The following is a 72,089-nucleotide window of genomic DNA, read 5'->3' on the forward strand; positions in this document are numbered from 1 at the left end:
CTTTAATACCCAATCCCCCACTTTGAAAGAGCGAGGTTTGACTTTTGAGTCATAGTAGTTGGAGATGCGCTGCTTGTAGGCGACATTCCTCAAGTGAGCCTGGTTTCTATGTTCCTTGACTAGATCCAAGTTGAGGGTGAGTTGTTTGTCATTTTCACTTTGCATGTAGTTCTGGACTCAGAACGTTGCTTGCTCAAGCTCAATTGGGACAACGGCCTCTATACCAAAGGCAAGTGAGAATGGAGTTTCTCTTGTTGAAGTCCGATATGAAGTGCGGTATGACCAAAGAACTTAGGGTACAAATTCTAGCCAACAACCCTTAGCCTTTTCTAAGCTGGTTTTCAAAGTGCGCTTGATTATTTTGTTGATGGCCTCAATTTGTCCGTTAAACTGGAGATAAGCTAGGGAGGCAAAACATAAGTTGATGTTGAACTTAGAACAAAACATCCTGAACTTCTTGTTATCGAACTATCGCCCATTGTCCGTGACTATCGCATTAGGAATGCCAAATCTGCAAAGGATGTTCTTCCATACGAAGTCTTCTATTTTTTGCCTCAGTAATGGTTGCCAAGGGTTCTACTTCGGCCCACTCTGTGAAGTAGTCAACTGCAACGATTGCATAACGGACCTTGCCCTTTCTTGCAGGCATTGGGCCGATCAGATCAAGTCCCTATTGGGTGATCTAGCTATCCTCCTGTTGCAAGTTGCACACTTCTACGACCATGGTGCTTGGTGTTGCCAACAATTCGACATAAATTTTTCTCCCAATCTTGTCTTCCACTGCTGAGGTGAGGCGAGCCAAAGCGTCTGCATGACTGTTTGCCGCTCGAGGGACTTGGGTGATCTGGTAGTGGAAGTGCTTGAGCAAAAGCTGCGTTTGTGCAAGATACGCTGCCGTGGAGTTATCCTTAGCGTCAAAGTTGTTCGTGACCTGGTTAACCACCAATTGGGAGTCACTGAAGATATTAATTTGTCTAACTCCAAGGTGTTTGGCTAAACGTAAGCCTACTAAAAGGGCCTCATTGTTTGGCGCCTTGAATTTGAAGCGAAGGGCATACTCCATTGCCACTTTGTCGGGGGTAGTCAGGACTAGTCATGCTCCACAGCCCTGTTAGTTGGATGAGCCATCAACATATAGAGTCCATACAGGGAGTGTTGGTTCTACCGTCCGGGTTTCCAGGGGTGATGAAGTCGCTGCCTTAGGTGTAGGAGAAATGTCGATGGGATAAGTGAATTCGGCGATGAAATCTGCAACTGCTTGGCCCTTTTCAGCTGGCTTTGGGTGGTAGGAGATGTCAAACTCTCCCAATGTTATGGCCCATTTGATCATTTGCCCCGAAGTGTCAGGACTCTGAAGTATTTGTCGAAGGGCGAGCTTGTCGAAACGCCCCTGAGTCCCCTGTACCTTCATATTCCTCTAGGACATGTCGCTCATTCCCTAGATTGGCAGTTGGCTTGGGGCATGGGAGAGGACCGAATCTTTCAGAAACCCTTGGGTCATTGACCTTCGAGCTTATATGGATGGGGTTCTCTCGACGTTGCCTCAGGAAGTCCTGACAGTCGCAATAAATGACTTTTGATCCTTCTACTCCTTCTACAAGAAGGTGCCTTCCTCCACTTCTCCTACTTCGGGTCGAAGCAGCTAGGTCAAGAGAGGTCTCATGTTGATCAACACCTTGATGAGTAACTCGCTCCCCATTAGGGATATCTATGTTGAAGGTAGGTGATCCCCCGTGTTGGGGGGCACCCAGGTGGTGGTTGACTTCCCCAGGGGCGATGAGTTCATGTGTTTGAGTATGTCTAGCTTCATGGAGCATCCCTAAGAGCTTCTCATACTGCTCTTTGAGGATTTCATTCTTTATTGCTATCTTGTTATTCTGAGCCTCTAGCTCATTGACTTTAGCCTGAAGAGCAAACTTCTTTCATTCCTTCTTTCGTTGCTTCGCACTAAGTGCGAGGGGGGTGTCGTTCTGCATGATGTGGCTCCCTTCACTCCCCATGTTGGAGAGGGGTGCCTGGTCGAAAGAAAGTGTACGAATGGTGGAAACCAGCTTGACAAAGCTAGAGAGAAAAGGAATAAGTGTGATTCCCACAGACGGCGCCAAATGTTGATGCACAAAATCGGCGAGGACTTTGGTATAACAGAAAGTGTCAAGTTTGTGACCTTCGCTAGATTGCTCTGGTCATTAGTGTGGATAAGTATGTAAATGGATAGAGACAGGGAAGCAAACAACACAAAATGTACGTGGTTTACCCAGATTGGCTACGTCCACGGAGTAGAGGAGTTCTCATTAGTTGTGAAGGGTTTACACAAATACATAGGTTCAAGCTCTCTTTTAGTGAGTTCTAGTGAATAGTTTAGTACAAATGACATTATGGATTGTTGTGGGAGAATGATCTCCTTTTATAGAAGAGAGTTTCTAGCTTTGTTTTGACATTGCCACGTGTCGTGTTGTGATTGGCCTCTGATATCGACACGTGTTGCATTGTAATTGGCCTCTGATACCGACATGTGTCGCGTTGTGACTGGCCTCCTGGTTGGAGGAAACGTCTTGTGGGTCCTTGACGGTATACTGTTGACCGGTACTCAGTAGTTTTGGGATTGGTCAAGTATGGTACAAACAAGTTCTAATAAGGCCTTCACTTTACAGATGCAGAACTATTCGGGCGGATGTGGTATACCTGTTTAAGTGAATATTTGATTAGTAAAGGATATATGCCCCTGCGTGTACAAAATTCGAAATTGCTAAAGTTGAGAGAACTGACTTGCACCTAAAGTCAAACTTTAAGATGTATGATCTCGGGAAGACTCGACATTACCTAGACCTGAAGTTTCGAGCTAGTTCTAATGGTATTCTGGTCCACCACTTGAACTAGACTTAGAAGGTGTTATGTCTGAGTATACCCTGATCATCTATATGCTAGATGCAAATGAGACCTTTACGGAGGATATAGAGGATAAGGTTCCATATTAGAATGTGAGGCAACCCTATCTAAGTACAATTGGCGTTTGTTGTATTTAGCTCAATGCACTAGAATCGGACATCTTATGTGTTGATAATCTTTTGGTATAAAGCAGCACTGCGCTTACACGCCACCACCAAATTTGGTGTTAAAGACATTTTTTCATTACTATGAATTTGGGCTTATCTATCCCTATGCATCTCAGAATAGATCACACCCCCTTGATCTCGGAATGATGCCTACCTTGTAGGATTTGTTGAATCAAACTATCTATCTGATCACACAAGGTACGTTTCTGAATGGTTATGTCTTTACCATTAAGGAACATCGCAATATCTTGAAGGTCTGTGATATAGACCTTTAGTTGCGAAACCTTTGAACCGTTCCAAGACTCACTGTATCTTATCACGTGAGAGATATGGTCGAGAACTCTTGTTGAGCATATTTAAACTTCTTTCGATTTTCATCCATTGTTGAGTCCTAACAATGATCCATGAAGACAATGCTGTATATATTGACCAGATCATGATACATCCAACAAGTCAACACCAAGCATATTGTGTCTACATTAACATGAGCATCAAAAGATTGAAGTAAAGCAGTTCGATCCCGGACAACCTTACCGACCTATACACAGAGTCAATGTCGAAGTCTACCTTTCAGAAGCTTGTTCGAGGAATTGGTATGCATAACTTTCACATTTGCAATGCTTATAGTTTCATTTGGAAGTTCGGTCAAACTTAAGGGGAGTATCCAGAAGTATACTCACTTGACCTTAATGTACTCTTTTTCCCTACGCTTAGGAGCATTTTTCCCACTGAGTTTTTGCTACCTGACTAGGTTTTGACGAGGCATCCATCTTGGGTTGGTCATACCCTTGTGTACGTCCTACTTGTGTCCTGAAGACTTATAGTTTTGACTTAATGCAACTTCTCACTTTTCTCCTTTGGTTATGGGCTTTTGTCCTACTTTGGGTTTTGTCATAGCGAGGTTTTGTGAGTTTTACCATCCATGCATTCTTCCGTTTGTTTTGAGACTAGCATTCGCTACTTGTGCCAACTAGATGAGACGACTTTATCAACTGCTTCTACATTTGCTTGAAGATCTGATGCACCATCTAACACTCAAGGGAAGTGTTGTGACATGTTCTAATACATATTGTGATTATTTAAAACCTAAGTAGAGATAGATTAGGAATCCTTTGAAATCTAGATGATCTTTCCTAATAGACTTTATATTACTTGGAGAATAAGTTTCTTTTTTCCTTGTTATTATAAATAAAAGGAAAACTAATGAAAAAAGTTTAAAAACTTTGAGTTTTAACGATAATGACAAAATAAAGGGTAAAATGAATATTACCGGGATTGACTTTTTAGTGTAAAAATATGATTTTTCGTTAAAATAAATAGTACCGAAAGTATTTCGTTAAAATTCTCATAAATAAAAGCATAAGTATTAAAGAATTAATACACAATTTCTCAAATCTATTATTCACTCTCTTTCTCTCCACGCGGCATTCTACAACAAAAACATATATAAAAAAATAGAAATGAAAACGCGGCATTCTACAACAAAAACATATATAAAAAAATAGAAATGAAAAAAAAAAAAGGAAAATAAGAGAGAGAAGAAAGGACATATATAGAAAAATAGAAATGAAAAAAAAAAGGGAAAGTAAGAGAGAGAAGAAAGGACGACTTGGGAGACTGAGAGGAAGAGAGGTCTTTGTTTCCTGCGTACTCGATTCCATCCGACTGCTGCCCTCGATTTTGTCTGATTGAGGTACGTGCTCGTCTCAGATGATCATCCATAATTCGAATTATCTGATTAGATGGGATCATCCGTAATTCGAATTTTGATGGCTGCTTGTCAATCCGTTTCCCATTTAATAGATGGGGTTGTGTGATTTCCCTTAACTCCTTGTCATTTGAATGATCTGTCGATTTTTTTCAGATTATTTCTTTAAATTGATTGTCTGATTTCGCATATGTTGGCGTATTGTTCTTAATAATGAGTAATTTCCATAAATGTCTTCTTGATTAAGTTGATTTTATTCTTAAATTTCGGGATTTTATTCTTATTTGATGCTAGTCCTAAGGAATACTGTCCTGTCTTCTGCTCTTCTACTTCCAAACAAAACCCTATGATGGTTTCTTTGCTCCTCATTGTATTCAACCGTCTGCTTACGATATTTTGTGGGTCGGTCTTGGTTTCAGGGTTTCGAAAGAGAGAAGGGGCTATTGAGTTCGAAATTTGATATTTTGTATGCGGAAGAAGTGGGGAAAATTTGAGGAATTTGCTTTTCTCTGAGAGAAGAAAATGTTGGAGGGCGGCGCCAAATTCACTGGAATAATTGGTCTAACCAACCATGGTAACAACTTTGATGATTTGTCGCAAGGCTTCTACCACAAACTCCATGAGGGTGAGGGTACCAACATGTCCATCGACAGTATGCAAACGAGCAACGATGGAGGCTCTGTGACCATGTCTGTAGACAACAGCAGCGTTGCTTCAAATACTAATGATTCCCACACTCGCATCTTGAACCACCAAGGGCTGCGGCGACGTGTTAAGGATAACTATTCTGTGCAACAGAGTGTTAATCGACGAGGAAGAGTCACACATGCTCTAAGTCATGATCAACTTGCTCGAGCTCTACTGGACAGCCATTCCTTGACAGAGGGGCTTGAGAATTACGAGGACTGGACAATTGACTTAAGAAAGCTAAACATGGGTGAAGCTTTTGCACAAGGTGCTTTTGGGAAGCTATATAGAGGTAGCTACAATGGTGAGGATGTTGCCATCAAACTTTTGGAGCGGCCTGAAAATGACCCAGAAAGGGCTCAGCTGATGGAGCAGCAGTTTCAACAGGAAGTCAAGATGCTGGCTACATTGAAGCATCCAAACATAGTTCGTTTCATTGGTGCCTGCCGTAAGCCAATGGTTTGGTGCATTGTAACAGAGTATGCTAAGGGGGGTTCACTTAGGCAGTTCTTGGCGAAGCGGCAGAGCCGATCGGTTCCATTGAAATTAGCAGTCAAGCAAGCTTTGGATGTTGCGAGGGGTTTTGCATATGTTCATGGGCTCGGTCTGATTCACCGGGACTTGAAATCTGACAACCTGTTGATTTCTTCAGACAAATCTATAAAAATTGCTGATTTTGGAGTTGCCCGTATTGAGGTGCAGACGGAAGGAATGACTCCGGAGACTGGAACATACCGCTGGATGGCGCCGTAAGACTTCTAACTCTTTAGCTGAAATATCTTATTGCTTTGGTGCTGTGATTGGCTCATCTACTTTATATTCCCCTTTGGGAGCTGCTTTCATGGAATCATGGCTTTTATATGCTTCAGCATCTTCTATTGAATTCTCAATTCTCAGTCTGGCCTTTTTTTAGACAACTTTAATTTCAATGTGACAGTTGTGTGAATGCCTTCCAGATAAGTATACTTCTTTTTTGGCAGATATAAATGCGCCTTATCATTTGGTTACTAATATTTGGTGTCTTCTCTGCCTTGGTCTTTTGCCGTTGCTAATTAGTAGGCATGTACCCCGTATTTGATTTTGCTTCTTTTTTTTATTTATTCTCGTTTTTATCTTTATTTATTGGGTCTCTTCGTTGCTTGTTAGTAGGTATGTACCATGTTAGAAAGCATTTTAAAAAGTTTCGTGTGGAATTGTATGTTACATCAATTAAGCAAAAAGATTTATCGACAACTTTATCGACAAAAAGATTTAGAGTGTCTATGTCAGAGAAGTTCTTGAACTTACCTTGGAGAGTACTTGTCTTTTTCCATACTGAGCAATACACGAAGGTTCTCTGTTTACGTCTTTGAAATGAAAGACATTGACTAATATGTTTTTGTGTCTCTTGATTTTCGTTGTAAAATTAAATACTTGTTCTACAATAGCCTGGCAATGCATAGGCTTGCTTCAACAACCCTAAGAAGATACCGTGTCTGATAGTAATCAAGATAATTTCACTCAGACCATGATTTATTGCTGTCCGTTATACGAAATAGTTTCACATAACTCAAACTTCATTCAAAACCTTTCTGCATCCCATCCCAGAAAAGAAGAAATAAGAAAAGAAATCAGACTAGAATAACTTTTTCCAAGCAACTCATAAGTCAATCAACTGAAATTGAATCATGATTTGGTTCCAGAACAAGTCGAAAATTTTTTGGGGCATGGAGTTCATGCATAAGAACAGTTGTGGTGCGTCACGCATCTTGCAATGACGAGTTGACGGGGAGAAGTGGGTTGTGAATAGGTGAATTGTAAGTCTATCATGCACTGTTTGAGGATCATCGGTTGAACTCAGAAACGAAACCAAGCACAATGGCAATTTTCCTGCCCTGGTGAGTCATGGTGCTGGGTACTGTTGTAGTCACTCTTGGGAAAGGTTGTATGGAGAAGCTGGCTCTTAAGATTGAAATTTGGGTTCTTCTCTTAGCACAGGAGGATGTGTTACAACCGTTCTCCATGATGGAGACACATAAGATGCATGTATGGTTGTGCTTTTATGGTGTTCTCTTTTTGGAGGAAAAAAAAAAAAAATGGAAAAAGAAGCTTGCAGTTAGATGGAGACACAGATGATACATGTATGGTTGTGTTAGTTGGAACATATTGATGTGTTGAATGGATTATAATTGGAAGGGTCGTGACATGTAGATGTGAAGTTGGGGTCTAGTAATTTGATTCTGGAGTCTATACTGTGTACTCAGGTGTTGGAAAATAATTTGACTGTGAGTCTATAATTACATGATTAATGTGCGATGCACCGTGCGCTGTAACCTGAGGGTAGCTCAAGTGCTGTAGCCTGTCTTTTTTCTGCATAGGATGGACTTTAAAATTGATGTCCAATTCCATAATGGTTTGTTGTTATAATTTTTTCAGGTCTTCTTTTTAATAATAATTTTGTTTTTACATATTTTAATTAAAATAATTCGTTTTCCTGCAGGGCTCTCCCATATGAAAATGTCGGTATTAGCTATTAGTATCTATGAAACTAGGATCGATTAACTAATCACTTCAATTTTTTTTTTTTTGGCTTGTTGCCCTTAAAGTATATCATATGAACTGAGTGTTATTGCATCATTGATTTTTTATTTATTTAAATCTCATCAGCTATTACTGGCTTCCGGTGCTAGCTTGTTTTGCAACTTTATCATGGCTGGATGTTATCTGTTTCATTAATACATAGTTGTTGGCATGGATACCCCTATAAGTGGGTACATAATTGCACTCTTTGGTTGTTTGACTGTGTGCAGGGAGATGATCCAGCACAGGCATTATACACAGAAAGTTGACGTTTATAGCTTTGGGATAGTTCTTTGGGAACTTATAACAGGGATGCTTCCATTCCAGAACATGACAGCGGTACAGGCAGCATTTGCAGTTGTGAATAAGGGTGTCCGCCCTAACATTCCGAATGACTGCTTACCTGTTCTTTGTGAGATCATGACGAGATGTTGGGATGCAAACCCTGACGTGAGGCCATCTTTCACTGAAGTCGTGAGAATGCTCGAGCATGCAGAGACAGAGATCATGACGACTGTTCGGAAGGCCCGGTTCAGGTGTTGCATTACCCAACCAATGACAACGGACTGACCCAAGAAGAAAGATTGGAAAAGAGGAGTTATGAATAACAAGATAAAAAGAGGTAAAAGGAAATGGAAAAGAGAAGAGAGAGAAAGAGAAGATAATTATATTGTAAGCCTTGTGTATTTATCAGGTTTAATTTCTTTGTTGAGATAAGGAATTGGTGTCTTTTATTCAAAACCGAGATATATATGATTTTGTGGTATGATAAAAGTATTTATGCACAAATGTATATCCGTATTCCTTAGCGGAGGAGATAATAACCCACCCCAAGCGATATATTGGATGATTTGGAATGATAACGAGATTCAGATTGGAATGATGAGTTGTATATACAATAGGGATACGAGCCTCAAGCAATCTCGATAGAACTATAATTGTGACACTTCCATAACTAAGTATCTTACATTTAGTATCAGAGCCCTCACAAACCACTCTAATCCTCCTATGTACAAGGCATCGAGAATTGTTTTCTTGCCGTGCAGGTTAAACAACCGGTTACATATTATCTGGGAAAACCATGCACGCGCCAGCATGTGGTGGCTAAAGCCATCCTAGTTCGTGTGTGAGCTCTAGCTCCATGAACCTCGACACTGTTGAACCACTCACTGGTATCAACTACAAGAAATGAAAGCAAGATCTTTGAGATCATGGTAGGAGTCATGGATTGGGATTTATCACCGAGAACTGAGGAACCTCCTGTGCCACGAAAAATGGCAAAAATCAAACAAAATTTCCCTAATGATTATCAAGAGGAGCATGACCGATGTGGTTCGAGGATGCTTCCCACATGCTACAAATGCCAAGGACTTTCTTAAGTTCATTGAGGAGAAGTGCAAAGAATCACCAAAAACTGAAACAGGCAATCTTATGAACTCACTAACCACCATGAGATATGATGACACGTAAAGTGTACAAGAATACATTCTGTAAATGATGGACATTGCTGGAAAACTCAAGACTCTCAAGGTACCCATATCTGAAACTTTCTTGGTACATGTGACAATGAACTCCTTGCCTGATAGTTACACACAACTCAAAGTGCCCTATAATGCCTTGCGTGAAAAATAGGATGTGAATGAGTTAATATCAATTTGTGTAATGAAGAGGACAGGATGAAAAAGGAGAAGTCTGAGAAAGCATCGATTTTCAAAGTACCACCAAATCCCATTAGCCATCCAACAGTAATGTTGCCAGGAAAGACGCTACCAAAAGTGCTCCCTCCCCAAAAGAAATTTCAAACCTAACAAACAATCCATTTTCAAATGCTATTTTTGTAAGAAAGCAGGCCATATGAAGAGTACTTGTCCCAAATATAATGCATGGTTTGCTAAACAAGAAACAAAGAAACCTAAAAACACTTTTGCTTGTTTTGAGTCAAATTTAATTGATGTACCTAGCATTGCATGGTGGCTTGACTTAGGCTCTTATATTCTTGTTAGGAATTCATTGCAGGACTTCACAATAAGGAGAACACCAAATAAGGATGAAGTCAAAGTTTCAGCTGGCAATGGAAGAAGAGTTGAAGTCAAAGCTTTAGGAAGTGTCAGCCTAAAGTTAGAATTTGGTTTTTGTGTAGAGTTAAAAATTGTCAGTTATGTACCTTCTATGAGAAGGAAGTTAATTTCAGTTTCAAAGCTAGTTATGTTGGGATTTTATTTTACTATTGTTGCTGCAAAAATCAGTGAGACTTTGGAACAACATAAAGTGGTAAGTTGTGACCGGAGCAACCTTGTGTAGGTAAGATATGTAGAAAGATAAAGATAGGGAAGTAGACACTGGATGTATGTGATTCACCCTAAATTGGGCTACATCCAAGAGGGTAGAGAAGTTCTCATTAATATTGTAGAGTTTACATATGGTTTAAGCATAATCATCATTAGTGAATTCTAATGACGGGTTTAAATACAATAATGGCATTAGAGATTAATTGTAGAAAAATAGTCTCCTTTTATAGTTGAGAAGAATCTCCGGCTTCTATTCATGGTTGATGTGGGACTCTAGAAGCTTTATTGTGATGTTGACACGTGTCACGTTGTGATTGCCTCCTGGTTGGAAAGAAACTTTTGTGCTTCGGCAAGAGTGCCTCAACCCGAGTGAGAAAAACTTAATGGTTGGGAACTTGAAAAATCCAAGTCACTAAGTAATCATAAAACTTCTTAGTATCAAAGTGTAGTAGCATATAATGAGAGTCCCCCGAAGTCTCTTAGTGAGGAGAGTTGCCGAAGGAGGTGTCTTAATTTCCCGGGATAGTCAAACAACAATTCTCTTCTTTTTTCCTTGTATATGCCTCTCTCAAATATATATGTTTTTATTACTATGGCTAAATTCCTTCTTGCTACTGGTTGAAAATAACTAGGTCCACAGTCGATACAAAAATTGGACATAAGGAGACAGCCCAAGAAGAAATTCTTGTAGTGTTAAAATGATAAGCGAACCCCTGCTTGCTGACCAAAATTGCGAGGAAAGAGTGAGATTCATTTGTCATGTGTTAACCTCATAGGATAAAGAAAAAGATAGTAGCATGACCCTGATTTCGTTGACCGAAAACTTAGATTTTACTTCCTTCACAGAGAAGTCATTAGTCATTAGCTTTGTTGGCTCCCTCAGTCCCTTTCCCTGGTGAAGATGGAGACGAAGCATTTACAGTTTATGCTCCTTTCTGAGTGAGGAGACAATTTGGTTTTGATAGAGGCATTCACCGATCATTGTGTTAGAATATATGAAATGAATAGAATGAATGGTTGAGGTGTTGACACATGTAATAAGATTACATGTTCTGTTGTATAGTTTGTTAAGATTGTGAGAGAAACTATAAATACTCCTACATGTAATAACTTTCTCATTAAGAAATATACAAAGATTCAATACAATTTTCCCTCTCTTTTCTCTCTGTATCTTCTTCTACAAGTTGTCTTCTTTGTGAGATCTTATTTGTTTAACATGGTTAACATGGTATCCATCGCCGTCTTATCTCGCGCAACAACCAATCCGTAACAAGCTTCCGCTCTGAAGTTGTTCGATTCTATTCTCTCCTTTGAGTTGTTATTTCTTTGGAGACTTTTTGCTCTCTTCTGTGATCTTCAAGAATTAGGATTTTTGTGGTTCTACGACTGACCACCCTTCATCTTGTTTGTTAGTTTCTTCGCTGCACACCAGGTGTTTGTTTGATTGCTCTAGTCAAGAATTCTCTTTTTTTTTGCAAAAATGGTAACTGCGTCACAACTTCAGATTTTGACAGTTTCCGATTACTGCTTTAATTTCTTCTGTTTCTTCATCTGTGAATGTGAAATTGGATGAAGCAAATTACTTGAATTGGCATTTTCAAATGGAATTACTGTTGGAAGGATATGGAATCATGGGTTTTGTTAATGGCTCAAACCCATGTCCTGCTCATTTTTCACCATCAGTTTCTGCGAATTCTGATGTCGAATCTAATAATTATCCGCCTGACCTTGAAACTAATGAATATTGATAGGAGCATATTCATGCGACTTAAATGGCTTGTTCTCGTACATTTACGTTATGTTTCTCTAGTTATTTTAGTCCTTTATGCTTCTTTTGTGTGTTTTCAGGTTCTAAGGGCTTAGGGAGCAAGAAAGTGCATTTTGAGGCTATTTGGAGCATTTTTGGGCATGGATTGGATAGCTTAATCATGGAGCAAAGAGGATGGACGAAATTGAAGCCTTGTATGCTCTTTGGGGACATCAAACAAAGGGCCTAGCCCAATCAAACAAATCCTTTGAGCCATGGAAAACCTCTAGCCCAATCAAACATATTATGCCATGCAAACCAACCTATTTTAGGCCCATTCTATGTACTTAAACCCTAGCCCTTTAAACTAGCCCTATTATGATTTATTCACTTCCATACTCTTTTTAATTCCACATGCATTCACACACATGCACATCATTCACTCACATTACCTAGCCACATGCTTTCCAAGCTTTCCCCCTTAATCATTAAGCAAAACATTCACACACATGCACCCAAAACACATTGCTGTGCAATGTGTTTCCATTTTCTGCACCTTTCCTCCTTGCAAACACATGCATTCATCATTATAACCCACCTACATTCTACCTAATCCACATGCCTTCCCAATAATATAATTGAGCCAACACATGCATCCAAACAAAGCCAACCTAGCTAACCCTACATGCATTTCTTTATTCATTCTTCATCACATGCATTTTCACCACCATTCACACACACATTCACCCTTTGTGCCGTGCCTTCCCTCTCCTATTTCCAACCACATTCTTCCACTTCCCACTTCATCATTACACCACCTAATCCACATGCACTCCCATCCATTTCATCATCGCATTCATCACCAAAGAACCAACAACAATGTCGTGCATTACTCATCAATTCAAGCCACATTCCACATGTTTTCACAACCTAATTCACATGCACATTCAGCCACCTTTCTCCCAAAAACAGTGCACATGCATTCATTATTCATTCACTTTGCATTCCCTTTACATATACACCCCACATGTCCCTTTCCATCATTCAACACATGCATCACAACCCCAAAACTAACACAAAACAACTCAATGCCGTGCACTCCTTTAGCATTTCCAGCTTTTCCCTTTACATTTCACATGCATTCCATACTTCTCCTAGCTATTTTCCATCATTATTTCAGCCACCATTCACTCTTTAACCCACACACACTTCACACAAACAACATTCACATGCATTCACATGCATTTCCAACACAAAACACACTCAAAACCGTGGCCACCTTTGCATTTTAGCATTCCCATTTGCATTTTCAGATTTCCAGCTTTCCAACCTAGCCAAGTCACATGCATTCATTCATAATCATTCACCAAACATGCAGCCACATTTCCACCCACCTCCTAGCTGTCATGTTCCCTCCATTACTCCTATAAATACCCTTGCATTCATTCATTCATTCATCATTCCATTCACAACACAACACACAACACAAACACACATCCCTTGCCGTGCATATCCTTCCATTTCTGTGCAGTTTTTCTCCTCCATTGCAGCCACTATCCAACCACTTCCCATCCCTCCAAAACACTTCACACCATCACACAACCTATCCTTAGTCCTTGTGCCACAATAAAGAGGAAGATAAGAGGGCCTAAACGTTCATACAATTCAAGATTGAGTTGTTGGAATGTTTAGGCGTTTCTTTGATTTCAATGTTTAATTTCAATTCTCTTTGTTTTGTACGTATGAGGAACTAAACCCTTTTTGGCTAGGGGTGATTTCAATACCATGATTATTTATGTGATATGAATTGATGAATTCCGGTTATGAACTCTTGATTCGTGAATGCAATTGGCTTAACTATTTGATGATTAACTTATTTGTGTTTGTTGATTGAGGGTCGACACTTAATTAGCATGCATGAATATGTGGCTAAAGTTTAAGAAGGTTTCACATAATCGTTACTAACTTATACTTGAAAGTAGTGAAGGTCACTTGTCACGATCGCGTTAAGTTTAATTCTTAGCATGAGTAACATGATGTCATAGTTGCAAATGCTTTGTCAATGCTTATGGTTTTCATTATTCTTAATGATCTTCGATTGTATCTCTATTATGATGACATGTAGGGAACTTTTGAGAATGTTTTGGGTTGTCGAATGATGCCATCCAATCCAATAATATAAGGAAAATCTGAGGGTTAACTAGTGATGTCACGGTTAATTTGGGGCATTGTCGTTCATAATTCAATGAAGGAATAACTGGAAATTGATTCATATGCATAAATATCATGTGTGGAGAAAGAACCTCTAGCTAATTCACCAACCATCTTGTTTCACAACACTTGTTTACAATCTGTCCATTTTTGCATTTTGTTTGTTTATTTCAACTTCGTCAAAACTAAAACCCCTTTTTTTTATTTCCTTGTTCCCAAGTGTCTTAAATCTGTTTTAATTTAGTTTTTATGTTTTTAAGTCAATTTAGAAGGTTTTAGCAAGCCCTCCTAATCCCCGGTCTAGAACGATCCCTCACTTATCCATTCTACTACAATTGTCAAACGAGGGTTTAATTTGAGTGTCAAGTAATTCTCACATCAAATTTTGGCGCCGTTGCCGGGGATTAGCAACTTTGTTAATCCCTTGTCTTTATTTTTATTTTTTATTTTTTTTATTTTTCGTACATTCTTATTTCAGATTCTTAGTTTGTTTGTTTTCTTGTTTTTCAGGTACTGTGTATGACTCGTAGCTCTCGGCCTATTATAGAGAACATCTCCGACTTTGACGGTGATTTTGAACGCACTTTGAGGAGAATGAGGAGTCAACAAGAGCCACCACAACCTGGGCTTGAAGAAGACGAAGTAGGTGTAGAAGAAAAGCCCACGGATCAGATTTTTGAAGAAGAACAAGCCATGGCAGCAGATAATAGAACCATCAAGGAGCTTTCGGCCTCGGGTTTGGATAATGCATTGCCTCTTTGTATCCAATACCCCACGGCTGCAGAGGGGAAGACTGAGGTGTTTGAACTCAAATCCAGTTTGTTACACCATATTCCGAAGTTCCATGGCTTGTCAATGGAAGACCCCAACAAACACTTGAAGGAGTTCGAGGTGGTTTGTTCGAGCATGACCCCCGTCACTGTGGATGGGAGTATATTGAAGATGAAGGCCTTTCCATTTTCACTTATGGACAAGGCCAAAGATTGGCTCTACGAACTAGCCCCGGGAACTGTGACTTCGTGGGAGAGTATGAAGCGTGCTTTCTTGGAGAAATTCTTCCCTACTTCGAGAGTGATTCTCCTACGGAAGAAAATTAGTGGTATTCAACAGAATCATGGTGAGACATTCCCGGCTTATTATGAGCGTTTCAAGGGCCTTGTAGCTTCATGTCCTCAAGATCAAATAAAGGAGGAACTTCTCCTTCAATATTTCTATGAGGGCCTCCTTCCTATCGAACGTCAAATGCTTGATGCATCAGCAGGAGGAGCATTGGTGGACAAAACACCAAGGGATGCCAAGATTCTCATAGCCAACCGAGCGCTCAACGCTCAACAATATGAAGGAGTGGGCCAAAGGGAAGCCCCACGGCAACAAAGTGTAAATGAGGTGAGTGCTATTTCTGAAATTCAATCACAACTTGCTAATCTTACTTCTCTTGTTTCTCAGGTTGTGATTGGTCCAAAAGCACAAGAACACCAAGTTTGTGGCGTGTGCTCAATTCAAGGGCATCCATCCGACAAGTGCCCTCAACTAATCGAGAATGGTGGGTGGGAATCTGCCAATGCAATTGGTTTCCAAGGACAAAATCAAAACAACCCATACTCGAACACTTACAATGCCGGATGGAGGGACCATCCAAACTTCAAATGGAGGGAGCCACAACAAGCTGCCCAACAAGGAGGATTTAGGCCAAACCCCCCTGGTTTTTATTCCAAGCCGTATGCACCCCAACAACCCCAACAACCTTCGGCATCATCTCATTCAGGTACGCCCTTGGAAAGTGATCAAGCTATGCAATTACTAACCTCTATTTCGCAGGGGTTGCAAAATCAAAACAACCGGATAGCAAATAACGAGAAGGAGATGATGGATATGAAGAAACAAATAGGGCAGATTTCTGAGTTCCTTGGACAGATTAGAGAGCAAGGAAAGCTTCCTAGCTCAACCACAGTCAATCCAAAGGGAGGATTCGAATCCGCCAAGGCCATCACCCTAAGGGGTGGAAAAGAAGTTGGGACCGAGCCAAACAATCCCAAATCTGTCCAGAAAGTAGATGAAGAGACGACACAACCTGAGGAAGTGTCTAGCTCACCCACGGAAATGGTGAAAAACCCAATGCCGCAGGCCCCCAATCACCCTAACTCGGTCAAATCAGGTAATTTAAGTTCAAATTCATGTACTTCACGTCCTAATCTGCCCAATGTACCTTTTCCTCGTAGGTTCATGCAAGAAAAAAAGGAAGAAAGCGAGAAGGACATTCTTGAAACGTTCCGGAAGGTGCAAGTGAACATACCGCTTCTCGATGCAATCAAACAGGTTCCAAAGTATGCTAAATTCCTCAAGGACCTATGCAATACAAAGAGAAGAAGGGCAAACAAAGAGGTAGTGAAGGTAAGCGAGAATGCGTCCGCTGTTTTGCAACGTAAACTGCCTACCAAGTGCAAAGACCCCGGTAGTTTCACGATTCCTTGTGTGATTGGACATAATCGTTTTGAACATGCCATGCTTGATTTAGGTGCATCCATAAATGTCATGCCTTATTCTATTTATGCATCTATGAATTTGGGTGAATTAAAACAAGATGGTGTAATTATATAATTGGCCGATCGTTCTAACGCGTATCCAAAAGGAGTTTTGGAAGATGTGCTTATGCAGGTGAACCATTTAATTTTTCCGGCTGATTTCTATGTCCTAGACATGGAGGATTCAGCCCATTCTACATCTTTGCCGATTCTCCTTGGTAGGCCATTCATGAAGACGGCCCGAACAAAGATTGATGTATACAAAGGCACCTTGACAATGGAATTCGATGGGGAAGTGATTGATTTTAATATTTTTGAAACTATGAGATATCCCGTTGATGACCATTCTTGTTTTTCCATTGATGTTATCGATTCTTTAGCGCAGGTATACCTTGAAGAATTGAACGAGGACGCCCTGGAAACAACCATCACTAAGGCCATAGAGTGCAAAAAGGAAGGATTTGGGCCAATGCAAGGCCACGGCAAGGAGGAGGAATTCTTTGCCATGGGTTCTAGTGAAGAAATAATTGAGGTTGTGGCAGCCCTTGAGTCATTGCCACAACAATATGGTAAGGTTCCACTCTCACTTTCAAATTCAGTTTCCACGAAGATGCTACCTTCTGTTGTTCAGGCACCATCGCTTGAACTTAAGTCGTTGCCGGACCATTTGAAGTATGTGTTTTTGGGAGAAGGCGAAACATTGCCCGTCATCATTTCATCAAGTCTCACGGCAATGGAGGAGGAGAAGCTTGTGAGGGTGCTGTGAGAACACAAAACGGCCATAGGGTGGACTTTGGCCGACATTAAAGGAATAAGCCTTACCACATGCATGCACCGTATACTTCTTGAGGAGGGGACTAAGCCATCCCGAGAGGCTCAACGCCGTCTCAACCCTCCGATGATGGAAGTGGTGAAGAAGGAAATAATCAAGCTTTTGGATTGCGGAGTGATCTACCCTATCTCCGATAGCCGTTGGGTCTCTCCAGTTCAAGTCGTTCCCAAGAAGTCCGGAGTAACTGTTATCAAGAATGATGAGAATGAGCTCATGCCTATACGCATTCAGACTAGATGGCGAGTATGTATCGATTACCAGAAGCTAAATGCCATGACTAGGAAAGATCACTTTCCTTTGCCATTCATCGACCAGATGCTCGAAAGGTTAGCCGGTCATGCTTTTTACTGTTTTCTTGATGGATACTCTGGATATAACCAAATTGTGATAGCCCTGGATGATCAAGAGAAGACCACATTCACATGTCCCTTTGGAACATTTGCTTATCGTCGCATGCCATTTGGCTTATGCAACGCACCGCCACTTTCCAAAGGTGTATGGTAAGTATATTTTCCGATTTTGTTGAAAAGATCATTGAGGTTTTCATGGATGATTTCAGTGTGTATGGGAGTTCATTTGATAATTGCTTGGATAATCTGACCTTAATTTTGAAACGATGTGTTGAAACTAACCTTGTCTTGAATTGGGAGAAATGTGATGCGAACTAAGTAAGCACACAAATTAAAACCCTCTTGTGACAATTGTAGTAAAGATGCAAGTAGGGATCGTTCTAGACCGGGGATTAGGAGGGATTACTAAATCACTTGGACACTGACTCAAAAACGTAAAACAAACGTTAAAACACTAAACTCGACTCAAAGAATGCAAACTAAACAATAAAACACTAAAACAAATCAAAAGACTCAAAGAATACAAAACACTTATAAACACAAATTAAGACACTTTCTAACTAAATTAGACACTAAGGTAAAGGGGGATTGGTTTTGGACGAGATTAAACTAAATACACAAATTGTAATTTAAAGGTAGAATTTAAATATGAATGTGATGAAATATGGAATGAATGCTAGCTAGAAGGTTCTTCTCCACACATGTCACACTTGCATACAAAATGACTTTTAGTTGGTCTTTCGATAAATTATGGAACTCGACACTCCAAGTTAATTAGGTCCGCTTAAATTAACCTTCAAATTTCCCTAGAATCATTGAATTGGATGAATATGCATCGCAAACAAATTATTCCTAACAAGTTCTCTATATGAACAGCATGATAAAGATACAAGTTAGAATCATTACGTTCTTTGGAAATTATAAGCATCGACAAGGCATTTGTAACTATGAAAAGCATGATACTCTTGCCAGGAATTCAATTAACGCGATTGTTTATAAGCAACCTCCACTACTTGTGAATATAAGTTCATAACTATTAGGTGAAACTCACTTATATTCTAGCGTCAAATTCATGCATGAACATTAAGCGTGCACTCTCAATAAACATACACAAACAAGTTATCAATCAAACAGTTAAATGAATTGAATCCAACATTCATGAAATTCCAACCAAAAGTAATCAATTCATATTGCAAGCATAAACATGGTTTCGAATCACCCCCTAGCTAACTAGGGGGATTTAGCCTCTCATGGTCACAAAAAGAGAATTACAATTGAATTTAAACATAAAGCACAAAGGAACGATTACACCTAGAACGCCCAACGAATCCACGTGAATTGGTGCGCGTCGAAGCTCCTCTTTCCTCTTCTCCTTATGCGGCAGATTGGTTGTGGAAGATGTAGGATGGTGTGGAATGGTGTTGGTGTGGTGGATTTAGGGAGGATTGGTGGTGCGGCAAGGTTGGATTTTATGTGGAAAATGGTTAGAATGGCAGGGGAATGGCACGGCAGAGAAGGGAGGTTGAATGGGATGGTGTTGCGGCTGTTTTTTAGAATGGAAGTATGGTGGCTGAATAATTTATTTAGGGTTAGTGGAATGCAAGGGATATGGAGTGAATATGGTGTGAAGGTCTGAAATTAATGGGGAAAACAAATGCGGCTGAGAACAATAAATAAATTGATATGGTGGCTGATATGGTGGGCTATATGTTGCGGCTGCTAGAATAATAGGAATATGGTATAGAATATTAGGGTGAGTGGTGGCTGCGTGAAGATGGGGGAAGGCTGCAATGATGTGCCAAATGCACGGCAAAGAAGAAGGGAAATTATGGGATGGTGCTGCACGGCTGGAATGAATGGGATATGCGGCTGTTATGTGAATTAGGGTGCATGATTATGGAATGGTGGGATGCACGGCTTAGGTCAGAAAATAAATGGGAATTAGGGTTAACTTTGATAAATGGGGGGGCCACGGCCTTGTAAGGCTAATGGGATTTTTGTGGCTGTTTTGTTTTATTATAAAAATGAAAATACAATGGAAGGCTACGGATTAAAGGGGAGGATATGGAAAGGTGCGGCTAAGTATGTAAAACCTAGAGTTTTAAATATGTTTGGTTCCTAGCTTATTTTTATTAACGAAAATAAATTCAAAGGCTTCTAGAATTTAGGAAATAAAATCAGAAATTAAAGAGGGAAAGATTAAAGGGTGCGGCTAGGGCCTTGGTTTTGTGTCCTAAAGCGCCTACAAGGACTTCAAAGTGGCTAGAAAATGCGGACGTTTAAGATTAGGAAAGGTTACCAAAACGGGAAACTTAGGGCTTTCCTAAAATAGGAAGCCTTGTTTGAGTAGGATTCTTCGTTTTGGTAAGACTTCATCGTTGGCGTAGGAATTCGTCGTTTCTTCAAGTCTTCAACTCATTCATTCCTCTTTCGCTCCAAAAGACTCCAATTTGCATCTTCTTGCACACTTTGGCTTTATAATCTGAAAATACACAAAAGTGGCCTTAAACACTGAAATCGATAAGTAAACACAACATAAATGCACGAGAACAAGCTAATTAAGTTGCATGAATATGCGCCTATCAAAATGTCACTTTATGGTGAAACAAGGTATAGTTTTAGGACATATTGTTTCAGAAAAAGGAATTGAAGTAGATAAATCAAAAATAGACCTTGTACATCACTTACCCTCTCCTACTTCGGTTAGAGAGGTACGTTCGTTTCTTGGCCATGCAGGGTTCTATAGGCGTTTTATCAAGGACTTCTCCAAGATGTCTAACCCTCTTTGCCGATTGCTTCAAAAAGATGTGCCATTCAAGTTTGATGAAGAGTGTAATTCGGCATTTAAACAACTCAAGGAGAAGCTAGTCTCGGCCCCCATTATTGTACCTCCAGATTGGAGCCTTCCGTTCGAGCTCATGTGCGATGCATCCGACTATGCATTAGGAGCTGTTCTAGGACAAAGAAGAGACAAGCGGCCGCATGTCATATACTATGCCTCTCGGACTCTCGATGATGCCCAATTGAACTACTCCACGACGGAAAAAGAACTTCTAGCTGTGGTTTTTGCTTTAGATAAATTCCGTTCATATTTAATTGGTACTAAAGTAATCGTTTATTCTGATCATGCAGCTTTGAGGTACTTGCTCACGAAAAAGGAAGCAAAGCCGAGGCTTATCCGTTGGATTCTTCTTCTTCAAGAATTTGATATTGAAATCCGGGATAAGAAAGGAAGCGAGAATGTAGTGGCTGACCATTTAAGCCGAATGATCCACGAGGAGCATGAACATGCCGTACCTATCCCTGAAACTTTTCCCGATGAGCAGCTGCTATCCATTGAGGTAAGTGAACCATGGTATGCAGATTTAGTGAATTACTTGGTGGCTAAACAATTTCCAAATGAACTAAACAAGCACCAACGTGATAAGCTTAAAAATGATGCACGTTTCTATGTTTGGGATGACCCTTATTTGTGGAAGTATTGCTCAGATCAAATTGTACGTAGATGTGTGCATGATTCTGAATTTCACTCAATTCTAAGCTTTTGTCACACATATGCATGTGGTGGTCATTTTGGCACACAACGCACTGCCCTCAAGGTTCTAGAGTGTGGTTTTTATTGGCCGACTATATTTAGGGATGCTAGAACCTTTTGTATGTCTTGTGATCGTTGCCAACGAATGGGTAACATAGGTACCAAGGACCAAATGCCGCAAACCCCTGTCTTTAATGTTGAAATTTTTGATGTTTGGGGCATTGATTTCATGGGCCCTTTCCCTCCATCTTATGGTTTCACTTATATCTTGCTAGCCGTTGATTATGTTTCTAAATGGGTGGAAGCAAAAGCCACCCGTACTAACGATTCTAAGGTGGTTTCAGATTTCGTGAAAACTAACATTTTTGCTAGGTTTGGAATGCCGAGAGTAATCATAAGTGATGGAGGGTCTCACTTTTGTAATCGGACCATTGAGGCGTTGCTAAGAAAGTACCATGTCAACCATAAGGTCTCCACACTTTACCATCCTCAAACAAATGGCCAAGCCGAGGTGTCTAACCGAGAAATCAAACAAATTTTGGAGAAGACCGTTGGACCAACAAGGAGGGATTGGAGCTTACGTTTAGATGATGCACTGTGGGCATATCGTACGGCGTACAAAACACCCATTGGGATGTCACCTTTTCGGCTCGTCTATGGTAAGCCATGTCATTTGCCCGTAGAGTTAGAGCACAAGGCACATTGGGCCGTGAAGACTTTCAACATGGACATAGATGCAGCGGGAGTTCATAGGAAGCTCCAATTGAATGAACTTGAGGAGATTCGGAATGAAGCCTATGAGAATGCCCGGATGTACAAAGCCAAGACCAAAGCATTCCATGATAAAATGATTCGAACCAAGACCTTCACAGTTAGGCAGAAAGTGTTACTTTTCAACTCTCGCCTACGTTTGTTTCCTGGTAAGTTGCGTTCTAAATGGATTGGCCCGTTTGTTGTTACTAACGTTTTACCTTATGGTGCAGTCCACATAAAAAGCTTAAGGAATGGCGTAGAATTCAAGGTGAACGGGCATCGGTTGAAGCCATATTACGAGCATGGTGTGGGGCAAGTGGTGGAAGACATTCTTTTCCATTCCGTGGGCTCAAATGAAGATTGAAGAGAGTACTTGTCCGGCTGTAAGATGTAAAAGCAAGCGCTTCGTGGGAGGCAACCCAATACAGTGAATAAAGCTTGTTTATTGATTTCCGAGTGATTACAAAAAAAAAAAAAAAAAAAAAATGGCAGAAAGATGGAGCCTTTACAAAGGTTGTGTACGTGAGGCCCTACTACGTGGCAACACTCTCGGAGCAAGAGGCATCGGAGCAAAAGGCATCGGAGCAGAAGGCATCAGAGCAGGAGGCATCGGAGCAGGAGGCATAGGAGCGGGAGGCACCGAAGATAGATCATTCAAGGCCCCAATCCTTGGTGGAACGCTGGATGACCCAGGAAAGAGGTGCCTCTGGAAGAAAGCTGCAAACCGTTGACGGTCATCAAGCTCATCAAGCTTCCTCTTCATGCCTGTCGAATAATTGTTGGCAAGCACGTGCAAACTTCGGTTCTCGTACTTAAGCTGTTTGATCTCCTGCTTAAGACTCTCCACCTCCGCCATCAAGGATTCAACCTGACGGGAGCGAGCAAGAAGGCGTTGGCCCATGTTGGACACAGAGCCAGCGCACTGAACGCTAAGAGCCAAGGACTCTTGAACGGCCAACTCATCGAACCGTCCAGAAAGCAGCTGACTATCTTTGGGAGTGAGGAGGTTCCGAGCTACTATTGTAGCCGTTGTGGCATCCGTCATCACAGAGTCCTCATCTGTAAGAAGGCCATGAGAAGATAAGAAAGACGGGCACCATACCTTATCCTGACGAGGCGCGACCGGGTCACTGCTTAGACTCAAATCTAAGCAAATGTTCGATGGGTTGGATGAGCTAGCCATTGTTCAAGAAGTTAAAAGAGAAGGGTTGGATGGAGGAAAATCTCGACGGGCCGAAGATGATTTTTGGGAAGTCTTCAAAGTGTGCAGATAGAGGTGATCGATCACCTCTATTAAAGGATAGGCGACACAATCACCAATTCAGAATTGAAGAGACACCGCTCTTCAAAACCGGATTTTCTGGCGTAAAGATCGCCAGCTCTTCAGACGCAATCCAGGCTTTTCAGAAAGCGTGTGCAAATTTGTCAAAAGTTCCCAGCTTTTCAGAAGACGCGTGGAAGGCGAGAAATCAGCTGCACACTTTAGCCGACAAACGTGGGTGACAAAGCCGAAAGCTCCCGGCTTTCCAGAAAGCAAGTGCAACTTTGTGAAAAGCTCCCGGCTTTTCAGAAAGTGCGTACCACTTTGTCAAAAGCTCCCGGCTTTTCAGAAGACGCGTGGAAGACATTGCCGCATCCGCACTGCCATTTGCCATTACAATTCCTATATACATCAACATTCATGGCAAGGCATACACCTAGAAGCGCATAACTTTCCTTCTCGGCCGAAAATGTAAGCTGCAACCAACCCTCTCAAACATGCTCAGTTTTCTCCTTCTCTTGAGAACACACTTTCAACCATGGATGTATCCCCCAAAGAAGATACCAAAGGCCCGGAGTACAAAGGAGGCAAGAGGAAACGATGGATCGAAGCATGTGGATTCATTCGCTGCCTCTTCGAAAGCAAAGGTATCTCATATCATCAAGGGCGAAAGCAAAGGTATCTCATATCATGCTCTTTCCCTGTCTTTTCCTTTGTGCTTGATATTACTTGCATGGCAAAGTGAAAGAAGCAACCAGCCGGCACTTGGAGTCTATCTGGACTCTATTCCCTGGTTGCTTACCTAGCTTTGCTGAGCTATCCTCTAACCCTCTTCAATACGAATTGGAGAGATTGAACAAAGAAACAGATAAAAGGAGTAAGCTCAGACCTTCGGGGGAGACCAAAAGAATCCTGCTGCCCAGTTCAAGAGTAGCACAAAGGAAAATCAACGATCAGAGGAAACCAAAAGAATCTCCAGCTCAGTTCAAGAGTAACCTGTGGAAAAACTCAAGATGAAGCCTCACTGCAATCACCAAGGAGAAGATGGAACGAACACTCCATAACCAGATTTGCATCTCTAAACTCTTCTCTTTGTTAGATACATTCTGCCATGTTTAGTATGTTTAATTGCTGTTTATATGTTTGTTTGTGTTTAGTGTGGTTTTTAACATTGAGGACAATGTTTGATTTAAGTGTGGGGGAGTTACTAAAGTGTTTTGATGCAAATTCGTAGGGTTTTATCCACCATAACTTCAAATGTTGTTTCTTGCTGTTTTTAAGTGTGTTTAGTCTGTTTTGACTTAAAAATTTGAAAATCACATAAAAATTTGAAAAACATGTTTTGAAAAGCCTAAAAAGAGTGTTTTGAGTCGTTTTTGTGTCGTAGGTCACCTTCCAACACAATGATAAGGATTTGGTTTCTAATTGCATGACTGTTAAAAAGAGTTAGAAACATGGAGAAAAGTTTGATTTACTCTTGGTATATGCTTGGTTATGGTTATAATGTATGACTTCACATGCAATCATAAAAGAAAAAATTAGTTATGTAACATGCTTGAAGGAAGGAACTCAAACAAACGCTACAACCCTGAGAGACTTGAGCCTATAACGTTCTTTGGAGAGTATAATCTGTGATTTCTTGTTTTCCAAAGTTGTTGCATGATCTCATTATTCTTTGCTTGGTTACTACTTAGAAGGCGTTTCATCATATAGTTCCAAATGCTAGAACTCATGCCCATTTCATTCAAAGCATGTTATTGATTTGCATAACATATATCAAGATGAAGTTGTGTAGTTGCCACCATAGCCAAATAGCCTCACTTCCCATATTTCGTATATGTTGTAAGTTTTACCCCCGTTGAGCCATGTTAGCCCATGTTCTTTGTTAACCCACTTTATCTTCACCTAACCTAGAATATGACCGTCCTTACCCTTGTTCTTAAAAGATAGTGAGCATGACTTAAATGAATTCCTTTTGAGTTACATTATGCAAGAAAATGAGTGTGGGGGAAGGAATGCTTGTTCTTAAGTATGTTTTGAGTTTCAAAAGAAAAGAAAAAAAAAGAAAAGAAAGAAAGAAAGAAAAAAGAGCTTGAAAAAAATGAAAGAATGAGTGATTGAAGAAAGGGCTCAAAACACCAATTCTGGCCCAAAATTGTCTAAATTCTCCCTTTTGTTCCAAAGTTGAGTTTTCATTCAAAAGTGAATTCTAAGTTGATTCAATTGCCTTGCTCACTATTTCTTTAAGAACCTTTGTTTTCCATATCCCTTCTTTGTTATCCACACGCCCCAAGCCCCATTACAACCCGTGACTTCAATCTTGAGTGTTATGTGTTTCAATTTGTGGAGTTTGAACTTGGTATGAGCATATGGTGTCACTGGTTCTCACGTCTAAGTAGTAGCATTCCATTCATGAGATCATATCTAAACATGCTTATTAACTCCAAAAATTGCGTTCTTTGTGATACATATATGTGAGTGTTCGTTTTCATGTTTACATCAATCTTCTCACATATGACTAGATTAGGGTGTGTAGTTAGAAAATCTGAGTGAAAATTGAGTGCATATCTTGTAAGGAATTGAGCAAATTCTCTAAGGCATGTTACTACATTCAAAACATGGTTTTAAATGCTTAATTGCGAACTAGTATGTGGTGACTATGATTAAGAATGTACTTAAGGGTAAAGATGGCTAAATTCTGTGGGAATAATGATTTTTAACTTGTCATGTGCATTGGAAATCCCTGAAACGATTGTTGGAAGGTGTAGGTTGTGTTTTACGTGTTTAGTGTCGTTTTGTTTATTTGTTTTTATTCTGTTTTGCTCGAGGACTAGCAAAAGATAAGTGTGGGGGAGTTTGATAGGAGCATATTCATGCGACTTAAATGGCTTGTTCTCGTACGTTTACGTTATGTTTCTCTAGTTATTTTAGTCCTTTATGTTTCTTTTGTGTGTTTTCAGGTTCTAAGGGCTTAGGGAGCAAGAAAGTGCATTTTGAGGCTATTTGGAGCATTTTTGGGCATGGATTGGATAGCTTAATCATGGAGCAAAGAGGATGGACGAAATTGAAGCCTTGTATGCTCTTTGGGGACATCAAACAAAGGGCCTAGCCCAATCAAACAAATCCTTTGAGCCATGGAAAACCTCTAGCCCAATCAAACATATTATGCCATGCAAACCAACCTATTTTAGGCCCATTCTATGTACTTAAACCCTAGCCCTTTAAACTAGCCCTATTATGATTTATTCACTTCCATACTCTTTTTAATTCCACTTGCATTCACACACATGCACATCATTCACTCACATTACCTAGCCACATGCTTTCCAAGCTTTCCCCCTTAATCATTAAGCAAAACATTCACACACATGCACCCAAAACACATTGCCGTGCAATGTGTTTCCATTTTCTGCACCTTTCCTCCTTGCAAACACATGCATTCATCATTATAACCCACCTACATTCTACCTAATCCACATGCCTTCCCAATAATATAATTGAGCCAACACATGCATCCAAACAAAGCCAACCTAGCTAACCCTACATGCATTTCTTTATTCATTCTTCATCACATGCATTTTCACCACCATTCACACACACATTCACCCTTTGTGCCGTGCCTTCCCTCTCCTATTTCCAACCACATTCTTCCACTTCCCACTTCATCATTACACCACCTAATCCACATGCACTCCCATCCATTTCATCATTGCATTCATCACCAAAGAACCAACAACAATGTCGTGCATTACTCATCAATTCAAGCCACATTCCACATGTTTTCACAACCTAATTCACATGCACATTCAGCCACCTTTCTCCCAAAAACAGTGCACATGCATTCATTATTCATTCACTTTGCATTCCCTTTACATATACACCCCACATGTCCCTTTCCATCATTCAACACATGCATCACAACCCCAAAACTAACACAAAACAACTCAATGCCGTGCACTCCTTTAGCATTTCCAGCTTTTCCCTTTACATTTCACATGCATTCCATACTTCTCCTAGCTATTTTCCATCATTATTTCAGCCACCATTCACTCTTTAACCCACACACACTTCACACAAACAACATTCACATGCATTCACATGCATTTCCAACACAAAACACACTCAAAACCGTGGCCACCTTTGCATTTCAGCATTCCCATTTGCATTTTCAGATTTCCAGCTTTCCAACCTAGCCAAGTCACATGCATTCATTCATAATCATTCACCAAACATGCAGCCACATTTCCACCCACCTCCTAGCTGTCATGTTCCCTCCATTACTCCTATAAATACCCTTGCATTCATTCATTCATTCATCATTCCATTCACAACACAACACACAACACAAACACACATCCCTTGCCGTGCATATCCTTCCATTTCTGTGCAGTTTTTCTCCTCCATTGCAGCCACTATCCAACCACTTCCCATCCCTCCAAAACACTTCACACCATCACACAACCTATCCTTAGTCCTTGTGCCACAATAAAGAGGAAGATAAGAGGGCCTAAACGTTCATACAATTCAAGATTGAGTTGTTGGAATGTTTAGGCGTTTCTTTGATTTCAATGTTTAATTTCAATTCTCTTTGTTTTGTACGTATGAGGAACTAAACCCTTTTTGGCTAGGGGTGATTTCAATACCATGATTATTTATGTGATATGAATTGATGAATTCCGGTTATGAACTCTTGATTCGTGAATGCAATTGGCTTAACTATTTGATGATTAACTTATTTGTGTTTGTTGATTGAGGGTCGACACTTAATTAGCATGCATGAATATGTGGCTAAAGTTTAAGAAGGTTTCACATAATCGTTACTAACTTATACTTGAAAGTAGTGAAGGTCACTTGTCACGATCGCGTTAAGTTTAATTCTTAGCATGAGCAACATGATGTCATAGTTGCAAATGCTTTGTCAATGCTTATGGTTTTCATTATTCTTAATGATCTTCGATTTTATCTCTATTATGATGACATGTAGGGAACTTTTGAGAATGTTTTGGGTTGTCGAATGATGCCATCCAATCCAATAATATAAGGAAAATCTGAGGGTTAACTAGTGATGTCACGGTTAATTTGGGGCATTGTCGTTCATAATTCAATGAAGGAATAACTGGAAATTGATTCATATGCATAAATATCATGTGTGGAGAAAGAACCTCTAGCTAATTCACCAACCATCTTGTTTCACAACACTTGTTTACAATCTGTCCATTTTTGCATTTTGTTTGTTTATTTCAACTTCGTCAAAACTAAAACCCCTTTTTTTTATTTCCTTGTTCCCAAGTGTCTTAAATCTGTTTTAATTTAGTTTTTATGTTTTTAAGTCAATTTAGAAGGTTTTAGCAAGCCCTCCTAATCCCCGGTCTAGAACGATCCCTCACTTATCCATTCTACTACAATTGTCAAACGAGGGTTTAATTTGAGTGTCAAGTAATTCTCACATCAAATATAAAGTGTGGAAATTGCATGATAGGGCTATAATGCAACTGGTTACTGCTATCTTGTCTCCTATTGCTGTTTCGTGTGCAATTGGTAGTTTTTGTTCTAAAGATTTGTGGACAAGATTGAAGGAACATTTCTCGACTGTATCTAAGACTAGTGTGTTTCAGTTGAAGTCTGATTTACAGAATATCAAGAAAGGTACCAACACTGTATCACAGTATCTTCAGAAAATTAAAGAATCAAGGGACTACTTATCTGCTGCAGGAGTGAAGTTTGAGGATGAAGATATTGTTATCTTAGCACTCAATGGCTTACCATCTGAGTATAACACTTTTAGATGTGTAATTCGAGGATGAGAAAGTGTTATTTCCCTCAAACAGTTTCGGGCACAATTGCTTGCTGAAGAGGCTATTCTTGAAACTAATTCTACTACGCCATTCCTATCTGCTATGTTGGTCGATGTCAGTGATAAAGGTTCATCTTTTCAGGCAAGTTCATCTCAGGGCACCAACTATCAAGGCAATAATTATTAGGGTAATCATTATCACGGTAGGGAATAATTCTAGCAGCTATCAAGGGACTAATTCTGGGAATTACCAAGGGAACAACTCTGGTCAATCTAGCTATGCTTTCAAGCCTTATAACAATAACAAAAGCAAAGGAAATGACAAGCTTTATCAGGGTAATAAGTATGTCTACTCTAGACAAAATATGCCTACTCAAACTCATGTTTTGCCGGTTCCTACTCCTGGTCTTCTTGGTCAGTTTCCAATGCCCTGCATATGGTGGATATCCTGGACCTTATCTTTCATGTCAGTTATGCAAACAAGAAGGTCATACTGCTCCATATTGTAACAATGTCCCTCGAGAAAAACCCAAGTGTTTCATTTGTGGCAAATCCAATCACACTGCTTGGTTTTGTTTTCACAAAGACAAAGTACCTCAGTTTCAGTAGCAATTCCCAATGTCTGTTGGTCAATCATCCTCTTAGCATCCTATGCAAGCAATGAACACTGTTCTTTCTTCACAGAGTGTTCTTGGCATGTCCTTTCATCACTCTAATTCTCAAGTGTGGTTGACTGACTTGGGTGCCACTAATCATATGACATTTGAGTTTGGCAATCTCTCATTGGCCACTCCTTATCCCTCGAATGAGATGGTACATACTGTAAATGGTGAAGGTCTGAACATTTCTCACATTGGTAACACTGTTATAAGAACTCCATTGCAACCACTTAAACTCAATTCAGTTCTATATGTTCCTGAGTTATCTCAGAATCTATTATCTGTACATAGAATCTGTTTAGATAACAATTGTTGGCTGATCTTTGATGCTTTCAATTTCTGGATTCAGGACAAGGCCACAGGGAAGATGCTATGCAAAGGAGTACGCAATAATAGTCTCTACCCAATTCCATCCTTGTCTAATGTCAACTCATTTCAAATTCAACCCTCAGCTTTGCTTGGTCAGCTAGTTAACTCCACGATTTGGCATAGCTGACTAGGTCATCCATCAAATCCTATTGTTTCTTTAATGCTTAGAAAAGCTAATATTCCCTGTAGTCATGACAATTTACATGTGATGTGTCAAAGCTGCTTAGAAGGCAAGTTTTGTAAACTGCCATTCCAATCAAGTGTTAATAAAGCTACAAAACCTTTTGATGTACTGCATAGTGATATATGGGGACCAGCACCTTGTGTTTCTTTAGATGGTTTTAAACACTATGTCATTTTCATTGACGAGTGTACCAGATACTGTTGGATCCATTAATGAATAAATAAAATATTTTTGATATCTTTTGTGCCTTTCATTCTTTTATACTTACTCAGTTTTCTACATCACTTAAAACATTGCAAAGTGATGGGGGTAGGGAATATGTGAGCAATAGGTTTCAATCTTTTCTCAAAACCAAGGGTATTATACATCAAATTTCATGTCCCTACACCCTGGAACAGAATGGATTAGTAGAACGAAAACATAGGCACTTTATTGAAACCATAGTGACTTTGCTACAATCATCTCAGTTACCATCTCAATTCTGGTCATTGGCTGTTCGAATTGTAAACTACTTGATTAATAGGATGCCATCCCCTGTGTTACAAAACCAATCTCCTTTTGAAATTCTATTTGGTGCAGTTCCTTTGATATCTTACTTAAAGATCTTTGGATGTGCATGTTTTCCTTTACTTAAACCCTACAACAGTTCTAAATTGCAACCTAAAACCACGAAATGTGTCTTTTTAGGCTATGCATCCAAGTATAAAGGTTATATATGCTATGCAGTCACGAATCACAAGTTTTATATATCAAGACATGTGATGTTCAATGAACAAGAGTTTCCATATATATCTTTATTAACAACAGCTAAACAAACTGATATGACACATGCACAATCTTCCATTTCTTTACCTTTGGCAGTTGTTAATTTTGACAATGAATTTGTTTCCTCAATACCAAGTATCCCTGTCTCTATACATCAAAAGTCTTCCATACTTTTACCTCTTGAAATTGGTTCTTCTTCTACATCACCTATCCTAAACTCCAATCCTTTAAACTTTGCTTCAGATCCATTTCCTACTCCTTCAAATGTCTCTAATGCTACACACTCATCTTCCCAAATCCCTGTGGACCTTGACTTTAGACCAGAAAGTTTTCAAGCAATTTCTGCAGTACCATCCTTGAATTTGCATCCAATGTAAACAAGGAGTAAGAGTGGCATTGTTAAAAAGAAGGTTCTCCTTACTACTGTGGAAGACTCTGGAGGTATTGATTTGACTCTTATTGAACCATCCACTTATAAGTCTGCACTTAAGGTTCTTGTTTGGATGAATGCTAAGTTATGTGTTGAATTTTCTTCTGGTTTTGATTGTTGATCAAATGAAGAATTATTTTATTCTTTGTCTGATGGGGATTGAATGTCGTTTTTCTTAAGAAACTCATGTGTTTGAATGCTGCTAAGCTGTGAACGAATGTATAAAATTTTCTGATTTTAGAAACTTAATTTCTTCTTTGATTTTATTGACTTCTCTTTGTAAATCCTTGACTATAATTTCCTTCTTAGTTTTACTGAACCTTTCCAGGGTTGTACTAAGACTGATTTTTGGGGTTACTTGGGGTTGACTAGTACTGGCTTCTTCTTGAGAGACTAGCTTCTTTAATTTCTTGAGATAAAATGATTTTAATTTAGGGTCGTCGACTTTACTGATTAATTCAACAAGAAGATCTTCTTGTTCTTCTTGTTCTTCTTGTTTATCGAGGACTAAAATTTTGTTACAACAAGCATCTGTGCATCCTATCTTAATTTCAAGGGATGAGAGACCACTTGAGGATTGACTGGAAGAAGACGAACCTAAATCATCTTCGGATTGACTATGGTCTATGTCTCTGAGTTCTAAGACTTGGATTAACTGGGTTTTCTCTTCTTTAGAGATTTTCAACTGGTTGATTATTTTCTTGACTCTACATTTTTGCATAATAATCGAATTTGCCACACTTGTAGCAATTCCCTTTTTGTTCTTGATTTTTGGATTGGAGCTTTGCTGAGGGTTTCCTCTTTCACTTGCTCGACTTGGGTTTCTCGTAAAATTTATTTGTTTCAAAATTCTTATTTTTTAATTTGTTATGTTTCGGGTGCCTCCTACTGGAGTACTTATTTGGGTATCTATTGTAGGCTTCTGATTTTTTTCTTTTTGTTGGATGGAGCAATAGGAGATAATCTGTATTGTTCACAAAATGATCCTACTTCGTATTTGGCTATTGACTTGCCTTTGTTGACTTGTTTTGTAATTTTCATATCAATACACATTTTCAATCCTTCTTTCTGGATAATATTAATAATATTTTCATAAGTAAGGGTATGATGTGGTATGATACCTTCTTCATTAACTAAATCGTTTCTGATTTTATGGGCAAATAGATTTGGTAAACCATTAATGAATTTTTCTTTCCAAAATAGTTTATTACTATCTTCTCTAAGTAGGACCCTGGACATGAAAACATCTTTGTACCACCTAAAATTGCTTAGGGTTGGACATCTTAAGTTACTAAGTTGGTCATGAATCTTAGAGGTGACATTACTAGGTGTCCCTATGAAATGTTCTATGATAGTGAATAGTAATGGGTTGACCGCATCTGGGACTCCCCTTCCGATGCGTTCATTGAAAATAGGTGTTCCTTCTTCATCTCTTTTGACTGCATTTTTTATTTCATTTCATTGTTTAGTAACATGTTTTTACCACTAGGAATGGAGCATTCCTATAAATTCAGTGACCAAAAGGTTGACAATTTGGGTTTGACTGAGGTTATGATTGGTAATATAACTATTAACAACCATAGAGTTTATCATCCGAGACTGAGAATTGGTTTTGGATGTTTCTTTCCTCAAATTGAATATCCGGAGGTGTTGGCCTTGGATACCAATTTTTGGTAAGAGTTATCGAGTTGACTCTTTTGTTTGTGATTCTTTTTAGTTCAAGATTTTGAAAAGCTTCTTCTACTTTTCTGATGGAATTTGTTTCACTCTCACCTTCTAAATCCCATATTGCAAAAGTTGTTTTTGGTTGAGATTCATCTGGGTGTTGTAAAACATTGACTGTTTTTTTCTTGTTTTAACTCTTGTAACATTTGATCTATTTTTGACTTATGGAGATTGTTTTCAAGGTATTGTGCTAGATGAGGCTTCTGGGAAATTGACTAAGGGTTTTTCCTTAATTGTTGGTTTGGAATGTGAAAGTCTATCTATTTTGGTTTCTATTTTATCTAGCTATTTTCCTATGGTGTGTAGACTCTGGTTTGTGAAATTGTTTTGTTCAATGACTGCTTGACTTCTGCATCTTCTTTGGGAAGTTTGAAAGGGGTGGCTGGGACCTGTTTGTTTGCAGTTGTAATTAAAATTGTTTCTTGTGGAGGGTGACTAGAAGAGACTATGGTTTTGTCTTCTTTAACCCAGTTTTCTTTGGTGATGACTTCTAATTTCTTTTGAGACTCGTAATAGTTTTCAACAAAATCGAAGAAAAATACTTCAATTTGTGTTTTTCATGAAATTGGTCCATTTACTGTAAATGTCCAATTTTTGTTCTTTTGTATATTTTTCCCTAAAGGTGTTTCTTCTGGGAATGTTTTCTATTGCTTCGATGTCAACATTGAGTTTCTTCCATTGGATTTTGAATGGTTTGTTTAGGACTAGCAGTTGGTGGTTGACTTGATTTTCTTCGAAATCTAATTCTGTTGGAGAGGTTTGTTCTCCTTAATTTTGGGTGTTAGGTTGGTATCGTGGATGAGTAACCTGAGAGGTTGTTTCTACTGATTTTAACTTCATGTTGATCAAATCATTAATTAATTCTTATTGGGTAACTATTAAGCTAGTTTCTGCTGAGTTTAATTTCCTATTGACCAAGGAATTGATTAGATCTTGATCTTGACCCACCATATTGGCTGATGTGGATCCATAAAAGAATTTTTATCCGGCTCTAAAGATTTGTGTGACTAGGCTAACTGCTGTATGTGGACACTAGATTTTCTAGCTGAAGGGTTGAAGTTGATTTGAACTGTTCCGTCAAAATATTGTTTTATGTTATCTAGGTTGACTAAGCTATTTTGTATGCTTACTAGTTTGCTTTCATTGATCAAGCACCAATCTGAAGGTAGACTAATATCGGACCATTTGATAGTTCTAGGTATTTTGATGTTGCCATTTTCTTGATTGGTTTGTATTAAGAGTGTGGTCTCTAGAACTTTTAACTAAGGCTTGGAAATTCATGTTGGTTCTTGTAACTTTGTAGTAAACTCTAAAGATTAGAGCTAATGGTTGGACTCCTTCAAGAACTTGGTACTTGGAAGTTTTGATGTTTAATATGAGTGCTTTCAGCATGTGGGGATCTGAATGACTTATCGTGAGATTTGGGAAACAATCAAAATGAATTGGTCCATTGTAAAGTCTTGACTCAATCATCCCAAGAATGTTATCTCTGAAGTCAGTGAATCTTGCATCTTGGAGGCATAACAAAATAAAGGTATTGAGGCCTCTTCTTGTCAAGGGCTTGATTGCTATTTGGACTAGACCTATGTGAATGTAATTGTAACCATCTTTTCTATGAGTTTTAATTTGTTTTGGTGTGAATAACTGACAAGTTTCATGTTCTTACTAAGAGCATAAGCTCTTTCAACTATTTTGACGTGATGTTCACTTCTAAAAGATGCTACTAACCATTTCTTTTTATAAATATTTTTACTAGAAACCTTGGGGATATTCCAATCTCCAAAGTCGACACTGTCATCTATTTGAAATTCTAATTTTTGTTTACTATGTTTGGAATTCTACTTAAACTGGATCTAGAGCTAGTGCTGGCATTAAATTAGATCTAAATAATTTACTCATAATGCTCAAAATGCAGATTTTCAATATACAGAAATCTTATTGGCTTTACCTTCCTCACGTATTTGCTAAACTATCTCTCCACTCATGCCAATCTTATGGACTTATTGTTTGGAACACATCTTATTGTTTGGGTTGAGAGTCAACAATCCTACTTAAAAGGTTAACAAATAAGATAAAGTATAAATGAAAACTGAAAGATGAATAGAATGTAATGATTATAAAGATGATAACTCAATTACCACTCATTTGGCTCTGATACCAAATGGGGCAAACCTAACTAATGTTGATGATGAGGGCAATAATGATGCAAATCATGTGAATTGGATGGACTAGAGATTTGATGTGGTGGATAGCCAGGATTGAATAAACCATGAAACCAACTATTATAAATGAATAAGAAAAACCGAATGAAGGAGTCATCTGTGTTTACCTTGAATTTGAGATATTCGATGAATTGACTATGAGTCAGAATTTTATGCCATTCAAAATTAGTAGTTATGAAAATATTCGTGGTGAAAATAATGAATTCAAAATAATGATGCAATTATAATTTGAAAATAAGTTTTATTGCAAAACTTACACTGGGAGTTACAATTAATATACTAACGATTGAGTCAGAAAATAAGAAATTGACATGTAAAAAGGATATTGGTGCACGCAAGCATCCTTGACGTTTGAGAATTTAAATTGTTTACAATTTGGTTTTCTTTGAATACAGTGTGAACCCAAAGAAATTTTGACTGAGAAAAGATGTAGAAATTAACTTGGCCTCTTTTTCTCAGGAGTCCTTCTTTTATAAACCTTTAAAGGAGACTTGGATGATTGATTGCTTTACTGTTGAAGCACGGGATGTATGATGACTTGCTTTTACTGTTAATGAATAGTGAACTTGTTGGAATAACTGCTGCTTTTACTGTGGAATGTGTAGATGACTAAATGATTCCATGCTTTGTGGGAATTATTGATACAAATATTGTCTGAACACTTCACATGGTGACTTGGAAAGATGACTGAATTTTTACATGGCAATTGTCATGGTGTTCACATGATGACTAAATTTTCACATGACCTTATTATGCAAAAGGGTCTTGCAAATCCTGGTAGTCGACCCACTTGGCTGATTGTGTTTTTTGACTTATTGATTTGGCTGGTTGTTGTGCAGATGCATCTGAAGATTCAGAGTTTGAAGCTTCTTCTTCTTCAGTGTGGAGCATCACTGCTTTTGCAAGTAATTATTGTGCTAAATCTTAGAGCTAAGTGGCTTTATTCTTCTTTGAGCCTGACAATTTAGGAGACTTGACTGTTCCTTTAAAGGATGAGGATGGACTAATGTCTGATAATGATTGAGTTGGAATAGCTGGCATACTGGCTGCGCTGGCGCAACTGAAGGAGGAGTAATGAGAAATTTAGAGAGAACCAGACTGATGACCCTCTAATGGTTGAATTTATCCCACCACTTGACTGATCTAACTCTGTTGACTTCATCGGTTTCAACTTCATAATTCCACTTCAAGATCCACGGGACTTTGTATTTGACCATGAATATTGGGAGAAGTGTAATTCTGTAGTTGAATCTACTTCTATCAAATTTTTATTGAAAATTGGCAGAGAGTACCTGCATAAGTTCTTCTGGTAGGAGACTGGCTGTTGGGCCATGGGTTGACCACCATTTTGGGAACCATGTAGGAAAGTTCAACCTAAAACTCTTGTCAAAATTAATGAACCATGAATGACTGAAATCTTCTGTCCGATGGAGAAAGATGTTGGCCCAAGCATTGATGTAATCAAAATAATTATAATGATTATTGGATATTTGGACATATTGAGTGTGAAGTGTGTATGTATATATGTATGTATGTATGTATGTATGTATGTATGTATCTCTGTGTGTGTGTGTAATCTCTACGCGCCTAATGCGTACGCGCCTAAAGCGTACTTTGGATGCCATAAAATAATTTGTAAAGAAAATGTACCTATTTATAGTGTACAAAAGTCGGCTAATGTAGCATGAGGTGCCAACTATAGCATGAGGTGCCAACTATTACATGCAATTAACAGGAGTTGTCAATAATTTGCATGTAATCAGCCTAACACATCAAGCCTCATCCTCCAACTCATGCAAACAAGAGTCCACGTTTCATCTAGCTAACGACACTAATCAACCTAGGAAAAGTAGTAGCCAAGTAAACTTGTCAACCAAATAAAAATAATATAATAATACAATACATACATATAAATACGTAGGTATATGTATATGTATACATGCTAAATACAAGGTCTTACATTAAGCTTATGGGCTTGACCTTTCAATGCCCATTTGCGCCCCGAGGCCCAAAACTAATACGAGGTTTAAAATGAATTTTTTCGTTTGATTAATTAACATTTTAATTAATCTTAATCATAAACGATTAAACTATTTAATTGTTCATACTCATCTTCGCAGTATCCTTCAAATGTTACCTTACACAGTGTGCAATCCATTAGGTTCCTTTTAGCGAGGTAGTGGGCGATTAGAACTCTTAGTAATCGATTGTGAATTGAAACTTACTTTCAATTCTCCCTTTAGTGATTATACATCTTCAGGGTTTCCGCAACCCATGAGTGACATATAGTAGTATGTCATGGCTACCTAAGCTAATAAGAAGAGGTTGGAAAACCTATTCAGTTTGGGATTACAAATGGAATACGGTCTTTCTCTAGTACAATACTGTTGATCACATTGTTAGGTTTGATAGTTGATTCATGTCTTCTATCCATTGTGATTCACTTGTCTATATGATTGCCTTGAATGTGATTTTGAATGACTTCTTAAGTCTCATTCATACTCTAGCCATAGATTCTTAATAGTTGGAAGGTTAGAGATCCCTTGTTACGCATTCATTTGCCCCCATGGCTAAGCAACTTAACCCCAACTATGTCATGGATAGCCTCTAATGAAATACCATTGATACAGTCAAAGATCAAGGACCTAACCACAAGACAACTGTGATGCCTTAAGTGAAAGGACTAATTTGCATTATCCCAACCATGAGTTCTCATGTGACATGAGTATGAGAACTCGTTGTTGATCACATTCAGTGGACTCATTCTCTATTTACCTACATACTTGTCTTGGTGTTCAATCACACCAACACTCAAGACCAGTCACTCTCCCGGAGTGAAGACATAGCATGTATTGATCTTAACGGATTGTCAATGCCCAATTCGCAATCCTATGATCAGGAAAGTTTAGGATATTTGAACAAAAAAAAAATTTAACTTATTTAGATCACATTCTCCTAATTACATATCTCTTGGACTAATTGTTCAAGCGTATAACATTTAATGAGACCGTTTTAAACAATAATTTTTGCCCTTATATTAAACTAGTTTAGTTCAACTTGTGAAATGTCTGTAAAGTATCATTTTATGATTGGGTTTAGGGCACATTTCCAACATACTTTTCCCAATCAAATTAGGCCCCTAAGGGTGGAATGGCCAGGGAGTACACACGTCTTGCAGCAATGTCGGAGGCTTGTGAATTAAGTTCCCATGAATTTGGCAGACATGACACCTTTTAACCATATTGTGCATGTCTTCCTCCATGGTAGGCTAGTAGTACCCTAGACTTAGCAGCTGCTTGTGTAGCATATTTCTTCCTTGATGCTCTCCATATTCTCCAGCGTGCACTTCTTGCATGACTTGTAATGACTCAAATGGCCCTAGGCATCTCAGTGGTTCCCATCGAATCCCTTGCATTATAGTGTTGCCCTATCTAGAAGTATATTGTGACTGTTCCCTTTAGCCTGCGTGCTTCTTTGGCATTGTTTGGTAGTGTCCCGTCGACGAAGAAAATTAGGTACGGGAAAAAATTGTCTGAGATAGAAACCGTGAATGCCTCCCTTGCGGAAAACATCTTGCTGCACCTTGGACATTTGGCTTGGATGTATATGGCTTACTGCTTCATTTTCGGCCAATAATATCCTTTCCCTTGTAACCGCCGATAGACATTCACCACTTGATTAACTCCACATGTGGCATCATGAATTTCCTGCAACCGCCCATGTGCTTCCTCCGGTCCAACGACTCCAACGCATCGAGTCAACATTCCTCCAGGTAGACGCCTATAAGCGTTCAGGCAACATTAATGTAATCCCTCAAATGCTTGATGCCGAGCTCTCCGCTTGGCATGGAAACTCCTGTCTGACGGTTTCCATTTAGTCATCATCCTTCGATGTTCTGCAGGGGAAACTGCATCACTGGTTGGGGCTTCCTTTCTGATTACAGCAATGTTGGATTGCTCCTCAACAAAAGTGAGCCTAGAACTGAGCGTGGCCAAGGCTTCTGCATACATGTTGGTTGTGTTGGTGATGTGCTCCAACACAACTTGCTCGAAGCTTGCCATGAATTTTTCTGCCAAGGTCCGGCATGTGCCAGAGTTCAGTGGAAAGCCATGTGTTCTATGTCAGCTACATCTATGGAGAGAAAGAATACTTGGCAAGACAAGGAAGGAAAGAAAAGCGGGCATGCAAGAAGCCTCAAATGGTGGCTAACATCAACAAACCCTTCCCAACCGGGTCCAACATTCGGATGTTTTTTTATTGGGATTTGGAAGATGTCCACTCCTCTCACGACAACGCTTTGGTGATCAAGGTTCAAATCTTCAACGCAATGGTCAGTTGCATCTTTGTAGACAACGGCTCCGGATATGTTGATGTTCAATGTAATTGATTAGTTTTGAAATGTCCTTGTTTCATTTTATGTTGGCTTGTGCGTGAGCCACCAAATTAATCAAAGATCTCAAAGGAGTTCATTGAATTAGTGAGAAATTCGGGCAACTTCAACGATGCTGCCATTGATTTTCAAAAGTGAGTGCCCAAGGGTTCCAGCATAGGCGAAGAGACATACATCCCCTGATTTGTGTACCGCCCTGATTACAAGATAAAGCTAAAAGATGGAGAGAAGAGGCAGCTATGGCTATGTTTGGGGCCATAAATGACCTTTTCGAAGCCACCATAGTCCGGGCAAAGGACATTAGGATCCTGGTGGTGAACTGTGGAGTTATAAATGCGACTCCATCGCTGTCATCCACAGTGATAAACATTTCAAGCTGAGGCCTAACGTTCAGAGCTTTAACCTTTTTGGAATGGGTTGTGCTGCAGGAATCGTAGCCCTTGATCTGGCCAAAGATCCCTTTTAAATGCTTATCCTGGCACATATGCACTGGTGGTTAGCACAGAGGCTGTGTGCTATACATGGTACAAGGGCAACGATTTTGATATGCTCCTTCCTAATTGTTTCTTTCGAATAGGGGCTGCCTCCATTCTGCTCTCTAGCTCCGATGGTGTGCCAAATATGTACCCAAGCAGGTCTAGACTCGTTGATTCATTTTCATATTAAGATTTAAATGATTTGATCTTAACACATAATGTGGCGGCCGATCAATCAATTACAAGCCTTACTTTCCCGACTACAAGCTCGCCTTCGAGCACGCGTGCATATTAGCGACCAGCAAGAAGGTGCTCGACAAAATACAGACCTAGAGCTTACGGAGGAGTACATGGAGGCATCCGGGAAAACCCTGGAGCGATTTGGAAACACTTCCAGTAGTAGCGTTTGGTATGAACTCACTTAGAGGCAACTTGAAAAATCAAGAGGGGCGATTGGGTTTGGCAGCTCGCCTTCGGCTCAGGGTTCAAGTGTAACAGCGTCGTCTGGAAAGCTCTTAACAATGTTGGGACGCCCAAGCAGAGTCCATGGCTTGATGGCAGCAAGTTGACAAAGAAGAGAAGATGATATTGTTTCTAGTTGTTCTATTAGCTTAGCTCCCAGAAGTTTAAATTACTCAGCTTGATAAGATGATGCGCACAGCGCAAATAAACGTGTTAGGGCTGAGTGGCCGGGCTCGACCTGAGCGGAACTGCGATGCGTCTGGAAACATTAATTGATATGAACCTGGGGATGCAATGCATGCCATAATCATACACATCATCAGATTCAATTCTCCTCTTCTATTACTCACTCTTCAGCGTCAGAAATTCAACCAAATAGAAACCACAAAACCAAAATATTTTTTCGACACCAATTCTTTATTTATCTTAACAAAGAAATGAAACCTAATAAATACACAAGGCTTCCAATATGATTACCTTCTCTCTCTTACCTCTTTTTCTCCTTTCCGTTTCCTTTTTCCTCTGTTATCTTGTTATTCATACCTGTTTTCCTTTCCAATCGTTCTTCTGGGATCAGTCCGCTGTCATTGGTTGGGTAATGCAACACCTGAACCGAGCCTTCCGAACAGTCGTCATGATCTCAGTCTCTGCATGCTCGAGCATTCTCACTACATCAGTGAAGGGTGGCCGGACATCAGGGTTTGCATCCCAACATCTCGTCATGATCTCACAAAGAACAGGTAAGCAGTCATTCGGAATGATAGGGCGGACACCCTTATTCACAACCGCAAATGCTGCCTGTACCGCTGTCATGTTCTGGAATGGAAGCATCCCTGTTATAAGTTCCCAAAGAACTATCCCAAAGCTATAAACGTCAACTTTCTGTGTGTAATGCCTGTGCTGGATCATCTCCCTGCACACAGCCAAATGATCAAACAACGCAATTAAGTAGCCCACACCAAAACACTTATAGGTGCATCCATGCCAACAATGTAATCAGTGATGCAATCGTACCTATAGTTCAGATGATACACTTTAAGGGCATACAACAAGCCAAACAAAGAAAAAAATGAAGTAGAAAGTTAATGCATGCTAGTTCTATAGACACCAATGGCTACTACCAACGTTTTCAAATAGGAGACGCTTTTAGCCTGCAGGCCAATGACTTATCAATTAAAATATGTAGGTAACAAAATTATTAGAAGTGAAAAAGATTATAAGAATAAAGCATTATGGAATTCGACATCAATTGTAGATTATATGCAAACACAAGACAAGTTGGAGCACGTGGTCTACCTTCAGATTCTAAAATCAATATATAATATTTCACACGGTGCATCACATATTATCCAATAGACTCCAGAGTTGAATTACTTTTCCGACATCTGCGTACAGGCTACAGAGTCAAATTACTAAAACCATGCCCCAATATTATTCTTCCTTGTTCTGGAACCAAATAATGGTTCAATTTCCATTGATAACAGACAGCAATGAATCATGGGCTGAGTGAAATTCTCTTGGTTATTATTAAGGTATGTTCCTTACAAACATTCCAAAAATAGTTCGATGCTGATTTTACTCATTTGGACAAATACTCTCTAATATAAGTAAATTCAAGAGCAACATAGACATAGACAGAACTAAATCTCAACAAATACAAGCAAAGTATTAACCATTCATCCACCACCAAGGGAAGGAAAGAGTGGACACACTTGTGACTTTTCTTGTTTCATGCAACAGGGAATAGTAAATATACAGTAACCAAAAAGGGATAACCCTTTGTGGGGGTAAATCAAATAAATTACCGAAATTGTCAAACTACAGTACTGTGTTCTTTTTAAGTATGGAAAAAAACAGATTATCCTCATAATTAAGATCTGCAACGTATAAGAGGCTAAGGTTAGTTGGGGGAATGACAAAACGGTAGACACCAAATGAACCCCTCATTATCATAGGGTATAAGAGCAATACCAACATGATAGATGAATATATGAAAATTTCCATCTGCTTAGATTTTTTTTTTCCTTTTTCTAGAATTTACAGGGAAAACTACTCATACCACCAATTGGATTTGAAACTGAAACTACATCATGATGTGAGGAGAGTTCCTAGGATCCTAGCACGATTTTCGTAGACAAAACCATTTCAGTCAATGATACAAACGTTGTAGGTAAATCTTTTTGCATGAAGTTTTTTGATTTGCTTTACAACACATGCTTTGTTTCTCAGACCGGAAAATTGATAAAATAAAGTTTGACACAAAATCAGATACAGGGTATATGTCTACAACAAGCAACGACAAAATAACAAACCAGAGAGGACATGAAATATTAGTAACGGAAAGTTAATGCACATTTATATCTGCAAAAAAGCAAGTATACATAGCTGTAAGAAATTCATACAACTCTCACATACTGCAATAAAACCTGTCTATGAAAGACCAGACTTAGAATTGAGAATTCAAAAGAAGATGCTAAAGCCTATAAAGCCATGAAATGAGCCCACAGATAAAATAGAGAAGATGAGGCCAATGATAGCAACAATGGATAACATATTTTAGCTAATGAGTTAGAAGTCTTACGGCGCCATCCAGCGGTATGTCCCAGTCTCCGGAGTCATTCCTTCTGTCTGCACCTCAATACGGGCAACTCCAAAATCAGCAATTTTTATAGATTTGTCTGAAGAAATCAACAGGTTGTCAGATTTCAAGTCCCTGTGAATCAGACCAAGCCCATGAACATATGCAAACCCCCTCGCAACATCCAAAGCTTGTTTGACAGCTAATTTCAATGGAACTGATCGGCTATGCCGCTTCGCCAAGAACTGCCGAACTGAACCCCCCTTAGCATACTCAGTTACGATGCACCAAACCATTGGTTTACGGCAGGCACCAATGAAACGAACTATGTTTGGATGCTTTAATGTAGCCAGCATCTTGACTTCTTGTTGAAACTGCTGCTCCATCACCTGAGCCTTTTCTGGGTCATTTACCGGACTCTCCAAAAGTTTGATGGCAACATCTTCACCATTGTAGGTACCTCTATATAGCTTCCCAAAAGCACCTTGTGCAAAAGCTTCACCCATGTTTAGCTTTCTTAAGTCAATTGTCCACTTCTCATAATTCTCAAGCCCCTCCGTCAAGGAATGGCTGTCCAGTAGAGCTTGGGCAAGCTGATCATTACTCAGAGCATGTGTGACTCTTCCTCGGTGGTTAACACTATGTTGCACAGAGTAGTTGTCATTTGCACGTCGCCGCAGCCCTTGGTGGTTCAAGATGCGAGTGTGCGAATCATTAGTATTTGAACCAACACTGCTGTTGTCTATAGACATGGCTACAGAGCCTCCATCGTTGCTCGTTTGCATACTGTCGATGGACATGTTGGTACCTTCACCCTCATGGAGTTTGAGGTAGAAGCCTTGCGACAAATTGTCATAGTTAATATCATGGTTATTTAGACCAATAATTCCAGTGAATTTGGCACCGCCCTCCAACATTTTCTTCTCAGAGAAAAACGAATTCCTCAAAGTTGCCCTACTTGTTCCGCATACAAAATATCAAATTTCTAACGGAATACCACCTTCTCTCTTTCGAAACCCTGAAACCAAATCGACCAACAGAAAATAGTAAGTAGACAGTTCTCCAAGTTGAATCAAACGTGGAGCAAAGAGACCATCCTAGGGTTTTGTTTTGGAAGTAGAAATGCAGAATTCTATGATGATTACTGTAATTCCCAATTCAATATCATATATGCGTGTGTGTGTGTGTGGGGAAACTGCAGAAGACAGGACAGTATTCCCTGGGACTAAGCATCTAATAAGGATAAAATCCCGATATTTAAGGGGACCAGGAATGGTATGTTTTAGGTTGATTAACACCACAAAATCAACTCAATCAAGAAAATATTAATGAAAATTAACTTATTCTTAAGAAAAATACGCCAACAAATGCGAAATCAAACAATCAATTTAAAGAAAGAATCTGAACAAAATCGCCATATCATTCCAACGACAAGGAGTGAGAGGAAATCACAGAGATGAAGAGTATTTAAGAAAATGGGGAAGTGATTCAGAAGCTGGGTAATTAGGTAATTCCATTGATGGAAGATGAGCAAAGACAAACACGTACCTCAATCAATAAAAAACGAGGGCAGCAGTCGGATTGAGGAAGATCAAATGGAATCGAGCACGCAGGAAGCAAAAGACCTCTTCTTCTTCCCAGTCTCCCAAGTCGTCCTTTCTTCTCCCTCTCACTTCCTTTTTTTCTATTTTTCAATAATAATGTTTTTTTTTCTTTTCTTTATTTTTTCTTTTCTTTTTATTCTTTTTTTTTTTAACATTTTATTACAAGATGGGTCGGCTTGCGTGTGAGGCCCCACCTCCCCCCCTTCTTTTTCCTTCTTTCCTTTTCGTGCATGTAACATACTTTCTTCAATACGTTATGTATCTCCATTCCTATAAAAACTACTAAAAAAAATCAATACAATAGCTGATGGCTAATATAGGTCATAAATATGAGGGTTTTTATCACAAATAGTTATTGAAATTGACTCATTCAATCAAGATGATCTCTGAAGTTAAAAATCAATCAATGTCATCCTTGAAATTGGGTGGTGTAAGTCAATGTTGTCATTCTATTTGAATTCCATTAGAAAATATGTTAGTGTGCTAATGTGGCACACTGTAGGGCACCACTTCAATATTATGATGCCATGTAGATTAGATAAAAGTTTATTTTTAATTAAAAATAAATAAATTTGTTTCAAAAATTAAAAATAAAAAGTCGTCAGCTTCGTTAGCAACCTCCTGCCAGTCCTTCTGGCAAAGATTCTAGTAGTTGAGCTTAAGGTAACGGTAACTCCCAGCATCGAGAAGAATCGACGTGGTGTCCTCACTCCAGTTATCTTAGCGGACGGAGAGATGGTTGGAGGAGGGTGGGGGAGGTGGTGGTCGCAGCATTGAACAACATCGTTTAGAGGTCCATTAGGTTGCCCATTTGGAATAGTGGGTTTTGGGTGTGGGAAAATTGGGGAGTGGGTGGGAATAGAGAGAGGGTGGGTTTTGTTAGGGAGTAAAGGGGTCGCCTCAATGGAAGGATGTCACATCCCGGGCTAGACTCCACCGTAGCACGATATTGTCCGCTTTGGCACCACACCCTCACAGTTTTGTTTCTAGGAACTCACATGAGAACTTCCCAGTGGGTCATCCATCCTAGGATTGCTCTCGTGCGAACTCGCTTAACTTCGGAGTTTCAATGGAACCCGAAGCCAGTGAGCTCCCAAAAGGCCTCGTGCTAGGTAGAGATGGGAATATACATATAAGGTTTACATGATCCACTCCCCTGGGCGATGTGGGATGTTACAAAGGAGAGGGTCGGCCGCATAAGACATGAGTGTATGAGGGAGGTGGCCGGGATGAGCCCGTGAGGCTTTGTTGTCAGTCATTAAAGTTTTAGTGGCTTAGATGGATTGAAACGGTCAACAACAATGGCATCAATTAATAAAGAGAGACTAAAATTCTTATGCTTGGTGTCGATGCAAATTTCCGCCGTCTTCAGTCTTGACGAAAAATGCACCTGCAAAACAATCAACACCTTTGATCAGAGACCTAAGCCTCACGCGCCCACGAGGTGGGGGGGGGGGGTTAGATCAACGGATCTCCAATGCCTAAGTCAGTTTCTCTGATAGAGTAAAGTGTTTAGGGCTTTTTTAGGGTTGCCAAAGCCCTGAAAATTTGGTAGAATATGGGATATTTATAGGGATAGGTTCAGCCATATAGTGTTTAATGGAGAGATATTATCTAAATATTCCCAAGATATTTAATAGAGATAATATCTTGAGATAATGGGGTAATTATCCCTAATTGATTTAAATTAGGATTACTTACTTGATTGGAGTCAATCTTCAATTAGGAATGTATTAAAGATAAGGATTTGGGTAATTAATCCTTATCTTTAATTCTTTGCAAGGGCAGGTAAGTTATGGGCAGTTGTATTCAGCTACTGGGATCCCCAGGGATGTGAATTGCGCGTGGGAGCATCTAAGAAGTCTGCTCATTTATTAAGGGCAATCTTGTCGCCTCTAGAATTTTTGGGATTCTTTTAGGCTCCACAAATGCCCCCACACCTACTGTGTTGCACACAGGAAAAGGATTGTAGGTGTAGGAATCCCAAGCTGCTTAGGCTTGTGAAGTTGTTTCCCAATTTGAACTTGATCTTCTTTCTTGATTTATAGATAGACTTCTTCTAGGAAAAGGAAAATAATGACCCCTACTACCTATTTAATTATGCCTTAAGCAAGGGATTAAATAAGTTTGAAGAGCAATCTTTATTCTAACAAGGAAGAGAAGCCAGAGGAAATTTTTATTCCCCCTCCCCTAGCGTTCTTCTTTTCTTACCCTTGCAAAGAGTCGTCTTTTGTTGTAGTTCTTCTTCTCCATGCCGCACTAAGGTAAGAAAAATTTGAATTTTCTTTTTCTTGATTTTTTTTGGGAGTTTTGGGATTTGGCTTCGTGGGTGTGAGTGACACAAGGCAAGGAGCCATGGGCTGCTTGGTGGCTCAGCACGGGTTAGCTTGAGCGCGGGGGCACTGGGCTGGGTGAGTCGTGGGGCTCTAGCCTCTCTAAGTGAGCTCGGCACGGGCCAAGCTTAGTGAAGCAGATTCGGGTCTGCTGTAGCAGGCGAGAGGGAGCAAGAGAGGTTGGGCTGAGAGGCCTTAGGCCTCGCTGGGTTGTAGCAGAGAGGGAGAGAGGCGCGAGCACTCACCCCCTCTCTGTTGAATTGGGTCGTGGGCCTTAGGGCCTATTTGGACACCTGGCGCGTGAAGAAAAGGAAAGGGAGGAGGCACGAGCCTCCCCTTTCGCTTGGCCGAGCCGGCTTGGGTCGCGTGGGTAAGAACTTGGGGCCCTCAGGCCATGCGGTTCTCTTTACACAAACACACACACATATTATAATAATTATTATTATTTTTTATTTTTTTGAATTCTCTTTTCGCGAGCTACCCTCTGAATATTTTTCTTCGTGCTTTTTGCAGAAACTTTGAGATGTCTTCCTTCGATCGCAAAAGTGACGAATATCCTCCATCTTTGTACTATCAAGGTGGTTCTTTCGACATGGTGGGCTACTTCAAGGCTGCACATATCAAGATTAATTTTGATGAGCTATTTCAGGATTTTCTTGAGGTGTACAAGCATGCGATTCTGTCAGGGGTTTGCGTCAAGTGGGTGAAAGATGATAGCGGTCATGAACCATGCATCGAGGGTGCCTGTGGTAGGAAGAGAGCTATCAAATTCCATCCATACTATTTTGTGCTGGGATTCACTTTTCCCATGCCATATCTTTTCCAAGAGGTGATCTACTTCATGAAGTGTGCGCCTGTTCAATGTTTCCCAAATGCAGTTCGTGCGATGGTGGTGTTCTCGAACTTGAGCAGGTTCTTTGATCTTGGTTTGACGATAAATGAATTCTGGTACTTCTTTGAGATCAGCCACAAGGAAGGTGTGGGGCAGTTAAGGTCTCACCATAGGCTGCTTGATGCTATTAGCAAAGGTGATCATGAGTGGGCGAGAGACACCTTGGAGGTGAGCGGAGAGTAGGAGTTGGACTCTTCTCCTGAGCTGCGTGTCCTGACTACCTTTATCAGTGATAAGTGAACTACTTCATTCTTGTCCTGCTTGAGTTTTTTTGTTAAGCTACTCCATGACTTTAATTTATTGATCGTCTTTCTTACTTTGTGTAGATACAGAGTTTGGCTTCGGCAGATATGAAGAAGGTGCACATCGCCTTGGGCATTCCTGCTAAGTACCGTGAGTGGCGCTGGCTGCTCTGCCCTCTTCGTCGAGAGAAGGGTGGCCTGCCTCCGAGGGAAGAGATAAAGTGGATAAAGGATGAGGCATTGGCTCGCCTAATCACTGCTGTAGAGCCTGCTGCCAATGAGGGTTGAAAGAAAAGATCTTCCTCACCTGCTTATGAGCCTTCGACCGAGAAGAAGCCGAGGACTTCTTCTGCTGCTCGTGGAAGCTTATCTGCTGCCGAGAAGCTTGTCATTGATATAAATTCCCCCAAGGGGGTGTAAATGATTGTTGAGCCTGAGCTTTTGAAACCTGTTGCTCCGAAGGTGACTGCATCCATTGCTGAGAGACTTGCCCAACGAAAGAGTTCGGTGCGTCCGTCGGGAGCTAAAGCTGGTTCTACTTCCGTCAGGAGCTAAATCTAGTTCTGCCTCCCTAATTGCTACAATGCATAAGACTTTGATCCTAGCAGCTGAGTCTATGCACGTTGATCAGGATGTTGTCAATTGTGCTAAAGAGGCTGAAGTGGTGTTGGTGGCTCAGCTTCGCTCGGCTGTTGAAACGATCAAGAAGCTCGAATCTGAACTCGTCGTTTTAAAGGGTCTGATGTCTCTACCCTAATTTCATTGCAGTTGGAGATCACTCGTGAGGAGGTCGCCCATTTGAATGCTAGGCTTAGTACTACTCAAACGATTTGGAAGCTGCAAAGAAGGAAGTCAGTTCTATTTCTCCGGTGGTTGAGGACCTTGAACGTGTCAATTCGAAGCTACGATCTGCTTATTTTGCCAAGGACGAGGAGCTTATCTTCATGCATGCTGAAGTGTCTCATCTCAATGAGGTTGCCAGTAAGCTTGAGTCCAAGGAAATGGATCTGCAAGGTACGTTGTTTGCTAGTGGGAACTTAAAAAAGGAACTTAATGAGCTGTAGGGTGCTCACACTGGGCTTGTCAAGGAGAATGAGCAGCTGAAGAATGAGAGAACTGGTTACGAAGTGGCGCTTGCTTCCTGTCAAGCCGATTTCTACAGGCTTGGATATGTAGAGCATCTTCAGGACAGGCCGTCAAATTATGAGTTTTCCGAGAAGGACTTCAAGATTTTTTCCATTTCTCCAGTTGATCTACTTGATTTCTCATTTGAGGTTGCCTTTGGTGGAGCAGCTGAGGGTCAGGCAGTCCAGGCAGTGGTGACTGAGGGTCAGGCAGTCTAGGCAGAGGTGACTGAGGATGAGCTGATGGAAGCTTTGGTTGCTAAGAGTGGTGCGACTGCTAAAGGCGTGGCAGTCGAGGAACCTATGGCTATGCAGGCTGTCAATGAGTAGTTTTTTTGCTTAGACTTAGGACTTTTCTTCTTTTCCTTTTTGTTCTGCTTTGCTTGAACTTTGTTGGCCTTCGAGTCGGTTTATCAATTTGCTAGAAATTTAATAAACAACTTTCCTTGTTTTTGCTTCATCCTTCTCTTTTTTGCCATGTCTTTTACGAAACTTTACCGTAGGACGGGGTACTGGGTGAGTTGCTTCAATGAAGCAGTTAATCCCACGTCATCACTTAGGTTTTAGTTTCGGCTTTGGGGCTTCTAGAGCCTTGCCTGCTTGAGGCAACTTGTAAAACTTTGCCGTGAGACAGGCAATTGAGATGGCTACTTCGATAGAGTAGTTGACCCACGTGGTCACTTTAGGCTTCAGTTTTGCCCTTGATGCTCATAGAGCTTTACCTGGAAGAGGAAAAATGCAAAAATTTTAGCTTATAAAGCCGACGGCCGAACTCCTTGTTTTTGTAGGAAACAGGCGAGTTACTATAGCTACTATAGCTATAAATCTCAGCTTTAGGTAGCTTTGTAAGCTTTAGCCTTCTCAGGGCGTATTGCAAAATTTCTAACCTATAAGGCCAATGGTCGAACACGTGCTTCGCGTAGAAAGCAGAGGAGTTCTTGTGGCCACTATGGTTGTATTCTGGCTTTTGAGTGGCTTCTAAAGCCTTGGCCCTACTGGGGCGTATTGCGAAGTGTTTAACTTATAAAGTCGTCGGTTGGACTCATACTTCTCGTAGGAAGTAGAGGAGGTCCACATATCCACTATAGTCGTACCTCGGCTCTGTTCCAGCAAAACTTCAATCGTAGATCGTTGGCCGAAAGCGTTGCTTTTAAGTAAGTAGGTGAGTCCGCGTAGCCATAGTAGGCGTAAGTTTCGGCTTATGGATTACCTTGGGCTGCCAGCCATTGGGTTGTCGGCCGAGAGTCTTACTTACAGAAGCAGATGACCCGCGTAACCACTTCAAGCATCATCCTTGGCTCTCGAAGGCATTTTAGGCGTGAGGTGTAGGCAGAATCATGCCTCAGAGGCCATATCTTTCAGAGCTGTAGCTTGATTCTGCAGGTCACATAACTATTATTGCAACAGTTTAAAACCAAGCCACGTTCATGAAGACTTGCACGTCGAGGACGAACCATCTAGTCACGCGAACTCTTTCATGGGCAAGGGTCCTGCATTTAGAGTCTCTTCTGATTAGAGACCCAAGATCCCGCGAAATTGAATCCTTCAGTCAGCTAAGTCTATCCCAAGGGAAGGATTATCGTGGCCAATTCTGGGAGTTGTCCGGCCCAGGTAGTTGCTGTATTCAAGGGAAACTGAGCAGTCGTACCACCCATCCACATCTAGATATTCTGAATTAGTTTACCCTCTCACATTGGAGAGCAGACCCATGTGGATGTCGGGGAATTAGTTTACCTTCTTTCATTGGAGAGCTTACCCATGTGAGTTTCGGAGAATTAGTTTACCCTCTCGTGTTGGAGATCTTCCGCCAAGCTTGTGAATAATTCCTTCAATCTTTATTGAAAATAGAGGCTTTTATTAACTTTTGCTCGTAGGCAGTAATGGCATAACAACTGATAATTCTTAGCATGCGAGGTCTTGTTCGTCGAGCTGCTTGAGTCTTCAAACTTTTTCGTCTTGAACGGGGTCTAAGAACTAGTGGGAGATCACACGTAGTACTTCCTAAGGTTGTAGGCATTCCACTGTTTGTCGATTTCTTTGTCACTCATAGTGATGAGAGTGTAGCTACATTTTCCGCCTACTCGACTGATTTTGTATGGACCTTCCCAGATGGGAGCCATCTTTTTAGAGCCTTCCCGTCGGGTGATGATGAAGGCTTTTCTGAGGACTAAGTCTCCTGGCTGGAACTACCAGATTTTTGCCCTCTTGTTGTAGTTGGAGAGGAGTTGCTACTATGGACCGCAATGCGGGTAATAAGCTTCTCACGCTCTTCCTCAACTAGGTCTGAATTGGTGGCTATCTCCTTTTTGTTCTACTCGAAATTCGGTAGTACAGTGCTTTTGCTTGGCACCACGATGTTAGGAAGAATGATCGCCTCAGAACCATACGCCAGGGAGAATGAAGTTCACCAGTTGCTCATCTTTGGTGGTGCGATATGCTCATAGAACACCTGGGAACTCGTCTAGCCACTTACCCTTCTTGTCGAAGAAGGTCTTCTTAAGGCAATTAAGGATGGTCTTGTTGGATGCCTCGACCTGCCCGTTACCCTATGGGTATTGGGGCGTGGACATGTGCTGCTTGATGCCATATTTTTCGAAGAACCTCACCAAGTCTTTGCCCACGAACTGCTGACCATTGTCGGTGACGATGGATTATGGGATGTTGAAGCAGCAGATGATATTCTTCCATCTGAAGTGTTCTATGTCCGTCTGGGTAATTGTAGTCATGGGTTCGGCTTTGACCCATTTTGGGAAATAGTCGATCATTACAATCATCATGCCTCTGCCCTCAGTAGCAGGCAGCATTGGTCCTACCAGGTCAATCGCCCACTGCATGAATGGCCAAGGGCTCGTATATGGGTGGAGTTCGCTGGCAGATTGTGTAGGCACAGGCTTGAAGTGCTGGCAGCTGTCGCACCTTTGTACATACTCCTTGGTGTCTTGATGCATGGTTGGCCAATAATAACCAGCGTTAAGAACTTTTTGTGCTAGGAAGCGGCCTCCAGAGTGGCTTCCGCATACGCCTTCGTGGATCGAGCTAAGAATCTTCAGGTCGTCGAAAGGCGATAAGCAGCAGAGATATGGTCCTGAGAAGGATCTTCGAACGAGGGTGCCGTTCCACATGTAGTAGCGTGTTGCCTTCATTTGGAGCTTTTTGGACTCCAGTCTCTACGGGAAATGTTTCATTGACCATGTAGTCAATGATGGGATCTTGCCAACTCGGGGTTGTGTTGATCTACGCTACCTCGACTGTTGATTCCTCATCTATGCTTAGCTTTTCCAAGTAGTCGACTGGGATGGAGCGCCTGAGCTGATGGTCTAGCGCAGAGCCTAGGCTTGCTAGTGTGTCTGCGTGGGCATTTTCTGCTTGTGGAACTTGAGTGAGTGTGTATGCCCGAAATGTCACTAGTTGCTCTCGTACCTTTTTTAGGTATCGGGCAATCTTTAGATGCTTTGCTGGGTACTCCCCTAAGGTTTGGTTGGTGATTAGCTGGGAATCAAAATAGATCGCTAGCTTTTTCACCTCTTGGTCTTTCACCAATCGAAGACCTGCTAGTAGGGCTTTATACCCTGCTTATTTATTTAATGCCTTGAATCTTAAAGTGATTGCCTGCTCGAGCATTGAGCTGTCTATAGTAGTGAGAACTAGGCCTGCTCCCGATCCTTGGTGGTTGGATGATTCATCGACTTACAAATGCTATAAATCTCCATCAGGAGGGGTTGGCACGACTATGGTGTGCTCAACTACCTTAAAGGTGTTTTTGGGCTGTGTGGCTGCATCCTTCAGGCTTAGGGTGAATTCTACTATGAAATCTGCCAATGCCTAGGCTTTTATCGTCGTGTGAGGTTGGTATACTAAGCTGTATTAGCCCAGTTCCAATGCCCACTTCATCACTCGTTGGGAAATGTCCGGACTATGCAAAATCGATCGCAGTGGGTACTGTAATTGCTATTTGGCGAAGGTATGGTGGTCTTTCTGCACTTCAGCTGCTATTGCTGGGGCAAAAGACTTCTCCTTCGACTCCTTAAGAACTTGTACAATGCATCGCTTGGACATGGCCTGGTCACCTTTGATCTTTCCGACTACTCCTTTCGGGATACGAAATCGGATTTTCTGATACTCGATCGAGGTCATAGCTCCAATCTTCACTAGCCAAGGTCGGCCCAGTATCCCGTTATGGGGAGATGGGTCACTAACGATCATGAAGGTTTGCGATGAAACAATCGATGGGCTGGTTACGTCAAGTGTGACAGTGCCAAAGGCGGTTGGATCGTGCTTTCCAGGCCCATCTTCTGGATAACTGACAGTTGTAGGATGTTAACTGAGCTACTGTTGTCCACCATAATTTTGTCAACGATGGCGTGGGTCAGTTGAATGGAAATCACCAAGGTGTCGTCATGGGGGAAGTCTATTCCCTCAGCGTCCTGCTTAGTAAAGCCGACGATTGGTCCAGATACAGCATCTATGGCTTAAACTTGATAGACCGATCTTGCTTGCTGGATTTTCCTTTTCTTGGTGTTGTTGGTGGCCCCTAGATGCTCGGATTCAGTAAAGATTCAATTGATTTGGATTGTCTTGGTTGGGGGTTCGGCATCATTATCTGCTTCTCGCCTTGGCCGGGAAGCTGGTCTATTGACATACTGGTCGCACTTGTCTTCCTTCACGAGTTGCTCAAGGTACGTTTTCCACATGGTGCGGTCGTTTGTTGCATGCCCGAGACCTCTATAGAATGCGCAATACTTTGTCTGGTCCTTCTTGAAGGTGTTCCCCTTTATAGGTGGTGACAAGTTGAACCACGACTTGTCTTTGAGATCGCAAAGGATTTAGTTGATTGGGATCGAGAACTTGGTGTATGTCTTGGGTGCTGTGACTCCCTTTGTTGGGGATCGGTCCCTGCGTTTGTTTCCTGGCTTGCTTTTGTTGTTAAGCAGTTTATCGCTTGCCTTCAAAAGAGTCGGTTCCGCATCTCTGTGTGGTTGCTCAGGCGGCTTCTAGGAGTGCTTTTCTTCGTCCCAAAGCATAAGAATTTGCCAGGGACAAGTTCTCACCTATAATCAATTCTCCAAATAGTGGGTGCTCTGCTCAGAGCCCTTTTCGGAATGCTGAGCATGCGATGCTATCATCTCATCCGACAATCTTCGCATTCTCCGCCTTAAATCTCTTGACTTATGTGTTGAGTGACTCCTTCTGGTCCTTCATCATGTTGAAGAGGTGGTCAGACTTCATTTTAATCGAGCGGTAGGACGAATATTACTTAGTGAAAACCAAGGAAGGTTTGCTGAAGTTCCAGATTGAACGTGGCGGCAGGGTGTGAAGCCAATCTTAAGCCTCGCCTTGGAGCGTCGTGGCAAAGATCTTGCACATGAGAGCGTCATCGTTGGCGTAGAGTGTCATGGCACTTCGGTAGTGCATCAAGTGCTTGTTCGGATCTTCATCTCCCTTGAATAAGGTGAAATGTGGCAGGCTGAACTTTCGCGGTGGCTCCGTCTGCTCGATCTCGACTATAAAAGGTAACCTGCTCAAGTTGGCCACGCCTCTACGAAGGGCATCATTGGAAGTGTCAATGCACTGGAATGAGTCACGTTTTTCCGCCCTTGTCCTGCTTCAGGCCACCTCATCTAGGGCGTACTGCATCTCGATGCACTATGTCCATCGTGGGTGGAGCTCCTCCTACTATCACGTTAAGCCTTGAGGATCTCCATCGTGGGGCTATGTCCTCGTCTCCACTCTCCAGTCCAAATCCTTGCAAGTACGGCGTTCCATTCGTCGTAGTGTCTGAATTTCCTACCATTGTATCCTTTCTCCAGGGATTGATTAAGAAACTTTTCTAGGAAAAATTAATTGATACAATGTGTGAGAAATTCAACGTAATAGAAATTCAAGAAACAAATGTGAAAGGCTTCTTCGAGTATTTTGAATCGACTCTCAATGAAAGCACCAATTTGTAGATGCAAATTTTCGCCGTCTTCAGTCTCGACAAAAATGCACCTGCAAAACAATCAACACCTTTGATCAGAGACCCAAGCCTCACGCGCCCATGAGGTGGGGGGGGGGGTTAGGTCAACGGATCTTCGATGCCTAAGTTAGTTTCTCTTATAGAGTAAAGTGTTTAGGGCTTTTTTAGGGTTGCCAAAGCCCTGGAAATTTGGTAGAATATGTGGTATTTATAGGGATATGACTGGCCATATAGTGTTTAATGGAGAGATATTCTCTAAATATTTCCAAGATATTTAATAGAGATAATATTTTGAGATAATGGGGTAATTATCCCTAATTGATTTAAATTAGGATTACTTGCTTGATTGGAGTCAATCTTCAATTAGGAAGGTATTAAAGATAAGGATTTGGGTGCCAAGGGCAGGTGAGTTGTGGGTAGTCGTATTCAGCTGCTGAGATTTCCAAGGATGTGAGCTGCGCATGGGAGCATCTGAGAGGCCTGTCCATTTATTGAGGACAATCTTGTCTTTCTCGAATAAAAATCCACATGTCGCCTCTAGAATTTTTGAGATTTTTTTAGGCTCCACACCTAGCTTTCCAGTGACTCGAGATGATGCCCAGGAAGAAAGGATGGAGTCAAGCTTTTATTTTATTTTTTTCATTTTTTATTTTTTCTATTTAACTAATACAAGGGCTAATTAAAATTAAAATTTTATTATTCTAATTTACATGGCATCATAATATTGGAGAGGGGTACCTACTACAATATGCTACGTCAACATACTAACGGATTTTTTAACGGAATTCAACCAGAAAGACGATATTGATTTAGATCACCTAATTTCATGGATAACATTGATTGATTTTCAATTTCAAGGACCATCTTGATTGGGTAGGTCAATTTCAGAGACTATTTGTGATAAAAACCCTAATATATGATCATGTCTGTATTTGGTTGTTTGTAACTTTTTAAGAAAAAATATTGGGTTTTCACTATAGAGTACCCAATTTACTAATCATATGTGTGGCCCAATAGAATTATAACACCTATTTATTTAATATTCTCTCAAACTATTGCAATTCTCATAACTAAACACCAATATACATCCTTTTAGGATGTGAATACTTTCTACTTTTTCTACACTTATGCTCAGACATTGATGTTTTGTAATAAAGGTTATGACCTGCTCACTTGCGCACTCTTGGTTCTTTTAGTTCAAGTTTTAATTTATTCGTACTTTCCACATCAACTACACTTTATGGATTCCTCACCTTTTAGGTGTTGGCCAGCACGTCTCGACATTTGGACATTCTAGATTAGGGTGTGTCATTAAAGTAGTTTTTTGACACTGTTCACCTGCTAAACTAGTAAAAGTTAAACAAAACTGTTATAGATGGTCTTCAGCCATCTCCATAATGGAGGACTAAACGTAGCCCTTGGTTATATTTTAGTCCTCTAAAAATTAATATTGGCTTTTTAGCAAAAATGGCCTCTGAGATTGATATAACTACTCACTTTGATCCAAGACAATGAAAATCGATAGAAGTGGTCCCTGAGTTTGTCCGTTGTAAATCATTTTAGTCATTCTATGAAAAATTTGTAATATTCTCGTTAAGTGGAGGAGTTGGTTTGACAAATATACTTAAAAAGTCGTCAGATGGTCGTTCATGCTCATTAGAGCACTTAGTGAATAAAAGTGAGGTTCTTATACAAAACTAATCGGCAATAGCAATATGAAAAATAACTCAACTTTTTATATGCACATTCTAAGTCCATTCTTTCCCCGATGTAGAATTCACTTTCGACACTTACCCTAGCATTTTGCCATGACAAAAAAAATCCAAAAACCCAACTCCATCAAGATATTCTTTCCTTGGCCCACACCAAAAGGGCCTAACTCAGCTAGCTACAATTCATCTCTTCCACTCTATAGCCCATGCAATTTAGGATTGCAACCAATTAACTAAAGCCCAAAAGACCCACCTCTACTTTCTGCTCACTTTTATCATTTTTCTCCCATCAATGGACCCTTTTTACGTTAGTTTCTTTTACATTTCATGTAAAAACGGAAGTGAAGGTATTACTCAATCCCACAAAATATACCTTATTTATGATAGTATTATATTTTCTATATAATACAAAAGAAACACATGAGCTTTAATCACAAATATGTTTCCTTTTCATAAGTCAATCAACCTTTTTTCCGACTGTAAAACATGTTCAATTTTCGTGTATGCACAACCTCGAGAGATACAAATTTAGAGCTCAAAGACCAAGTGATTACATAGGCTACGACTAGTAAAATTGCACTGTCAGCTATAGATGTCAGAGCCGGTCGCTGTTTCAATAATATCTGCTCCACTCATCCCTTGGACATAGGTGCACTGCCGCAAACTAGCCACGAGGATATGTTAGAAACCACTCTCCTCAACAGCGTCTCCATAATCCTTTGCCAATCTTACCATAAATCACATTTGCAGATTTTCTATTGATTTTTGGCTTCGGTCGTCTTGGCATTAATACAAGATACACCGAAGACAACCAAGAAAGCAGGAATTGTACTCAAATTAAACATCACGTGCACTTCTCTCTCTTGTGCAGTGGATTGGGTGGAGAATAGAGATAGTTGTATTTACTTGATCAACGAACCTGCAACAAAAACGAGAGGGAAAAAAAAGAAGACAGAAAATGAGTATGGCAACATATACAAAGCTGAATACAGAACATATCAAGATCTTAGACCCAGGAATCCACAACGTCCTTGGTCCCCTTTTTCCCATATCAAAATACGAGGCAACTCGGAAACATTCAGGATATCAATTTGGACTAACTGGATCAGTTTAAAATGGTCAACTTTCGTTAATGACTGGAACATTATTAAACATTCTTTTCACAAAGAAAACGATAATAATTTGGACATGAGCCATAACTCAAGTGGCACGGGATGGGTGGAGCGAGGGCAGAGGTCAAGTAATACTGTGGACAGAGATATTTGTAGTTTAATAGTAGATCAATATTCATAACTGAGTTCATCAATATTCATAACTGAACAATCGAAAGAAAAAGGAAAAGAAAAAGAGGCCTTGGATAGCTAACCCTCTTGACGCATCCTCTAGGGTATATAGCAGTCTCATGGCATCCACATATTGCAATTCTCCCATAACGGTTGAAATCTGAAAACACCAACATTACCCGGTTGCAAAATAGATGACAACATAATTATACTTGTTAACAACGGAGTATGTGATGTCTGGTCTAGTAACGGTAAGATAAATCAATCGTCCAACCAATCTTCGATACAAAGATGGGTCTTTGAGTAATTCACCTTTATCTGAAAGTTTGTTTTCCTCCATAGGAAATCCTACTGGTTTTGCACCCAAAAGGCCGCAATCCTTGATTATTTCAAGGGCATACTTTCTTTGTGAAATACATAGTCCTCTTTTTGAACGAGAAACTTCAATACCCAGAAAATATTTCAGATTGCCAAGATCCTTAATACGAAAGCGAGTATGAAGAAACCGTTTGCGAGCATTAATGGTATCTAAATTGTTGCCCGTAATAATAATATCATCAACGTAAATCAACAAAGCTGTGAAGGATGTACTGTTCTTTTGGGTGAAGAGAGAATAATCTGCTTTGGACTGAGTAAAACCAGCGGCAAGGATAGCTTCTGTGAATTTTGCAAACCACTGTCGAGAGGCTTGCTTGAGACCATATAAGGACTTGTTGAGGCGGCATACAAGGTTCTCCCCCTGACGCCGAAGACCAGGAGGAGGGGACATGTAAATTTCTTCCTGAAGGTCGCCATGAAGAAAGGCATTATGAACATCAAATTGTTGAAGAGACCACCCTTGATGGTGGGAGTAGAAGCAACGTGATGAGCAGAAGAACTTCCACGAGAGAAGCTGCTACCACCACCATTTTGTTTGGAGTTGCGTGTCTTGTTGGGATTGTGATGAGGATGATCCGGTGGATAACCATTCTTCTGCCAACAAGTCTCAACGGTATGATACTTAGTGTCGCTGTAAGAGCAGTGAAGAGGAGGTCGACTGTTGCTGCTGGTCTGCGACTGTTGGTGCTGCTTCTTGGAAGATTGCTGTTGATGGCGAACCGCCATGTCTGCTGGTTCAGTTAGACTGCGGGATCCAGTGCCTAACTCCCGTTGTTTTTCTTCTTGGATGATCGAGGAATACGCTTGTCGGTAGGAGGGAAGTGGATTCATCAATAGGATTTGTCCACGAATAGCACTGTAAGACTCATTCAATCCCATAAGGAACAGCATAAGTCTATTGGTTTCATGTTGTGCGCCACAAGTGCAGATTGTTGAAGAACTATAGGATGCTAACTCATCCCAAAGACCCTTCAATTTTGTGTAATAAACAGCCACAGATTGTTGGCCTTGGGTGAGAGAGGCAATCTCTCTTTGAAGCTGAAAAATTCGTGGAGCATTGCTTTGAGAAAATCTTTCCCGAAGATCTTCCCAAACTTCATAGGCTGTCTTCAAGTAAAGAATTGAATCTGAAATATCAGATTCAATGGAATTGATGATCCATGCAAGTAGCATGTTATTGCACCTCTGCCATGCGGCGTAAGCATCGGGTTGCTTTGTTTCAGATGGCATGTTCACCTTGCCGTTAATAAAACCAATTTTGTTCTTGGCACCTAAAGAAATCTCCATAGCTCGGCACCAAGTGTTGTAGTTGTCCCCAGTCAATTTTTTGGAGACTAAAATCAAACCAGGATGATCTGAAGGATGAAGAAAATAAGGGTCGGCAAAACTCTTGCTGTCGCCCTTCTTGATAATGGTGTTGTCGCTGTCAGCCATGGAGAAGGAGGACAACAAACGAAAAAAAGGTTCTGGTGGTTTCGGCGGAGAAAAGAGCTAGGGTTTGGAACCAGCTCTGTATACCATGTGAAAACTGTATTTAGCCAGAATGAATCCTTTCATTGATAGAATGCTCAATATATACAATACCTTTCCTTGTACAACAAGAAGACCTAGAAACTAGGAATACGATAACAGAAAGTATCAATTACAAATCAATTAAATAAAACATTCCTATCTAGTTACATTGACTTTCTAACACCTCTCCCTATGTTTTCATGAGGAAATAGCCAATTTACGAAATGAAGCCACGGTATGTGGTTAACACCATAGCCCTGAGTCTACATGAACCAACTCTACATCCCTGTACAAGGATAAACACATTTATGAGATTTCCAGAATGTTGCACTCCTGAGTCCTAATCACCATTAACTGATAATATTGCAAACAATTTGAAAAGATAAACTAAGTTCCAATTACTACAATACTTATACACAAGGATACTTGTACGCTCCATGGCTAGAAGATGAATGGCTGAATTGACCATTTGTATTGACTCTTCCAAGAGTTGTGATAATATAGCTGCGAGCAATTGTATCAGACTGCAATTGTGGAATGTTCCAGTTCCAGCCTTGAGAAGTGACGGAATTGTGTAATTAAACACGCATCCGACTGACCACATCCAGTCCTGTCATGAAGCATATAGCAGCATGGTAAGCAATTGTGTAATTAAACACGCATTAAAACGCAGTTAGAACTTCACTCGGGACCAACCAAATAGATAAAAGAGCTTTTCTATAATACTCAATGTCTTTTAAACAAATCTTTCACTTGAGCCCTCAAGCCATCATTATTAGAAAAAGTACGACTAAATAATTTCCACGAGTTCAAAGTATTCGAAACTGTACATAATACAGGACAGGTCACAACGTTCAAGAGAGAAATCATATAGATACTGCATATTAAACTAGAAAACTATCGCATTGTTAAGTCATGGGCGCAATACAAATCCCTCGACTGCACTATATCTCAATGTTTTGCATCGATTATAAAGAGCACAAGTAATTTCTACAGATGTCAAAATTAAACAGGCCATACTATCAAGCAGAGCATGAGGGGGAAGTAGACCAACTGGATGTTCAGAAGCAGCAGCCAATGCGGCTTTGATGGGACTCCTGCATACGGTACCGTAGGCTGTGAACACTATATGCCAATCCTTCTCGGTAAAAGTAATGACCTCAAGTTAGTTCTGAGTAATGACTTCAAATTGGTTCAGAGTTCAAATGTCGATTAAGATAATCAGGCATGCTACTGTGATGAGTCGATTTCATATTAATATTTGACCCTATTCTTAGTATATTTAAGTAATTGTTTTGATGAAATTTTGATACTTTGAATTATATTTACAGTGTAGGATATTCGCCTTCCTCTTGAACGAAACGTGACCAAACGAATGAATTTTGGAGTGATCCCAATTGGAGGACGTTCGTGTGTCTATTGGCGTGTTCGTGTCAAAATTTCGGATTTTTTTCTACCAAACGGTTATTATCTAGTGATGGAATAAAGAAGCAGTGCGCGTTGCTGGGAAGTAACATTTCTGGGCTTAATTGCAATTTTCGGAGCGCAAGATGACCTCTGATGGGTTCGTGGCCTTCTGAAGAAGTATTCAGAATATTCCAAGGTTTAAATCCAGCTATCTTGGGCCAGTGGAGTAGTTATGGGTCCAAAAGGTGGCTGTGTAGATTTTGGGCAAATTTCACTATTTAATTTAGGATATGTTTCCTAATTTATTTTGATTTATTTTGGTTTTCCGAGTCTGATTGCAAGACCTTTTTCCAGGAGAATTGAATTATAGCAGTTTAAATTAGTTTGGCATTTTGGAGAACTTTGTTAGGCTTTGATGATTTGTATTTCAAGGTGCTTTCTATCCCTTTTTTTTTTTAAATAAAATTCCTTTGTGTTTTATGATTGTTCGTAACTAATTCTCTGTTTGCTAGGGCGAGGCCACGAGTATTACATCCCACATCAACCAACGAAGAGGGGGTGATGTGCCTTATATGTACATGCCCGCCTCCCGATAGCACAAGGCCTTTTGGGAGCTCACTGGCTTTGGGTTCCATCAGAATTCCGAAGTTAAGCGAGTTTGGACGAGAGCAATCCCAGGATGGGTGACCCATTAGGAAGTTGCTTGTGAGTTTCCAGAAACAAAACTGTGAGGGTGTGGTTGGGCCCAAAGCGGACCATATTATGCTACGGTGGAGTCAAGCCCGGGTTATGGTGGGGGCCCGGGCCGAGATGTGACAACGAGCCTTAGCAATAATATGTAGTTTATTTTTAGTTTACTTATGATATTATGCATGCAGATTTGGAATTATTAATCACTGTGTTTAAACTATCTAATTGTCTTTATGCTTTAATCACCATTAGGATAATTAGAATAGTAATTTGATGCAATTTTGATCTGAGATCAGTCCCTGAAATTGATGAAGACTTGTTGTGGTTAATTTGTGCAAGTTCACTTAGGATGAATACCACGTCTTAAAGGTTGCATGGTATTTCATAAAGTTTAACGAGTCTTGTATGTTTAGATTTGATCTGGATACCACAGACGGGTTGCATGTTTGACATACGATCTAAGTAGGCATACTTTAGGAAAACCTAACCTTCAAAATATGCATGTGTAAGTCATAATAAGTAATTAGAAGAACTATGTAGGATTGTTAAGGTGACGGCAGAACACTAGTGTTTTTACAATTTAATTTTCAAAAACCGTTTTCATTTAGTTAATTTTATTTTGCCAATTTATTTATTCAATCCTTGTGGAGAACAAACATGCTATACTACAATTACCTTGTACTATTACAAGTATTTTTAAGTGTTTTTATCTCAACTTTTGTAGGTGATAAAAATCCTATCAATAAATTGGCGCCGCTACCGGGGATTGTTTTAAATAATTTGTGTTAATCATATTCTTAGTTAATTATTTTTGTATATATCTTTTCATTTACTTGATTTCATTTTATTTTTCAAACATACACGTGAAAGACTGGCCTTGACCTGGATGAGTACTAACATCGGTATAGCAACGATGAGCAGATAACGTAAATAAAATCATACCGTTATGTCGACATAATACTATTCAATCAATATTAATCATGGCCACAATCAAAATCCCACAAAAGTACGCATACCTGTACATCCCGTAAGATTTGGGATAATTTCTTAAATTCTATCATTTTGCTAATTTTTATAAATATTAGACTAATCTAGGCATACGTAAGAAATTCTTTTTTCAAATATATATATATATATATATATGGAAACTAACAAATATATATATATAAAGCCCCACTCACATATACTAGCGAAGACATAGCCGTTCGGACTAGGAAAGCCGAAGTCTCAAATAGTAATTTCACGTAAGCATAATATTAGGACGCATTTGTAAAACTCTACTAAGACAACTCAATTTGGGAAAACGGAGTGCAGATTTGGAATCAAAGCGTCGAAATACGCAAAGAGAAGTCCTAGGCAAAATTTGTAAAAAGTCAACGAAAAAGTCAACCTAAAAGTCAAACGAGATGCCCTAGTGGTTAACTACGTCAAAATTTTGGAATTTCACTAAATTGATGTCTAAAACGGACCCAGGGAGTCGAAATTAGCCTATGAGGGTTTTCGAGAAAATTCCAAAACAGTCAACAAAAGTCAACTAATAGTTAACAGTTAACTTTAACGGAATATTCCACTCTTAGATGGAATATTTAATTATAGTTGACTAAAAGGTTAACAAAATATTTTAAGGGAATATTCCCTCCAAATCTGAAATGGATCTGGGTCGAATCCGGGTTTGGGCCAAGTTGGATCTGGCCCACGGATTTGGGTTGGCCTTTTCTTCATTTTTTATTTTATTTTATTTTTTTCCTTCTCGGGTCAAGTTGACCTGTTGGGCTCGTAGGTTGCACCCGCTAGACCTAACGAAGAAGAAGGCCGATTTTTGGGTTGGTTTGGCAAGGAAATTTCCTGTACTCCGATCTGGGTTTAAAAGTCAACTATTCTCAGAGATCTTTAGGTCAATTTGAGGCTAAGGCAAAGGAGAACAAAGATTTACCGACATGAGACCTAGATGTGGCCAAAAAGTAGCTGGAAAAGTCTGAAATCCCACGGGTCCATCGCCGAAGAACAAGAGGAAGGTTCCCGAGGTATTTCCAACACCAAAACATCACCAACTCGCATAAATGATTGAGAAAGCTACCAAAAACGATGATAATGACGTGATTTGAGGGTGCACGATCCCTACCTCGTCGGATAAGTGCACAAATCACCAGAGGTCAGCGGGGGAGAAAGGTACAGTGGCCTCTGCCACTGTCGAGGTTTGTAAACTCGTCGTTGATTTCGGGTATATAGTGAGGAAGATGGTGGTGTGGTACAATAGGGATGATGGAGCTCGCCGGAACGACGAGGTGTGTGGGGGTCTCGGGTTGCCGAGAATGAGAGAGAGTTAAGTGGTGAGAGGAGGTGAGGTGGCAACAAGAGATTGGGTGAGTAAAGTGAGAGATAGAAACCAAGGTTTTTGGAAGGAGGGGATACAGGATAGGGCAAGAGTGGGGTGTGGGCCCCACGTGGCTCACAAAGCAACACAAAATATCCCTAGACCTAAAATTACCAATTTGCCCTCGGTATTCGAAGTTTCGTAATATTTTAACGATAACTCTGAATTCGATTCTTCTTGCGCCTACACGTTTGTACCTTCGAGTACTTCAAGAATACAATGAATAATAGCTCATATGCATCACAAAAGTCTACAATCTCGCGCCTAGGTGAATTTTTGTCAATTCACTCTTTTAGAATTTATAAAATCGTAAAATTATGGACGAGTTATTACATGGTCCTTCTGTAACAATTTGTCAAAATTTTTGTTATGCGTTGATGTGAGTTTAATAATTTAATAATTAATTAAATATGATGATGTGGCATATAAATGGCTTCCACAAGATTTCCGGGTTTTTATCACAATTGTCCCCTAAAATTGACTCACACCATCGTGACGATCTTTGAAATTGAAAATCAATTAACCTAATCCCTGAAAGTAGGAGTTGCAAATTCATATGGTTTTTCCGTCACAATTTTGTCAAAATTTTTGTTATGTGTTGATGTGATTTTAATAATTTAATAATTAATTAAAGAAGAAGTCAAAATATCTTTTTGCATAATGAGATTATTTCAAGGTAGAGCTTGTCGATCATTGCGTCACCAAAATCATCAAAGGAGTGCCTAACAAGCTCTTCGAGATTAAAGTTGTGCGATTGTTGATCACCCAAATGTTAACATTGATGTCAAAAAAGTCATTGCCAATCTAAGCCGTCGTCAAAGGTGGTCTTGATTTTGGTCCAATTCGATGAAGGGCGTAAAGGTGGGTATCTTGAGAGTTTTTTTTTTTTTTTTTTTTTTATAAGAACAAATAGCGGAATCTACAATAGCTGGAGGTAGAGGAGTGTGGATTAGGATCGAGGTGATTGTGGGACTGAGTTTCTGGATTGACAACTTTTTTAATTAATTATTAAATTATTAAACCTATTTCTAATTATTTTCCCTCATAAATGTATTTTTCTTTCTATTTATAGAAAATTTGGAGTGCAAATTGAGATTTTCAGAGGCCGATAAAAATTTCCTTATTTTTAGTTTAATTAGACTTGTGCATTTTGACACACCCCAACTGGAGTCAAGGCATGCTGGGCAACACCCGAAGGTGACGTAACCAAAAAGGAAAGTAAAGCATAAAAGTATGGATAAATTTAAACCAAAGCTAACGTTTATTAAATCTAAAGTAGAGAGTGTGTAGTAGTGGGGGGGAAGAACCCATAAAACATAAATGTTCAAAGCATAGATGACAGTACAACATAAGTAGAGAAGTTGAACTAATTAAGGTACTTATTACACCACTAGAAATAAGCTCCCACAAAGGTTTATAAAATACAGTTATTTTTCTGAACATACTAACCTCTTGCCGTAAAACATGTATAGTTTCCAGAAAATCATACTATGTATAAGTATGAAATCAAATGTAAATCAACAATAAATCCAGAAATACACCAATCATAATATCTCAATCGTAGTATAAGTAAATTGGTGTAAACTTGCAAGTGCACAAGATAGTCGTAATATAGCATGTTGCAAGTCCAAGTATCGTTCCCACGAAGATTCTAATTCAATCTCCAATTTGATAAACTAAATCAAATCTAATTATATTAAAGACACATAAACCCAAACAACAAACTAGACTCGATCTTAATTAATAAATCAATCAAAGATGTGAAGAAATTGTTGTGATGATTTTATAAACGAACAAAAAAAGAACCTAAGTTTAAACTAAAATTAAAGAGAAGAAAACGTTGTGTTTTAAGGCAAGTAATGAAAAGTCTAGGGATTCGGAGTCAACCACAAGCAATCTAGTTTAGGTTTCAACACATTCAATGGATCTTTCGATTCTTTAGATGATAATTCCCGTATCTAAGTCCTTGTCAGGCACATTAGACCATAGTTTTCCTTAAGTGAATGATTCTCTCCTAGTTCAGGCAGAGATCGTATATCCTAACATGCAGTCTATCCTGGTTAGGGCATAAATTTAACAAGTAGGACTCTTTACGCACTAGAAAACAAGGGAACTGAGCAAAACATTATTCTTTGTCAAGCAATAATGTAATTTACCACACTTAACCATAAGAAGCTAATTGAATTATATTGCTAGTTCAACCTCAAATTCATCTTCCAATCTTACTAGATGCAAAGTCCTAAGGTGATCAATAAGAGAACTCAAACAAAAAGTAACAATTCAAATAGTGATTAAGCATTCATCTGAAAGAAACTAGAAATCCAATGAATAACATTAAAAACCATAAACATCCATGCTAGGGCATCATCCTAACCCTAGAAAATGAGTTTAGTTACTCATAGAAAACGAAAACATACTTAAAAATCTTGAAAACATGAAAAACTTCCGAACGATGAAGATGGATAGCAAAGATGGTCGGTGGCTGCTGTTCTTGTTTTTGCTCCTCACTGCAACCTCTCTTTGTGCTCCTTGGACTCCCTTTATATAGTAGACAAATCCTAACATAATTAGGTCTTATGATATCCTTTGTATTGCATGACTGATGATGTGGCGAATAAACTTCCCAATTAATTACTTCAAAACCATTTGAAATAGGATTAAAGTCAGCTCAACACATTCTATCTTGGGCTTTGGGCTTCGACTGAATCATGACTTGAAAAACCCAACAGAATTTGCAATTTTCGCGCAGACTTGGCTGACCGACGTCTGGTTCAAGAATCACTATAACGTCTTCTAGAAAACTCGGAATCACAATCCATAAAATTCCTTTGAAAGCTAACTTCCATATCTTTCCAATGGTATAAGGCTCAACAGCTGGTTTCTTCTGAGTAAGCACAGTTTAATCTGTAAAGTTGGCTGATCTGCACAAACAGCTTCTGCTTCCAGCATGCCAAACTCATTTCAATCACAAAAGTGCTCCTTTTTCTTCTTTCTTCATCTTCACTCTTCAAATCTAAGAAAAACATAAAACTAAGTGACACAAACTAAATTCACTCAAAAACATAACAAGAATCTAAACTAAAAGGGCATTAAAATGTATGCAAATATGATTATATCGAATACCCCCAAACTAAGACTTTGCTTGTCCTCAAGCAAACACAACAAAGACTCAAGATTAAATTTAAACAAAACACAATGCAGTTAGACTTTCCAAATAGATTCCTCAAAGATTACATGGAAAATATAGCTCAAACAACAAAGAAACATTGTAAGGATTCTACACATGATTCAAAAGTTAACACCTTACCCAACCATTCTTCTAGTATGTATATGACTAGCCAATAATTAGCACAACACTTGCCACTCGGATAGGTATATGCAAACAAGTGTGATATGAGTGATCTCTGGATAATGAATGTATCGAACCCCATAGGCTTGCTCTTCATGTCATCTCTCCACTAATGTAAATCAATGCAACACGAAAGATCAAATGGACTTTACAAAGGTTGTAACGTTAGGCTAGGTTATTGGCTATGAAAGAAAGGATATGGAAAAACTACAACCTGAGAGATACCAAGATTTCTTCGTATGTAATTTGGTTGAGCCTCTTTTGAAATATGATTCTTGACATCCAGGACTCATGTCATAGGAATGGAACAATTTCAAACTTTTCATATATATATAATTTTTTTTTTTTTGGAAACTATGAATAGTAATATGACATATGGTATCTCGGTACATGTCACTTCTTTGATGTACAACTCAACCTTTATTGTTGTCTTCATCATCTTGGCATTCATCTCAAGCTATAGGGTATGGCTAATATAGGTTAAATGGTTAAGGATTAATGTGGGTGATTAAAGTAAAGGCTAAGTGTTTGGCTTCAAAGGGCTAACTAAGGATAACATAATATAAAGGGTTAAGTAGAAAGGCTCAAACGGTCTGAATGACACACCCCGACCGAGGTCAGGGAGTGCTGGCCGTCACGTGAAGGTGACGTAACCATGTGCACAGTGCGGAAGCTAATAAAACAATAATAGAAGAAGTACAAATAATTAAAAACTAGCATACATAAGGTAAAAGTAATAAGTGCTAGCGTAAGTGAGACACAAGTTCAGAGCATAACGCCTAAAGCAGTCCAAATTAAATGACACGACAACAGTACACCCGAAGGTGGCCCTACGCTGGTGATCGTCTGTCAGAAATGCTGGAAAAGCCCTCTGGGAAACCACCAAACCAACTGAACAGCTAGAACCTGGAGGGGCGCTGGGTAACCATGACATGCTGCTAGGCGTCAACCATGGTTTGTGGAAGCCCTAAAAGTGTATTATCATTAACGCGAGAATTGAAAGTAAGTTTCAATTCACAATCGATTAGAAAGAGTTTTAATCGCCCACTGCCTCGCTAAAAGGAACCTAATGGATCGTTCACCGAGTAAGGTAGAGTTTGAAGAAACAACGGAGATGAGTAAGAATAATTAAATGGTTTAATTGTTTATCTAAGGCTAGGATTAATTAATATGTTAATTAATCAAACGAATAAGTTCGTTAAAGACCTCGGGTTAGTTTTGGGCCGCAAGGCCCAATGGGATTTGAATGTCAAGCCCATTAACTCAAGTTGTATGACAACTTGAATAAACAAAGGGCTTGAAAGCCCAATAAACCCTATAGGCTTGCCATGTTAGAAGAATAGGGCTTTTGGTCCATTAGGTCACTTATTTGAAGGGACTATATAAAGGACTTTATAGCCTAAAATTTACATATGGTAATTTTTGGGGAAAGGATGAGAACACAAGCTCTCCTTTCTCTCTAAAATTTAGGCCAACCTTGGAGGGATCATCTAGCAATCAAACTCCTCCAAGGTCACTCATTTCCTCTTCATTATGCCTTGGTGATGAATAATTAGAGGTTCTCAATTTTGGGAACTTGGAGAAACCTTTTCATCCATCCAAATCCATGGATCTAAGATGCAAGGAATGAAGGCCCTCTCTTTGGGTGATTAGCCTTTGCTTATGCAAAGAGGAATCTACAAAGGTATTGATTTCTCAACTCACTTTGTTTTGAGTTGAGTCTTGGTTCACCTATCTACTAGGCTTTGAATTTCATGGGTAAATGTTTTGTTTTTAAGTGCATACAAGCATGATTCCGCCTTTAATTGTTAATTGCATGCTATTGATGTTGCTTAAATGAACATGTTTTTCACAAATCTTCCTTCATAGCGGAGTTCATAGGACAATTTCAAGACCAAGGCAAACTCCCTATTTCAACCATGGCAAATCCGAAGGAGGATGAAGGACTGCAATTTGAGGAAGAGGAACACACCCAAGCCACGGCAAGGGAGGAAACACCTTTGCCGCAGGCACCTATTGCACCTACGCCATCCAATTCAGGTATGGTTGTTCCAAAGTTAATTATTTCTAACCCCGTTCCACTGAATGTCCCTATTCCTTGCAGGCTCATGCAATCCAAGGAAGAAGAGGGTGAGAAAGGCATCTTCGAATCCTTTCCAAAGAATCAAGAGCAAGATGTGACTGGGGAATGTCTAGAATTCATCAAAGAGGATATACTTGAGACAACAATTCGCAAGGAAATTGGATTTCATGACACAGGACAAGTCATAACGCTCAAAACACCAAATCTAGCTGAAATTTCTAGTCTTACAACTTTCGAAGGGGTGTTTATTCTTGAGTTTATGTTGGAGCACACAGGTAAGCCACCTCCCCGAATTTCAATTTTGATTTATACTAATATGTTGTTAATGATTCAGGCACCCACTTTAGAATTTAAACCATTACCGGATCATTTCAAGTATCACCTTCCATTCAAAGATCAAGTCCATGCCGTTTGATTTAAAAAAAAAAAAAAAAATAATAATAATAATAATAATAAAAGAATGTAGCCCTCACAAAGGTTGTGTACGTGAAGACCCACTACGTGGCGAAACTCTCGGAGCAGAAGGCATTGGAGAGGAAGGCATCGGAGCAGGAGGCATCGGAGCGGGAGGCATCGGAGCAGGAGGCATCGAAGCGGGAGCTGGAGCATTCCAGGCCTCAATACTGGGTGGAACGCTGGATGACCCAGGAAAAAGGTGCCTCTGGAAGAAAGACGCAAGCCTTTAACGGTCACTTTGCATTCGACCTTGAGATTCTTGCAGCTCATCAAGCTTCCTCTTCATGCCCGATGAATAGTTATTTGCAAGCACGTGCAAACTTCTATTCTCGTACTTAAGCTGGTTGATCTCCTGCTTAAGATTTTCCACCTCTGCCATCAACGATTCCACTTGGCGGGACCGAGCAAGCAGGCGTTGGTCCATGTTGGACACAGAGCCCGCACACTGAACACTGAGAGCGAGGGACTCTTGAACGGCCAACTCATCGGACCGTCCTGAAAGCAGCTGACTATCTTTGGGAGTGAGGAGGTTCCTAGCTACTATTGTAACTGTTGTTGCATCCTGCATCACTGAGTCTTCACCTGTAAGAGGACCGTTAGAAGATAAGAAAGAAGGGCGCCATACGTTACCTTGACGCGGCGCGCCCGTATCACTGCTGAGACTCAATTCTAAGCTAAGGTTCGATGGGTTTGCCATTTTTCAAAAGTGTTCAAAGAGAAGGGCTGGATGGAGTTAAATTATAAAGGGCCGGAGACGATTTTCACAGATGGGCAGTCTTCAGAATGTGTATGTTGGTGGTGATCGATAGCTCTATAAAAAGCCAAGGCGACGCGTCCACCGAGTCAAAAAGCTGGAATTTCCTGCGTAAATTTCGGCGACGCTCTCTCGGCTTTTCAGAAAACGCGTTCAACTTTGTCAAAAGATCTCTGACAAAGTTGAAGACACGTGGAGGCCATCATCGCAACTACACATCTTTAGCCGACAAGCGCAAAGTTCGGCGACGCTTTCTCTGCTTTTCAGAAAACGCGTGCAGCTTTGTCAAAAGAGCCGCATCCGCACTACTACGTGTCGTTTAGAAAGCGAAAGGGCGTCGTTCAGAAATCGAAGGGGCGCCTGCTCAGAAATCGAAGAGG

At 40.0% G+C, this 72,089-nt stretch overlaps 3 protein-coding genes, 1 long non-coding RNA gene and 1 pseudogene across 5 annotated transcripts; 2 read left to right on the forward strand and 3 right to left on the reverse strand.

The window, feature by feature from the left end:
• The first annotated feature begins 4,542 nt into the window (after positions 1 to 4,542).
• On the forward strand, positions 4,543 to 8,796 carry LOC137737641 (serine/threonine-protein kinase STY13). 2 transcript variants are annotated; one of them, XM_068477182.2, is made up of 3 exons: positions 4,543 to 4,746; positions 5,181 to 6,197; positions 8,238 to 8,796. In XM_068477182.2, the coding sequence occupies exons 2-3, from the start codon at positions 5,284 to 5,286 to the stop codon at positions 8,575 to 8,577; spliced, it is 1,254 nt and encodes a 417-aa protein (XP_068333283.1). In that variant the 5' UTR covers positions 4,543 to 4,746; positions 5,181 to 5,283; the 3' UTR covers positions 8,578 to 8,796. The 2 variants fall into 2 exon arrangements, with proteins under 2 accessions (XP_068333283.1, XP_088539132.1); XM_088683006.1 differs by having other exon boundaries at positions 4,724 to 4,861.
• Positions 8,797 to 39,738: 30,942 nt separating this feature from the next.
• Positions 39,739 to 41,248, forward strand: LOC137735980 (3-ketoacyl-CoA synthase 15 pseudogene; annotated as a pseudogene).
• A 53-nt stretch (positions 41,249 to 41,301) lies between these two features.
• LOC137737048 (serine/threonine-protein kinase STY13) lies at positions 41,302 to 45,344 on the reverse strand. The gene is made up of 3 exons (XM_068476398.2): positions 45,109 to 45,344; positions 43,564 to 44,578; positions 41,302 to 41,895 (listed from the first exon to the last, which is right to left on the reverse strand). Exons 2-3 carry the CDS (start codon positions 44,475 to 44,477, stop codon positions 41,556 to 41,558), a joined length of 1,254 nt encoding a protein of 417 aa, XP_068332499.2. The 5' UTR covers positions 44,478 to 44,578; positions 45,109 to 45,344; the 3' UTR covers positions 41,302 to 41,555.
• A 12,505-nt stretch (positions 45,345 to 57,849) lies between these two features.
• On the reverse strand, positions 57,850 to 58,920 carry LOC148691521 (uncharacterized). Its single transcript, XR_015955303.1, has 2 exons — positions 58,790 to 58,920; positions 57,850 to 58,342 (listed from the first exon to the last, which is right to left on the reverse strand). It is a non-coding gene; the product is annotated as an uncharacterized LOC148691521 (long non-coding RNA).
• Positions 58,921 to 59,273: 353 nt separating this feature from the next.
• LOC148691522 (uncharacterized) lies at positions 59,274 to 60,518 on the reverse strand. Its single transcript, XM_088682843.1, has one exon. The coding sequence runs from the start codon at positions 60,516 to 60,518 to the stop codon at positions 59,274 to 59,276; it is 1,245 nt and encodes a 414-aa protein (XP_088538969.1).
• Between the last annotated feature and the right edge of the window lie 11,571 nt (positions 60,519 to 72,089).

This window comes from Pyrus communis, chromosome 13 (genome assembly GCF_041283825.1).
Source record: "Pyrus communis isolate YQ-2024b chromosome 13, ASM4128382v1, whole genome shotgun sequence".
Lineage (NCBI taxonomy): Eukaryota > Viridiplantae > Streptophyta > Magnoliopsida > Rosales > Rosaceae > Pyrus > Pyrus communis.

Bases quoted from the DNA above. Each gene is read 5' to 3' on its own strand.
- LOC137737641 (XM_068477182.2), top strand. From the start codon at position 5,284: ATGTTGGAGGGCGGCGCCAAATTCACTGGAATAATTGGTCTAACCAAC. The intron at 6,198-8,237 runs GTAAGACTTCTA...GACTGTGTGCAG, and splicing joins ACATACCGCTGGATGGCGCC to GGAGATGATCCAGCACAGGC.
- LOC137737048 (XM_068476398.2), bottom strand. From the start codon at position 44,477: ATGTTGGAGGGCGGTGCCAAATTCACTGGAATTATTGGTCTAAATAAC. The intron at 41,896-43,563 runs GTAAGACTTCTA...GGCTGTGTGCAG, and splicing joins ACATACCGCTGGATGGCGCC to GGAGATGATCCAGCACAGGC.
- LOC148691522 (XM_088682843.1), bottom strand. From the start codon at position 60,518: ATGGCTGACAGCGACAACACCATTATCAAGAAGGGCGACAGCAAGAGT.